Source organism: Akebia trifoliata, chromosome 1 (genome assembly GCF_017979445.1).
Source record: "Akebia trifoliata isolate Shusen 1 chromosome 1, ASM1797944v1, whole genome shotgun sequence".
NCBI classification, from domain to species: Eukaryota; Viridiplantae; Streptophyta; class Magnoliopsida; order Ranunculales; family Lardizabalaceae; genus Akebia; species Akebia trifoliata.
The window spans coordinates 35,671,344-35,736,183 of NC_141375.1; the positions used below are offsets into that span (position 1 = coordinate 35,671,344).

Sequence of the window (64,840 nt, forward strand, 5' to 3'; positions counted from 1 at the left end):
GGTCCAAAGATTATTAAGAAAAGAAAATTTTACTAAATTGAGTACTAAGAGACAATCCAAAATTTAGGGACTATTTAAAAAAAATTCCTTCATTAGAGTACTTTAAGTAATTTTCCTAATGTCTTTGAAAACCTATTCGACCTTATCTCCTATCAAAATTCATCTTCAACAAGGTTGCGGAGGAGTTTTTTTAAGAAAAATGCTGGGATGACACAAACGGACATACAAAAGTGATAAAAATGATGTGGTGGCACGCACATAATCGTAGATACGTTTTTCTTGTATCTCGTGGAAAAGCATTTACGATAATGTGCATAACACCACATCATTTTGTCACCTTTGTATCACCCCAGCACGACTCTTTTTTAAAATCATGGGAGTGCAATCGATTCTTTGTGGATGAATCATGTTGGATGGAAAATCAAAATTCAATGATTTTTTACTGTTGAAAATGAGGGCATTTACGTCATTCTATGTTAGTATTTTGGATAAGAAACAGAAGATGTCAAGGATGTGTCATCAGTTTGAAAACACAACCACGGGGGTCGCCTAAAAATTCATTTATCTTTCATCAGTACATCTACTTGTTATCAAAAAAGCAAAAGCTTTCTCTGAAAATATGGAGCTGGAAACATCTGCCATGGACAGAGAGATTCGAAATATTTTGCTTTTAAAGATATTGCAGAGAAGCAGACTGGAGATGAGGGAACATCATACATACATACATATACACATGCATACATAAATACAAGAGAGATGGGTCCTCAAAAGGCTGCAACAGATATGAGTGGCACAGCAGGGACAGTAATGTTCTTCTATCTTCTTTGTTTTTACTGTTGTGTGGCTCATCTTCTCTCAATCTTAATCAATGAGTCCATATAGCTATCTACCTCTCTGCACAAGACTTGTTGGCTTCCTCTTTTTTTTTTTTTTTTTTTCTTTCTTTAAAAAAATCTTTTAAGTGGTTGGGTTTTCTTTTATTTTCAAGACTCCTTGTTGTTTCAAGCATTAAAAACACTTTGGATTGTGGGAGAAAAGGAAAGTGAGCTCATGATTCTTTGATGGGTGTCTGTCAAAATCTCAGTGTCTTGGATTTTGGGTCGTTGTCAAAGAGGAAATAAAAAAGATCTCTTATGATTATGCAAGGAGAATAACCCTCTTTTTATATGGGCTTTTGTTTTTGTTTTCTGAGATTTTTGAGAGTGGTGGGGATAATGCATTGAGTTCTGTTACCTTTTAAAACCCATTCTTTTGGTTCTGGGAAGGAAACCCAATTTCCAGATCAATTTAAAAGAAGATAAAAACAAAGTTATTTAAGCTCATAGTTTGTTTTGGCTTTTGATTATCATGTTTGGTAAGAAAAGGGAAGGAATGATTCCTAGTGAGATTTGTACAGCATTTACTTGTTTTTGAGATCTCTGAGGAAACTTACTTTTGGTGTCAATCAGTGTGGTGAAAGGAAAAAAAAAAAACAAAAAGGGTGAGAAAAAGAAAAAGAAAAAGACCCATCTTATTATTTGGTGGAGGAAGAAGTTAGGTTCTTGTTTGAGGGAACAGGAAGCGAGCTCAAGAGTCCTTTTTCATTCTGAGCATCACTGTTCATGTTTTGATCAAGTTGTGAGGAGAAAAATTGCATCTTTAGCAGTTCTTCATGCTGGGTTGTCCCTCTTATACATTGGAGGTTGGTAAAATTCAAAGGTTTTCTTCTTCTTTTAGCAGTTCTATCAGCATTATTTTGTTATATTCTTCACATTGGGTTGAACACTTCTACCTGAATTGTGTATTACCCATGCCCTTAAGCTAATATTGCAGATTTGTTCTAACTGTTATTCTAAATTGTTGCTTCATCTTAAAATGTATGAGAAAAAAAGAACATCATATCATATCTTCAAAATGTCTCATTTCATGATATCAAAGGGTTCTTGAAAACTAATTGTATGATATCGTATAATTTAGTTAAGGCATTGACATACATAATTTTTTTTTTTTGAAAGGAAACATACATAATTGAACTTTTCATCTTTACTCTCAAGTAGTTTTTCCAATCAGCTCATAAAGATTTTCTTGTAGTTTTGTTTGATTAGTACATGTTTCATATTGTACATACCAAACAATTTGCATGTCGTATTCGTCCATTATGCTTTCTGTATTTTTAAGGGAGGAATAGATGTTCATATAAGCATTATCTCTAAAATAGTTTTTGGATTGTATTTATCCAATTTTTAGTTTTTCATTTTTTTTTTTTTTTTTTTGTACATTGTATCGCCATATTTAGACTTTTAGAAATAGGCCTACAAACACATCTCCACACCTTGAAATTTGGCACCTGTGCCCCACACCACATCTAGGTTCACCGCCAAGGGAGTGCTAATCAAAGTGGTTTATCATGAGTCGTGACCACTTTAAATAGTGATGTGTTGCTTGGGATTCATGGTGAATCCTACGCTCTTTCTTGACCTAAATGATGCATCTGTTTTAAGAGGGGAATCAAACAGAGTAGTAGATTTTTTGCATATATCTTGTCTGGGTCCTGCCCAACTCCATCTTTCCGACAACGAAAAATTATGGATTCTATGGTCAAATCTAGTGTTCTTCATTTATTTATCTTTTACGAGTGTTATCAGTAGTCTATGCAAACATTTTATTTTATTTACTTCTCAAATGATAATTCTGCCAGATGCGCTATACATTGTGTTCTTAGTTACTGTTGCATTTAGTTTTTCAGGTCAACATTACTTGATGGCAGATCAACTAAGCATGTAGGATGAAAAATAACCAATGATAACCTTGAAAATCTTCTGCATGAGGAATGTTCTATCTTCTAAACCACCACGAATGGTGTAAGTATGGATATGGCTTTATGATCAACCGTTCTCCTTTTGTGTCCCGTTGGTAAAATGGAGAATGATATATTCAATGCTTCGTTGGACATTGCTGATAGAAATTCTTTGATTAGTGATGGTAGCTTGCCACATACATGCATGGGTTCACCTGTTCAGCAAGATTCATTGGACCTTAACAACCGGAGCCAAATCATGGTTCGGTATCCTTTGCTTTCGACATTGCAAGGAGAACCAATAAATGATCTTCAGATAGCAAATCTAAGTGGGATTGAGAATTTCAACTCTAATCTGCATGAAAATACCAATGGGTTGAGGGTCTCAACCACCTTAGGATTGCCATTAGAAGATATGAGAAAGTTAATGTCAAATGGTTGCTGTAATACTTCAAATTCATTGCTTAACACCTCCACAAACTGCGGATACAATGGAATACAAGTTGATACAGAGATTTTAGATCCCAAGAAAAATATCAGTGTGACCAGACAACATGAATGTCCACAGAGCTTCGAAAAATTTATGGATACTCAGGTGCATGGAGGAAAAGGTCCCATAGTAACAAGACTTCTTTCTGGGTACTCAGAAATAAGTTCTTCTTTTGTAACCGATTCTTCTTTACATGATGCTAGATTTGGAGTAGAATTGGGTTTGAACAAACATCCAGCAACAGTAAGGAGTTTTCTCTCGGTTTTGGTTATTACAGACCAGCCCATTTCTCAGAAGTACTATCTGGTTCAAAATATCTCCATGTAGTCCAGCAAATACTCGCCGAAATCGCAAGCTATTCACTTGGAAATCTGGACATCCTAGGGATTGGGACAAAGATATCTGTAACTGGATCTGATGAATTTCTTTATTCTTCTGGAGAAACTAGATCTGAGTGTCAAATGAAGCCCATAGAGCAAAGACAAGATGTTGAAGCCAAGAAAGCTCAACTTTTGAATCTGCTACAAATGGTATGTGGGTTTTATTTATTATGTTCTTCAATTTTGTTTGCATAGCTCACAAACCAGGACCAGGACTGGTCATGCGACTTGGGGATCATCAAGAAACCAATTTATTTACATTTCTTTGAAAAATAAATTTTGACTCAACCATGGAAAACTTGAATGAGATCTAATTGAGTCAGCCCGAGAGTTCTGGCCAAAAGTGGCATTACCCAAGTTTTCCATGACCAAGACTATATATGCGCTCTGGTAGGATTCACTTGGCCCAGCCATGAGTTGATCCACCTGGCTTGAAAATCAAGATTCTTAGGTGTTTTTTTTTCCTTTTTCTGTTTCTCTGGTTATTTATATTCTTTATTACTTCAATTCAAATATATGATGATTATATTCTATTGTTTTTAGGTTGATAGCAGATACAACCAATACTTGGATGAAATTCATACGGTTGTATCTGCATTCGATGCTGCAACTGAGCTGGGCCCTCAGATACACACTCGCTTCGCTCTTCAAACAATCTCTCTCCTATATAAAAACCTGAGGGAGAGAATTGCCTACCAAATTATGAGGACTGCTGAATCGCTTAGTAGCGGATGCATGAGAGAGAATGATAGATCATTTGAGTCTTCTTTCATTCGAAAGCAATGGGCTCTGCAGCAGCTGAAAAAAGATCATCATTCATGGAGACCACAGAGAGGCTTACCAGAAAAATCCGTCTCAGTTCTACGGGCATGGATGTTTCAAAACTTCCTACATCCGTGAGTCTCTTTACTAGAATGTTAAACAGTAATATTATAACATGATTCCATGTATGATGAGGTTTTTCCACCATTTGATTAGTCCCATTCTAAGGTTTCACGCTCATAGTGGGAATGTGGGACCCATCAAATGTTGGGTCTTGACCTGTTTCATGTACATCGTGTGCCCTCATATTCCTCCTTCTAGATGGGATGTCAAGTCATATCTAAAACATTCAGCTACATATTACTCACAAACTTATCATCGATAACTCTCTGATACTGAAAGGTTCTTGTAATTTTAATCACTAATTCTATTGATTTCAGGTATCCAAAGGATGCAGAGAAGCATTTTTGGCACAAAGAAGTGGATTGACAAGAAATCAGGTATTTACATCTCCGTGTACTTAATAATAGCAGATTTCAATATTAGATGGTGGCTGTTACAACTTGCTTTATGTTGGCTTGGTAAGTTGAATTTACTGTTGCTTAATTCTTCTTTTTTGGAAATATTTGGGTTTCTGATCAGGTATCCAATTGGTTTATCAATGCACGTGTCCGTCTTTGGAAACCAATGATTGAAGAAATGTACTTAGAGACTAACAGTAGAAAGGGTCGTCGAACTGAAAATGGAACCGACAGTGATTGTAGGAGCCACATGAACATCAATGGTCTGAGTTTTCGAACAAACTAAATCCCATAGAGATTGTTTTACTGACTACATTTTAGCAAGCAAGCAACAGTCGTGGACTTGCTTAATGATTCATTTTGTTGAAGACACAAGGTGTGGTTGCTGCCTTTGCTTGCTGTCAAAAACATTTTCCTTCCCATCTCACACTACTGAGAAGTAAGTTAACCCAATTGGTCCTTTTTTTGAATTTTCAGTTGGTTTGGAAGGGTAAAGTAGGCCTTAGGCATTTCTTGATCATTCAGTCCGTAAAAAAAGATTGTGTATGGGAGAGCAGTGCAAAATGCAGATGTACATAACGATATTATATTCAGCTTGGTGATCAAGTCTCCATTGTAGGAGTAAAATCTGTTGTTACTCTTCTTTTGCTTGAATGTAATTGATTGTTAAAATACTATAAAATATCTGACTTCCAATCCTTTTATTGGATGGTTATAAACTGAGGCTGGGCATGGCAAATTGTTCCTTGTTTCAAGAATTTGACTCTGCAACAGAATGAATTAGTCAGACCTTAAATCATTTGTAGTACAAAGCCTCTGCTCTTTATAGTATAGCTTTGGTTTTAGCATTGATGAATGCCCCATTAAACTCTCTAATGGTGGATTTAGAGCATTATTGAGTTCTTCGTGCATAAACAAGAAGAAAACAAAAACAAAGCCTTATCCCAAAGATTTGGTATCAATTAAAAAATCATGTTCCTCCATCCCACTTTGAAATCAAGTCTTTGTTACTAAGGGCGAGTTCATTCCTTTCACCATCCCCATCTATGTTCTTTTAGGTCCTCCTCTCACTCTTTCTGGGCCTTCAACTTGAATATTTCTTTTGCTCAGGTTGTAGTTGACCTTATTTCAATTAGCTTTCTTTTATTGATTGCCTATTCAAGCTATTCTTACATTTTTTTCCAAATGAATATATTTTGAATTTTATTTTTCTTGCCTTTCTACTCATCCATTTCAACTTCCTCATCTCTACCATACTCAATTAACATATGCTTCTTTTTGATTGATTGAAACTTTCCAAGTTAAAACAACCCAAAGTTCCTCTCATTTGCCTTGTTATCAACTAGAAGATGGGATCTTAAGGGTAAGCAAGGTTTAAGAGGGGACTAGTTTATCAAACTTGAAATGGGGCTTTAGACCATTCAGAAAAATGTACTAAGATCATATGGTTGAGATTTTCCAATCATTTTGACTTATGAATGTTACCAAACCATACATGGCCCACCAACCCATTCCATCAAGTGGTGTTCCATCTCTATTTATATTAGATTAGATATACCAAATCAACTAACTGTTACACATAGACTTATTAACCAGTACTCAACTTGTTAGTTACTAATGAGGAATTGGGAGAGCTTGAGGAAAGGCTTCATGGGTATTGATTGGAATTGTCTGAAACTTGCAGTCCGCCGATATCAATGCAGCATTGTTGTTTTCATCTTCGTATATGATTGTGTTAATGAGGTGAAGAAGAATCCCTTCAAGCTCTTCCCCATCGCTCCACTCATGAATCTTTGCCTTGATCAATGATGGGTTACTGCAAATTAGCTCCCATACTGGGTAATTCTTCCTTGGCATCACATAGTCTACTTCCCTGAGCTTCAAACTAGGGCAGTAATCACCCTTTCCATCGCCAAGATAGATGAATCGTTTATTTCCATCAGCGAAAGCAGAATCTCTGATCCTTTCGATCACCAAGCCCTATTGCAAAAAACCATAAAATTCGTTAAACAAATCAGACAGCCCGGACCAAAACATAGCCCATTCACCATGTAATCATCTTTCTTTATCATATATTCTTCACAAAAGACATGAGACATGGTCTTGGAATAATGGGGAGTAAGGACAAAAACCAATCAGATTGATTTAATGGAATTCCCGAATTTGATTGGTTTAGACAAAATCAAACGCAGCCATCAACTAACATGTTCATGAATCTAAGGATCTGATTCAAATGAACCACGTAATCTCTACTAATTTACAAGAGTGTCTTAATCAACTTTGTCAATTTCAATGATTTTAATCAACCACTCTAAGGATCTGTATCACTTTTTTCAGAATGGAAAGAATTTTTTTCTTTCTTTTTTATAGTCAAAACTTAATAATTTAGAAAAAAAAAAAAAATTTAATTATTATCAGTCTAACCAAAGTGGACAGGGTCCACTTTGGTTAGACCAATTTGACTCCATTCATCAGCTTTGTTCATTTTCTATAATTTATAATTTAAAAATGGAAAATAATTAAAGGAACATAAACAAATTACCTTGCACATGTTTGGAGGGCAAAGAGGACAGGCATGAGGAGAGGTGATGAAATCATGGTGAGGGAAGATTCTAAGTTTCCCTTCTTCATCGATGAAGCTCGGATTTGTGTTGATCTCTGAAAAATAACTCATCAGATCATGATGTTTCAAAATCGTCTCAATGAAGAAGCTATTCGCGTCGCTCACAATCCTCAAATCACACCTGAAATAAACCCATCCAATAATTAGCATGGGCTCATACTCAAATGGGATAAGTGATCGATTTCTAGGTTTCGTCGTAAACCTAATTATTTTAAATCAATGAACTCAAATAAGTTTGAAGATGGTGGGTTTAGAAAATCACCCAAGGGCATGGGCTGATTTGATGGCTGAGATTATCCGAGGATGCAATGGAGCCTGTTTAAGGCATTCGGCGATCTCTTCGATTGTCCTCCCTTGTATGTGAAGCTCAGTCATCATTCTATCCTGAACAGATTCAACAACAAAAAGTCTCTTTAGATGTTCTTTCAGGAGGTAAAAACAACAACAATCTCTCATTGAAATCAAAACCTTAAGAACTGAATTCTCCTTATTGACTACTTAGAAACTAAACAATGGGTTCTTTAAAATATAATTAATCCTTCAAAACTATAAATTTGTATACATTTGAAACTTCAGAAAAACAAATTACTATCATTGAAAAATAATTCAAAAACTAAACAAAGTTCAAATCCCTCAGAACTATAAGAAACTGAATTTTGTTTAAAAAAAAAAAAACACAGATATGGGTTTTTCAGTAACAATGGATCTAACTATACGTACAAACTTGAAAAAAAAAAACCATTGTTAGAAATAACTATAAAAACAAAAAAAACAAAAAAAAAATTCTTAAACGAAGAAAAATAAATAATAGTAAATTAGAAATCAAACTAACCATTAGAGTGTTCCAAGGCATGGTAGGAAGAAGTTTATTAAACAAATTTGTGGCGCCTAACCCATCAACCACCCAATTATCGCTATCGCAATCAATAATCGTCTTGTCGAAATCAAAAACTACCACAGTTCCGGCCATTTTCGATGATAAAAAGTGGTTTTCTAACCTAGAAAGAGAGGTTTTCCAGGATCGCTCGTCACCCGTACTACCAAGCAAGTATGGAAGCTTTGTTACAACTTAAGGGCATAAGAGGGTTTATTTATAAGGACGATTGATTTTGTGTTAGAAGCAAATTCGGATTTGGATTTGGATGCTAAGGAATATTACGTGAGATGTTTGCTTTTTTATGATGAATCAACCACCACCACTATCTTTGGAAGGAATAATCCAATATTCCCACCACAATCGTGTTTCTTTTAACTACAAATAGCCGAGTACTTTTATAAAATTAAAGAATCAGTTTCATATCTTTGTTAATAATTATAAAATTGGTTATATAACCGATTTTGTAATTATTCAAATTTAACGAAACTACCGTGTTATACATGTAGACACTAAATTTTGAGGGGCTGTAAGGCCATTTTGGTATTTAAAAAAAATTACAACCTAAGCCAATACAATAATGTTATTTAGTTTTTCAGAATTCATGTGATAACTTACTTGATATACAAGTAAATAGCATGTCAGAAATGTGAGAATCGCAGTAAATCCCAATGTCACACAAAATTATTCTTTTTAAAATTATAATTTTATTTTTTAAAAATTCTTTAAATAATATTTTAAATTGCAAATATGCCCTTTAGATTCATGTGGGTTTATACATGCCACATTCTAATTTAATATAAGGACATAAAGGTAAATTTCTCAAATTGTCCATTCAACTATGTTCCTAAAAATAATTATAAAATCGAGGAAAATACCTTTCCATATTTCCATAAATTATCGAAAGGGCTGGTTCAATAATTTTTGAAAAATATGTAACTGTTTTAATAATTTCCTCATCTTGACTATTATTATGAGATATTAATATAATCAAAAGGTTATTTAAGAAAAAAAAAAAAAATTGTAATCCCACCCCACGTCCCTAATATCACGTTTACAAAAATCTCCAAAATCATCCTCAAATTAATTTTTAAATTATAAATAAACCCTTCGTAGACATTTCTGTTTGTACCTGCCACATTCTAGTAATATTATATAAGAAATTGAGTTATCCTTTTTTTTTGAATGGAGAGTTACGGAATCAGTATCCTCCAAGTACTGTGGAATATGGGAATATTCTCTGAGAATAAAATCCACTCGTCCACTAGATTATGCGAATATTTGGTGGCTTTTTCTTTTTCTTATTCAATAATAATAATTAACTTCGATGTTTTCTTTCATCCCAAAGACAAACAATCGTGATAATCTGACTACCCCACATGTGCACATTCAATCGATTCTTGTGATGTGACAAGCTCGAGAATTATATATATGTCTCCGAATACAAAACTGTATTTTCCCGTAAAAAAAATTGTATCTCGAGAGTACTATGTTTCTTGATGGATATAAATGTATGGTTCCCAAACTTGTCACGTCAAGAATGTCAATTGAGTGTGCCACGTGGGAAGTCAGATTATCACGACTCAAAGATAAAACAGCTCTAATAAGCCCTTCAATGAAGATTTTCTACTACTATTAGAATAAAAAATAAATGATTTGTACCAAAGATTAAAATTGATCATTTTTCAAAGATATTAATCTCCAAGGTGCAACATGGTATATATATATATCTTGCGATGAATAAATCTCAATCATTGGATTTTGCATTTAAAAGGTTGGGATCATATGTTTTTTTTTTTTTTTTTCCAAAGTCATTCTTAAGATTCAAGGGATCCTGACCTTATATATACATATGATTGTATGTTGTTTTATGCTGGTAAACTCAAATAGCTAATTCGTTATTTTTCAAATTTGACGAATCAATGCCTTCTAAAAAGTGGCATAACTTTTGCACAATGTAAGATATTATGCTTGATAAGCATCTTTTCCAACGCATTGGTGGTTACCACCACATGGTTGGGCTAGATTCATACATAATGAAACGATCGGGGCATCTCTATTGGGAGAACATATTCTTTGTAGCCCTATTTTTGTGCAGCTCTTTGTTCGACAACCCACAAACACATCACTTTGAAAATTAAATTACAACTCGGTCTCTTATACTCAAATTTTTGAAAAAAATTATATCGAAAAAAATTTGTTTTTGCTCAGATCATATGTTTAAAAGTGAACGGTCAATGAACTCCTAAATTTAAACAATGGGATGTAACTGTATCGTTAATGTGGCATACCCTCAACCCTTTATAATAACTATGGAGAATTACAAGAAAATTGGGCTACAAAGGATCTGCTCCTATGTATTGGAGGGATCAATTATACCTCTATTTATTTATTTATACGTTATTGTTTTTGAGTTTGATTTGACTTAGGATTATACATCTTTTCTTGACTTATGAATTTAGTGTTTAAGATTTAGGAGGCATAGTGAGTGCGTTTCATTATTTTGTGAGATTAACCTAATTTTTTTACTTTATAAACTAGTAAGTGACCTATGGCACATGTATCACAAAATTTGGGATTAAAATAATTTATAATTATTTTAGATAAATAATGTAATTTTATATCATTCAATGCATTGTAAGAACTTTTTTTTTATAGTTTAAAATACTAATTAAGGGGAGATATTGAAGATAACATAATAAAAGTAGGGGTACAACTTGGTCTGGTTCATATCGAGAATGAAATCAAACCGAAAGCTTTGGATTGGTTTGGTTTATAATGAACTTCGGTTCAGTTCCGAGTTAACAAAATAGAGAACCGACCAATTTGACTTGGTTCTTAGATTAATGACTTTATTTAATCGATGAAAAAACTATTGACTTTTTTTTTTGAATCGATACATTAATGAATTTTTTATTTTATTTTTATAGATAGATTAATGATTCAGTATACGAGATTTCATATTCATATATATTTATTTTTATTAAATTAGATTTTTAAGTTATTGGCAATCTATAGAATCGAACCAAACCGACCTTAACTAAGTTCGGGTTGGTTTGGTTTTATGGCAATGTGGTTTGGTTCTGGTTCTTATTTTTTTGAATAATGATGGATTTCATTCAAAAAGCATATGGGGTTGGGGTTGGGGGTTTGGAAAAAGAGCATCCAATAATCATTAGTCTTAGCAGTATAATGGATTCCGTTTGAAGTGTTGAGGTCCGAAGAAGACTCAATCCAATGTTATTTAATCGGATTTTGATCCACAATCAACCATTCGATCATGAGCGAGAGGTAAATTGAATGGCCCCCACAAATTTTGATTAACCTCGTTCAATGATCATAACCAAAGAATTGTTATGGTCTTTCAACTTCGGGTGTGAAGGATTATAGTAAATTGGTCTCCATTCCATTGTATTTGGCGCGTCGTGCCATGTGGTCCGTTTGGTTGATAAAGTTACCACTTTCCAGGCACATGGGAGTACAATTATTGGTGGTCCAGTGCTCCTGGGAGTAGTTTTACTACGTGGCATACTAGCCTCTATGCACTACACCCCAAGCCACATATCGCCATCCTACTAGTGTAGCCATTCTTTTTTCCAAGCAACATGGGCTGTGCATAGAACTATCGATTTCCTCATAATATACAACTGTACATCCCCATAAATATGTGCAATTGCGTATCTTGAGAAAAAAATCTATGATTCTATGCATAACCACATGGGGAGAGTTTGTCAGAGGGGGAGTTAGAGCATCATGACTCTTATTTTTTATCCATTGAACAGGAAAAACATTAGATCTTCCCACATTGATGACCTAATGTTCAAAATATGGACGTGATTTTTTTTTTTTTTTTAATTTTTAAATATTCGATTAGATTCAGTTCTATCTGAAGGCAACTTGTGTGTATTGAGAATTGAATTATTTTGATTAAAAAGCTCCCTTTTAAAGATAAAGAGATCTTTATATTTCCATTCAAACTATGCATCCAAGTTTTAAGGGACTCATCACTTCTAAAAGTTTATTGTTTGTATTTGAAAAAAATATTAACCCATATCTTGCGGATTTACATTGGGGGTACTTGCATAAGAATTTATGAGTTATTGTGCCAGACAACAACAATGAATAAAAAAAATTTACCACGATTACCCCCACAATATATAAATTCATTCTTAATTGTCTTCGTAAAATATATTCCACTCTTAATTGCCCCCACATGGGCAAAATCTTGACCTCACCCTCAAAATTACTCGAACAAATTATAATTATGTTATCGATGCTTTTTGGGATAATGTATTGTGTTCTTTGAAGAAAATAACTCTGTAATGATTCTTAAAAAATGTACTCATAAAGAATATGAAATTCTACTATACATAACTCAAGGTGTTCCTATCTCATTACCTGTAGTTCTTGGCAATGCCAATTTTTTTAGAACCAAAATTTAAATCAATAAAACTAGATTAGAGAAAATATTAAACTTAAGTGTTGATCCATTGACACCTTTACTTTGCATTTAAGACATCATGGAGATATTTGTATCTTTCACAACTTTGATTTGAGTGTCGACTCATTTTGTCTTTTTATATAATATATATATTAGAATTGGCCCGTGCCATTGGGATTAAGGGACTAAGAGAGAAATAATAATAAAATTGGAAGGTGTTATTAAAAAAGATGAGATTGAAGAGGTAAAAGAGGAAATATGTTAAAATTAGAAGGTATCATTGAAAAAGGAAAGGGGTTGGGCATGAGGAGAGTAAGGACAATAAGTTGAAGGAGGAGGAGGAAAACAATAAAGTGGGATCATTGTAGTTGGATTAGACGTTTAGTCCCCACAAGCCCACAATTGGGCCCTATCGTTATGTTTTATTATTACTATATACAAAGAGAGATGAATATTAACATCCAAAACCTCATAGGGACGTTAGTATTCTCCGACATTTATTTTTTCATACTACTCCTACTTATTTTGTTATTTAGTGAAAAAGGTAAAAGTATATTAGTTTTTTTACATAATAAAAACTTATTTATGTAATTAATAATTGTCTCTTTTCATAATAAATGTTAAGGGCACTTAATCTTTAAAATTAAATAATAAATGATTTGACAATCAATGCAAACAAGTATTTATTGTGTAAAAGTCCAACATACTCATTTTTTTTCATTGAAAGACAAGATGAATATAGGTATTATTGAAAAAATAAAGTGTTAGAGAATGCTAACGTCCCCATAAGATCTTGGACGTTAACATTCCCTATATATATATAGGGGGCGGTTCAAGGGCCATATGAGAAAACATATGAAAAAACTTTCGTTTTTCAAAATAAGAGTTAGAGGTTTTGGATTGAGCTGATTTTTTGCAAGGATGGTCACTATGATGAAAAGATCATCCTCACAAAAAATCAGCTCAATCAGAAACTTCTAAATCCATCAAAAGTGATTTACAAATTAGTGATAAAAATTGATAAAAAATCGACGGTCCACATTCTAAATCAATTTTAATGGGGTTAGAAGTTTCAGATTGGGCTGATTTTTTTTTGGATGATCTTCCCATCATAGAGATCATCCTCACAAAAAATCAGCTCAATCCAAAATTTCTAACCCATATTTTAAAATTTTATTAAAAACGAAAGTTTTCACATATGTTTTCTCATATGGCCCTTGAACCTGACCCATATATATATATAGATAGATAGATAGATAGAGATAGAGAGAGAGAGAGAGAGAGAGAGAGGATGAAGGAGCTTACTGGTAATTTAGTATATAAGAGAAAACTAAGGTCAAGAGGCATCTCATCAATATAAGAGCAAAGTGGTAATTTAGTTACCAACATCATAAAATTGTTAGTAGAATCTCATAAAATTATAGTTTGAGGGAATGGGTATTATTAAAAAAAAATGAAATTGGAGAGATAAGAGAGGAAAATAATAAAGTGAACCAAAGGGGTAAAAGAAAAAAATATAGTAAAATTAGAGGAAGGGGCATCATATTTTGAGTCAAAGAGGTCAAAATGCAAAAAAATTGAATTGAAGAGGTACTGTTAAAAATGAGATTAAAGGGGTAAAAAGAAAAAATAGTAATAATAGAGGAGGTGAAGAATAAAGGAAATAAAGTGAGTCCCATAACACTATAACTTGATTAGAGATTTAATTCACAATATTGTAATTGAACAGTTTGTGTCACACACAACTGTTCCAACTCAGTTGTGTTTTATTGTATATGTTATTTATTTACACATATATATATTAAGGTACTTTTTATATCAACTATCATGAACTTTAACCAATTTAGTAAATTAACACCTTTTTTTATTTTTATTTTTTATAATGCTAATATAAAAAAATTTCTCAAGTAGCATGAATAAAGATACAAAGAATATTAGTCCACCTTTTTCTTTTTCAATTTTTGGTTATGTATTTATGAAAAAAGTAAATTTATAAATAGTTAAAAAAGTAAAATTAGACTGGATATACATTGTTAGTCTCTTTTGTTTTGTACAATTATAGAGTGTAATGGTAAAAGGAAAAAAAAATATAGAGATGCAAGGGAGTCATGATTAAAATATATAAATAACACTTTCGTAATGATATGTCTGAAAAAATAATGAATTTTTTACATTTTTAAAATAAATAATATTTTAATAGTATCAGACATTTTATGTCCAACATCATTGGATAATATATTATTCGTTTGCAATTTGTATTCAATTATTCATGAGATCATTAAAAATTACATAACTTTGTGAAGGGAAAATTTTAACTAACTTTCGAAGGTAGGGTTTTGGGGGAGTTATTTCAACTTTAGGGGTGTTTCTATAGATAACACTTGGTTTTGAGGTCTACCCAATAAAAGACAAATATATAATCTTTTTGATAAAAATAAATATTTCCCATGCATAACTATTCTTGAATATATATATTTTTTAAAGGAAACACCATGTTGCAAAGTGTGAATAGAGTAAAATTCTTTTCTCCGTATATATAGAAATAAAATCAAAGTCAAGAATTAGTTTATTACTCATTAAAATATGAGTGAAACTATTTGTAGTTGTCCACTAGTTAAAATGATACCAACATCACAATTGGAATATTGGAGTAATTGATTGAGGTAAACAAATTTTCAGGAGTTCTTTATCTTAAATTATAAATACTAAATTCTAAAATTCTATTTTAACTAAGTATGGTTTTCCTCCTGCTTTTGATCTGCGTCAGGATTCTTGATGGTTTGATTACTGTTATTATGTTAGAATTTGAGGGAAACATTAAAGTCGACATGAAGGATTTTACACTTCGTCTAACTTTGTTTGCTCTAACAAACGAGGAAAAAATTGATGGTTTTCAATAGGTTTCCCATGTTAGTTTCTATGGTCATTGCCCTGGTATAATTATTGATGTACCATCCATTTGATTTGTTGGTAAAAATAAACTAAGGGAGGTAGGAAATAGAAGAGTTGTGAACCTAATAATATGTTGATAATAGAGGGCATTAAATTAACTATAAATATGAGCAATTTTAAATCTTTTATGATAAATTAGTGGTTATAATGTACGCTCAAGCACTTTTGATGTCTAGATGCTATATAAAGTCGTTGCTAATGTGTTAATCGATTATTTGAACTAACCATACATCTTGATATATCAACATGTCAATTCATCGTCAAACCATACATGGTCAGTTGCGTGATGTTTTTCTTAGGGTAAATTGTGGCGGACTTGTAGACATAGCTCACTACATTATGGGAGCTGGTCGTGCCCCAAGTCATCACGAAGGGGAAGCTGATGGGTGCTTAATTTTCTACATTTCAACATTTTCACATTTAAACATTTGCCTCTCTTTTAAAATATCATTTGATGTTTTGTTGAATGGTTAGCTTATTTCTCTTAACATAATATATAGAAATGAATTGGTTAATTATTGTTGTGGAGGTCAATTTTGTGATAAATTGATATTGATCTCAATTTCATCATTAAATTCACAAAATAATAAAAAGAGCATGAAAAAATAGAGAAGACAAGGATTTTTTACGTAGCTCAGCAAATGTACCTACATCTACAAGCTCCCAGACAAACGTACCTACATCTACAAGCTTTGGTAACCGTTTTACTATAAATTGAATTTATTAAATGACTTCCTCATCTCCTTTCCATTTTTTTCTCTCAACCTCCCCACCCAACACAGCACCCACAGCCCATGTCAAAATACACTGCACCTACAAATGAGTTCCACACAGAAACCCTTGGCACCTTACCTTGGCTAATCACCTCCTCCAATCACACCACAGCTACCAACATTGCAAAGCCCTTCGATAAGCTTATTATAAGTTGCATGACATAGCCAATATCTTTTATCTAACATCCTCTCTAAAATTTTGCTAGCCTCCACAAATTGACCTCCACAATCGCCATTCACCCCCTTGCATAGTGAAAATCTGCAATACCTTACACCTCTGATTATAATTTTCTCTTATAGATGGAAAGATGATAACATTATTGATAGTGTTCACTCATGGAGTATCACATGTGTGACAAGGAATCTCAAGACATTAAAATAAACTGGTAAGGAATTAAGACATAAACTAAGAGATTGTGAAAAAATTATATATTTAGGAATTGGGCAGTACATTGCATATTTTAATACTTAACATGCCGATTTTCTTGTACAATTTTTAAAGCAGATATCACTTATTGGGTACTACTACAGAGCTTTGTAGTTGAGAAAAAGAGAGGAAAAATCGAAAGTGCAAAGTTAAGCTATGAATGGAGTAAATACATTCATCTTTTGTTTTATCAAATGTATCTTCTTGTGGTGGATTCTTCTTCACACCACGATCTTGCGCAAGTGAATGAAAACAAATCCTTCCTTATAAGTCATGGATTGTGACAAGTTCGCCAGTTATTCTTAACAAGTTTTGATTAGATTTATGTTTAATGTTTGATATTCTAAATCAATGAAAATAAGTTAAATAAGATTTTTGTTAGATGCTTTTGCTACAAGTCGAGAGTTGAAGATGTTTTCCGATTTTGTGAAAAAAAAAAAAATTTCAAAGTTTTTGGGGCTAATAAAAATGGATTGCAAGATAACCTAGGAAAAAAAAAATCAAGATTCGCTAACAATCTGTCATATAAGACAACGTTCAAGAGGGGGTATGTCATCAATTTTTGAAAATTCAGGGCTATCTCACATATTCACTTAATCCTGGACCCTGACTATTTTGATATATTTTTCAAAGTCAACTTAACTTGGATTAAGTAATTAACTGGTTGAGCAGCTACTAATAGATACATGTTTTTAAAACCTGTCAAAAATTTAGACAGTTAGAGTGAGTCATCATCTGGTAAAGATATCCAAGAATTTTCAATCACATAGTATGAATTACCTCATATTTTGATGTTTGTTTCATGGAGTTGAGTGAAAGACTTAGCATCCTTTTTAACAAGGGCACTTGCCCATCCCCTCCCATGTCCGCACAGGCCACCCCTTGGGATTGGCTTAGGTGATCTTGCATGGGGTATCTTGAGTTCTTGTGTGTGCCAGGGGATGGTTTAAGACTGTTAGAACAGGAGAAGCTACACTATATATGGCACTTGTAGGGCTTCGAGGATTGGCTATACCGAAAATGGGTGTGCCTAAAAAATCATTGGACCAAATTTCAAGGGGATTGTGGTGTGGATGTGGGGTTCCCTCATATGTCGCATTTGTGCATGCGATATAAGCACCAAGGCATCATGCCGCGCTTGGTACACTAAGGTTTGCGTTAATTGGGTTACAAACTACCATGTCGCAAACCGTGACAATTGCTTGATCTTTCGAAAACTTGGTAGAGGCTACTGATGTTGGTATTTCTTTCATTAAATAAATTAATTTTTAAGAATTTAAATATTTATGTCTCATGTAAAATTATATTTAATTTAATTTATAATGAGCAAATTAATTATTATTTAAATATAAATATATATTTAGAATTCTATTTTAAATCGATTTTTAAGGTACTGTCACTCAAACTTGCCAACTCACGCGTTCAACTTTATGGGTGTTGAGGAGAGGAGCTCGGGTTCAAGAAAATTACAATACCTCCATAAACGAGTGAACCTGCCAATGTTTAATGTTCTATTTGTGACAAATTGACTTGGTTTTAGAATTAGTGATACCATGCTGACTCATTTGGGTCGTCCCGTCTTGTACACGACAAATAATTTAAGTGGATCTAAAATTATTTATTAATATAGTTTAATAACTAAATAATTATAATTTTCTTATTATATATAAAATTAGAATAGCAAAACACGATCAATTCAATCCCCAAGTTGTATTTCTCTATATAATAAATATTTAAATTATTAAAAAAAACATTTATATTTTAATAAAAAATACAAACGTAGTTGATTTGAGTGAGTTAAACTCGGATGAATCAATATTATCTCACCCAATTGACTGGGTGTAGATCGAGTTTTTAAAGTATGTTGGGTGAGTTGTTAAATCGCTTATTGATCCACACAAAAAGTGTTTCTCTCGGCCTGTATGATTTGCCCATATCAGATTTTTTGACCTTTTTAAAGGCTTTCGTCGCACAACATATTTTCATAGTAAAATCTTCGGAAAAGAAAAAGAAATCTAATAATATGATAATAATGTCTAAATATAAGTTTCATAAATTCGACACTCGTTGGCAGCCGTTGGATCTCCAAAAATAATTATTTTTCTCGTCAATTTACCCTAATTTATTTTAATATTAGAAAAACAAAAAATAAAATAAAATGACGAAGCGTATTATAGAGAGCTGAGTCCGAGAAGTGTTTTAGTCCCAAAAGCCGGAACTTTTCCATCGAACCAAAAGAACGAGAGAGAGACCCATCGCTGTTCTTCAAACCCTCCCCCTGTGTTCACTTAGAAATCTAAAACCTGCATTTTCATGGAGTTTTGTACGGATTTGAACTCATGATATCCTGTTAGGGATTCGAGATTGAACGATCGTTGTTGATGCGGTGAGTTGATTTCGGTCGATTTGACCGGAAATTGATTCGGAGAATGAACGGAGGGGGAGATGATGATGCCGCAACTCCGCCACAGAATCTAGAGTGGAAATTCTCTCAGGTTTTTGGGGAACGGACGGCTGGGGAAGAAGTTCAGGAAGGTACGATAGTTTTGATCTGTACATTCATATATATATATATATATATATATTTCTAGATATTCGGTGGTTGTATTGTGGATTAGGGTTTGGTTAATCCGATTTTGATCCGTGTTAGTATCCTTTATTCTTAATCGGGTGGATTTGGGGGAAATACATGAGATTCGGCGTACAATCGATGCCGAATGGTGCATGTACAGATGAAGAACGACAAATGAATGGAAATAAGATATTCAATAAATCTATTAATCAACAGTTTGTAACTGAATTTAATTGAGCTGATTTAACCTAATTTTAGGTTTATATTTCTTGCACTTGTTTTCTGATAGTAGGAAGTGGACCAATTTTTGTGTAAATTAATGTGGATCACCATGGTTATTTGTTCGTTTTTCGATCTCATGTGACAGGATTTTATGTGAAATCCATCGTCTTCATTGGTTCAAGTTAAAGATAGATTTTTTTCTAATACACAAGGGACAATTTTTGGTTGTTAAAAGTAAGGTTCGTCGGTTGGTTTCTACCTTTTGGTCATTGCCCCTAATATTGGTTTATTTAGATTAGTACAATTATCCATCCAATTTGATTTGCTAGTAAAAGTAATTGAAGGATGAATAATGGGTAAAGTTCATTACTTTCAATTATTATCGCTAAATAAAGTACAGTGCATGTTCACACAATGCAAATATTAGTTACACTAGGAATGAATGATGCTGATACGTTGATAATTGAGGGCATGGATTAACCACGTTATACTTCTTATTTTTTGTGATAAATTAGTGGATATAATGTACAACATTCCCATGTCAAATGCTTTTCAAACTGTCATTGGTATGAAATCTTGGTTCCTCTCGTCAAAGAAGCCCATGCCCTAATTGTTCTTGGACTAAAAGCTTGCACTACTTATACATCTTCAATCAACACCGTCATTGTCTATTCGTCATCATTATCAGCCTTACACAAACTACGCGGGGTTGGTTGCATGATACTATTTTTAGGGTAAAATGTGGTTAGGCAGATCCCTTGGCTGCCCGCCACACTATGGGAGCAGGCCATGCCTGAAGTCATTACCTTAACCATAAGGAGTGGGAAGCCAACGACAGAACTGGTGACTTGAATGAAGTCATTACAAGGTGGCCTTATTGGAAGGTGTGGCTAGATCACCTTCTTTTCAGAGAGAGCGTACTATGCCGTGATCCAATAAATAATCATTACAACCTTATATTACATGTGGCTTCCCAGTTTTCTCTAAGAAATTAATGAGATTGTTGAGAAACTCACGAGTGGGCTACATTATTTCATTTACACAATAAGCAGCTAACAAATCTGCCTCTGGTTGGTTTTTCTATTAACATGGAAAATGTCAAGGAGAAAAAAAATGATGTTGGTCTAGATATCAAGAACTATACGGCAATCCACATCCTTTTTGATTTTCACCTCACTTTTTTAGAACCTTCAACCTGTTAGTTCCTTCTCACTAATATTTTCTTCAGAGTCCGTTTCCTTGATCAAATCATTGCAATTAACCTCCCTATTTTATCTCATATTTGGAGTGGCATCTCCATTTTAATGTATGTATCCCTTTATAATTTTATCTTCATAGTCTTCGATTCATCCATCATAACCTCCTCATTTCGGCCAAACTCATTCTATTAGCATTCTATTTTTTATTCTGTCTAGGTCCGTTCCAAATTTTTATAAGGCCTTGGGACTGCAAGGCATCCTTTTTTTATAAAAAATTACCCTCTCTAACATATATCTATATATATATTGATATGGCCTATGAAAAAAACATACATCTAGGGGAACCCCTGTTAGTATGCTAATCAATGGGTTTTATATAGTGGAGACTATGTATGCAGTTTGGTTGGATTTGGTTGATAGATACATCAGAGTATCTTGATTCATTGTGGCTAATGTGCCAGTTACTGGTTATATGTAATGTAGATTAATTGATAAAATAGCCTGATTTCCTAAAACTTAGTTTGGGTTGGAATTGCTTGATTAGAGATTGATCCCAGGTGGTTTTATTAGGAAGGTTTGAGACGATGAATGTTTGTTGAATGAGGAAAACAGGGATTTTGAGTTAAGATTCTGAATATAATTTGTTTATGTGCTTTCATAGAGGGCTTTTGGTAAGTTGTAACATTTGAGATTGAGTTCAATATAATAGGATGACTGTGAATCATTCTCCACCTCTTAGCTTGTTAATATACTGACTTTCCAGTTTCCTTTTGCAGTTGATATCATTTCAGCAATTGAGTTTGATAAAACTGGCGACCATCTTGCGACTGGCGATAGAGGGGGCCGGGTGGTTTTATTTGAAAGGACCGATAATAGAGATGTATGTTAGTTGGCATTCTATTCCCATCCTTGATATGCTGTCTTGATAGTTTTTATTTATTTATGCTATATTCTCATACCTTCTAAAACATGTAATTTATAGCATGGATATCGAAGAGATCTGGAAAGAATGGATTACGCCATCAGTAGGCATCCTGAGTTCCGCTATAAGACAGAGTTTCAAAGCCATGAACCTGAGGTATTCCCGTTATGATTTACTATGTTTTTAATTTTGTGGATTCATAATTTTGTTCACTCGGATCTGGAGAGCTAGTTCATAAGCAACTGTATCTTTTCTGTAATTCAGTTTGACTATCTCAAGAGCTTGGAAATAGAGGAGAAAATCAACAAGATAAGATGGTGCCAGACAGCTAACGGGGCCTTGTTTCTTCTTTCTACTAATGACAAAACAATTAAGTTTTGGAAGGTAGGAATGTTTTATTATTTTCTTTTACTTTGTGTTTATCATTTACAATAGGCCTTCTTATGATAAATATTTTATAGCTTAATAACCCATAATAGCTACAAATTTTATGGGGAACCAATTTAGTTTCATGGTTTATAATTAATATTTTCTTTTATTGTTTTTTGAATTAAAAATTTCCACCCCAATAAAGATTCTGTTATAGTTAACTAATATTTTCTGAAGGTGTATTATAAATATTAGAATGTATTTTAACTCTACATAAAACGTACATTACATACACTAGGCAGTAGCAGTAGGTACTAATATCTCATTTATTTTGGTAGACTATTGTACACATTTGTTTTGCAATAGTACATCTCTCACATATATATTGGTAAGGGAATTTTGGCCCATTATAGGTTATGGAGTACTAAATCTTACTTCTTTTCATTTCTTTCCTCTAGCTAGGGTTTCAAACATTAGGATTTTTTTATGCCTTACCCAACACAACCCCCTTTTTTATTCCTCTTTTGGGTAGCTTAGTAATTTTTGTTAGCCTAATATATATTCTTTTTGGTAGGTGAAGTTGACATATGCTTATTCAGTAGGCTTTCCTAAAATCCTTTTTGTTATTTTTGGAGGGATGGCCTAATATATATATATATATATTTTTTTTGATACAAGAAGTTTGTTCAGAAAAATGTGATGTCCACATGAGGAAGTTATGAAAAAAAAAAATCTTGATGAATGGTTATACTGGTTACTTATGCTTCATAAAATTTGTTTCCATCAGAATTATTAATATAAGGGTGGTGTTTTTTTTTTTTTTTTGGGGGGGGGGGGGGGGGGATAACATAGACATTCTTTTCATGATACTTCCTAATCAAACCATAGATGAACTTCTTCACAATTTTATGTCTCCCATAGTAAACTAGCAATTGCAGTATTTTCTGGTGTTTCAAGTAATTTGTCAATATGTATGTGCTTATTTGGAAGTGTGGGACATGAACTGTCAGATTATCATCACTGTTGTATGATTAGCTTTCTCCAAATTTATGAAAGTACAATAATCACCATAATGCTTAGATGGTGAGAGATATGGATCTTCCCGCCCCCCCCCCCCCCCCCCCCCCTCCCCCTCCCCCTCTCTCTCTCTCTCTCTCTCTCTCTGTTTTATGGGTGGTCAGGGTGGAAGAAATTAATAAATCTTGTATGTATTAGATAATACATTTCTGTGTTCCTTATATGGTCTTACTGTTTATGCCTAAACATGCTTACTTGGGGCATACTAAGGCCTACTGCCTACTGTCAGCGTATCTCAGTACATTTCAGAACTTGGAAATGTTGTGTTGAATGGCACAATATATATTGTGCTAATGCAGTAACGCCATGCTCTGAGATTTGCTCAGAGTTTTAGGCACTTCCATGTGATTGTGACACCAATGTAACAAGTGAGTGGTATTTTTGAAAAATTTATTTAGATAGAACACTAGTGCACATGGTGACATGATGCTTGTATACTTTGAACAGGCGTCATTACCTGTATTGGATATTCAAATTTAAGTGCTGAAGCCGTATCTGCATCGTATTGGATCTGGGACCTTGTGTATCTGGCTAACATATAGTGTATCATGGGCGGCCGTTATGGGTTTCTTACATTCATCATTTGGAGCCTTGTTATCTCCCTCTCTACCTGATTCTCAAATGTTGTTTGACTTTCCTTTCACCAGCCAAGACCTTTACACTAATCTTTAAAGATATAAAGTTCTTGGATAGAGATTTAGTTTCCAATTCATTTGTCCATGAGTTAATAAGATCCAAGTACATTTTGAAAAAGTGCATTTAACAACTTATCTGTTCTCAAGAAACACTGTCAACCAACATATATAGCATTTTACTCATCGAAGAACATACCCTTCTGTCTAACTATTCGATAATGTTATTAATGAAACTATCAGAAAAAAGCTGTTTTACCAAGAAAAAAAAAAGGTGGGGGGGGGGGGGGGGGGAGGAGGGGTTGAGGTGATCTACCTCAATGAACTTGATTAACAGCATTTGATACTATGAAGGAAGTATTATTTTTTGCTTGGATGTAGAGTAAGGCATGGTAGAACATAATTTGCCATTTAAGGAATAGAGTGTGCTTCAAAGTTGGTTCAAGTGACACAGATTTTTGGAAAATATCCAAATGTATAGCATGGTGATTCTTCTTTGAAGTTGGATTTCCTGTCCGTCTATTTCATTTTATACTAAAAAGGGGCGCCTATAAGTCATTGCACCGTGCTTGGAACAATAGGATGCGGGCTTAAATGTTGGGAAGGCGATAGCATGACTGTCTTGAGAGAATTAGTGGTGTGAATGTTTCATTCATGGAAGGGAATCATGGACATGGAAATATAACCCCAAGTGAAAGCTTACAGTTATGTCTTTTACGTAGTTAATTCATAGATATATGGATACTTTCCCCTCACTAGGTGATTTGGAAATTGTGGTTTCTGTCCAAAGTCACCATCTCTGTTTGGACGTCTATTTTAGTCAAAGTCCTCACCATTTGATCACTTTGCTTGTAGAAGCGTTTCTCTCCCTCATAGATGCGTGATGTGCAAATGATCTAAAGGGTCTGTTTGATCACCTTCTCATTTGTTGTTCTTTTCTTGGAGTATTTGGGATGAGTTTTTTTCATGATTTTGGAATTAACTGGATTCTTCCAAAAATATGTTATGGAGCTTTTTGGAGGTGTGCTCACAACAGCCTTCGAGAGGAACACTTTTTGGAATTTTCAAGAACAAGGAGGACGATTTGGAGGCCACCATGGTGAAAATAAAATTTCTTTTGGATTGATGGCATAAGGGGGTTTAATGAATTTGGTTTGAATACTTCTCATTCGGATGGTATCATGTAATTGGGGAATAACCTTGTATTCTTTTGATTGGTTGCTCTACCATGATCCTCTTTTCACTGGGTGTCTTTTGTTCTTGGCCTTCTTTCTTTTGGCTTTTCCTAATAATATTTCTTTTCTATTGATAAAAAATTAGTTGTGAAACTTTCTCGCCCAAAGTCAGTTCGCACAAACGAAAGTGTGTTTCGCTCTGAAAGCCAGTTTGTAGAAGCGAAAGTTGTGTTTTGCTCCGAACGTAAGTGCATATGCCTTATACTTGGTTCAAAACCACCACCTTTTCTTCTCACAACTAGCTTCTTGAATAATACTGATGTCTATAGTAATTGGCAATTTTTATTTTTGTTTTGTGGATGGATACTTTCTAAACTACTATTGCTGTTTCCATTTCGAGCATTGAACAGGTTCAAGAAAAGAAGGTGAAGAAAATTTGTGACATGAATGTGGACCCCTCAAAAACTGTGGGAAATGGTAGCATTGCTGGTTCGAGTACATCAACTAGCCCGAAACCCTATCTTGCAAATGGAGGAAGTCCAGAGAGGTCCGACAATCATTTGAGCGATGGTGTCTCATTCCCCCCAGGGGGCATTCCGTCACTGCGTTTACCTGTGGTAGTTGTACTCAGCCTACCCTACCCTACCCTACTGATTTTCTGGCAGAATGTTGTTTTGAAATGAGCAAGTAATAATTTCATAATGTAGCAGATACTACTTGTAATATTATATATACATACAGGGTCAGGTTCCTTTTAACTTATGAAGAATGGCTCGTGAACAAATGATCCCAACCGTTTAAACACAAAATCCAATGGTTGAGATTTATCCTCGGGATAACTACCTCCGTGATATGTGTAATCAAGATGCACATAAATCTGAACTGTTGGATTTTGTGTCTTAATGGTTGGGATCATGTGTTTTCTCATGAGTCACTAGAACACAACCCATATATAAGCATTCAGGGGATATTTACAAGTGACAACTTTTTTTTACATCTCTCGGATGCCATCCAATTTACAAGATCCAACGGCATCTAGCGGTGTTGTAGAAAACATTGAAAAAATGGACAACATCTGGGTGGTTGTGTGAAAATAGTTGTCAGTTTTAGATGTTCCTGAACATGTAGGGTGTCTCCACATCTCTCGGATGCCATCCAATTGACGTAGCGTGTCTCCACGCCCTTTGGAAGCCTATGGGTATGCCCAGCCACCTCAAACTGGTGTATTAGGTATAATCGTGGGAGGTAGGACATGATCTAATTTCTTTGGGGAGATGCCAAGGGTGCTGAATCATTGCTCCACCACCTAGTTGGTACTTGGTATTTGTAATACATTTTTATCATCTCTCATATTAATGGGATGCATTAAAACATTCATGGAATTTGTTGTTGACTTGATTCTTGTGACACTGGAACTATTGAGTGTATATTTTCCTCCGCTCTCGGGTGAGTCCTACCCTAGTTAAGCCCTGTGACCCTCTTATATTTATAGTTCTCCCCTTCTCCAATAGATCGGTCTTTTGGAGCAGTTGGTTGGTTAACATGGTGTCAGAATGCTAGGTTTGTATAGGTCACGGGTTTGAATCTTTCCACCCTTATGGGTGAGGGGGAGTGTTGAGTGCATATTTTCCTCCACTCTCGGGTGAGTCATACCCCAATTAAGCCTCGTGAACCCTCTTATATTCACATTTCTCTCCTTAACCAATAGGTCGGTCTTTTGGAGTAGTTGGTTGTTTAAGAGGAACTACATCTACTTTTGTGCAAGAATTCAACAGCTTTTATGGTTGTATCTGTTTTGTGGTACTAACATTTTTGGCAATCCTGATATTTAGGTAGCCAGTCATGAGACAAGCCTTGTGCCTAGATGTCGAAGAATCTATGCTCATGCTCACGACTATCATATCAATTCAATTTCAAATAACAGGTCCATTCAAATATTTTGATTTTAATTTCTTCAACATGTGTTACGAGTAACAAAACCATATTATTGATCAAACGTTGTATTTCTTTCCCCAGTTCATAACATGTTTGTTCAACCTTTTTTTTTATTTTTTTTTTGGTTTAGTGTAAGAGCATATTTGTCTTCTGAATCCTTATTACTAGAATTTACTTGAGATTTTATTGTCTATTCTGTAAGTTTATCTTTTGGATGTTGAATAGGGACTTTTATGTTCTATGTATCTACTTCAGTTAATTTCAATTTTGCCACTGCCTGTATCAAAAGTTTATACAAACAGTTTGATAATTCCAGTTGTCCCTATATTCCTTAATAAATTGATTTATTACTTGTAAGAAATGATTTCCAATTGTTCGTAGAAGATTGTTTCTGGATGTTCTATTATGTGAAAACCCATTACAGTTCGCCAAGAAGTTTCCTTGGCAAGTTGTGAACAGTGCTATTATGAGTTTTTCTTCTTGAATTAGATTCTTGCTTGTATCCCCCTGTTTAATTCTACATAGATTTCTCTATTTTTTGAAAGCTTGTATCTTGTAATTAATATTTTGGGCATACATTGAAACTGTCAGTATTCAGAGGACAGAGTTTCAATGGCAATTTATGTGTGTACTTGGTGTTCCATGCTTGCAGCCATTTTTTCCACTCTTTTTTGCACGTTGTCTTCTCCTTATGTTCTCTTTTCTTAAAATTCACAAATAACTGTATTTCCACCTTTTCTTTTCTAGTGACGGTGAGACTTTTATATCGGCTGATGATCTTCGAATAAATCTTTGGAACCTGGAAATAAGCAATCAAAGTTTCAATATTGTTGACGTGAAACCCGCAAATATGGAGGATCTAACTGGTACAATTTTTCAACATTCTGATTGGTACTTGCATGTTGTTTCTATTCACAACAAGGTTGCAGGATTGGTAGCTTTTTCTTGAACCTCGATACTTGCTGGGGTGCTGCAAAGTTAGTGTAGTAGCATTTTATATTCTTGTCATTTGGTTATCAATAATGTATTAAATGTCTGTTTTGATGTCTATTTCTGTCAGCCTGGAAATGGAAATATTTCTATCAGTGTGGAACTAAATGCAATTTTCATAGAAATGCTGGGAAATGATGGAAATATCGATAAACTTTCCATTAAAATTGTAGGAATGATAACAGATATGAAAACACACTCGTCAAACTACAATAATCAAATGTATGGAGTGCTGAAATGAAGATCATTAGTATTCTACTAAGCGTTGGTGCTGGTTTCTTAGAGTCCAAAAACCTAAAAAGAATAATAATTTCACATCACTAGCTGCACCTTCACATTAAAATACTTTCTTAAATGAACAAACTATAAAATACTAGATTAGTTCATTGTTACATTTTATTGTTTAAATATAATGAATATGTTGTTTATCTATCCAAGAAATTCAAACATGGACAATTTTATGTGTATGTTTTTTGTCAATGCACTAATTGGCTAAGAATCCATTATATATATATAATGGATTTTAATTCATTTATATTAAACGTACAATTTGCAAGTCTTTTGTCTATATATATTTGGTTATTTTTATAACATTTATCATAATTTTAGAATTTTTTAAAAATAATATTTTGATGGATGGTAAAATTGGAACAAGATATTTATATCAAAATCTGGCAAATTTAGTGTTAGGCCTTGTGAAAATATTTCTGTCAGGATTTGTGGAAATGGAAATATGTCAAAATTTAATGATAAAAGCATTCCTATGGTTTTTTGCATTAGGAACAAAAATGGAATAAAAGTAGAACCTGTGCCCTTGCATAATAATTATGCTTTTCTGAAGGACAGGCTCCATGACTTGGAATGTCATATTTGAGGATCCATATCGATCCGAGAGCATACTTATTATGAATGATTTTATAACCATAGTTTGGGTTGAACATAGAGGGTTTTGTACCCCGTTACCATTTAATTTGAAATTGAAAAACTGTGATTATAAATTGTTAGGAGCTTAGTTATTAGACACGAAGTTGCCAACTGTTCACTAATTTTCTTAATGACTATATCTTTGAAATATGATGTCAAAATGTAGTAGTACAACAATGAGTGAGCTCAGGATCTAATGAATGCATGAACAAATATTGAGTTTGAATTGGTCAATAACACAATCCAGGGTCTTACTTGTGATCTACTGATTCTATATGCAATAAACGCTTATTGATACAAACAATGCGTTTAAATTGGTCAATAACACAAACTTGAGATTAATTATATGATCTGCCTTGTTTTTTTGTATGCTGGATATTTGGGTATCTTATATTAAATTTGTATAACAATATAGTTTAGTGTCTATTACATGTGCATGTAGCTGTATCGTGTAAAATGGGCAAATTAGACATATTTTCTTAAAAGTTTTCAGAATAACAGAGAAAAAGATTTCCGGATTGTCACTCCAAACATCTTGAGTGCATGGATTGGGCTTTTCTTGCCACATGGCGTGCTGACATGACAACTCCTGACTCTCCATCTGATAGACGATCCTTTGCATTTGCATTATCCTGTATTAGTTTTTTCTTAGGATGTCAGCCATTAAACTTATTAAGGTTAAGGTGTCAGCTTCTTAAGTTGGTAAGTCCATGAATGGTATTACTACAGATCACGGTTCAAGACCTTAACCTTTGCCTTAACTATATTTTTTTAATAGAAATAGTTCAAGAAACATGCCTTTTTGGCCATATGTTGCAGTGATATTGTGCTGAAAGTTTCCACATGGGGGAGAGTGACGTGGTGATATTTGTGGACTTGTGTAAGAAGACCCCACCTGTGCATAGAGTAGGGTTGGAATGTCACACTTGTCCCCATATTTTTTATTATTATCGACCAAATTATGTTTCTTTCTGGATCAAACTGCATGTACTTTATAGATAGCTTTGCTACACTTTGTCCTGTCTCTTCTTGTAGCTTCCCTTCCTCGCCATTTTAAGTTGCAGTTGATAAACCTTTTATTTCTTCTCTTGGTGCTATGGCGGAGCCCTTTCTTTAGATGTTTTGTTTCTGGTTTAAGAGATGATGTTTGCAATAAGTGGTAACATCTTTACTTGCATGCTTGAACTTGTACTACTGTTATTTATACTTGCAAAAGTAATAAATTAATATTGTTCTACTTACAGAGGTGATAACGTCAGCTGAATTCCACCCCAGCCATTGCAATATGTTAGCATATAGTAGTTCAAAGGGCTCAATCCGGCTTATTGATTTGCGGCAATCAGCTTTATGTGACACTCATACCAAATTGTGAGTGATCTTTTTCTAATGTCTTGCAGTTGTGTCGGTGCATCTTCTCAAGGTAGAATCTGTTGAATGTTGTCTCCCGCTAGGAGCTGCAAGGAAGTTTTAGAATATTCTTTTAGTGGCCAACGTATGCATATATTATATTAAATTTTCTTTTACATGTCTTTTGATGAATTAGCCAATGACACTATCACATACAGGTTTGAGGAGCAGGAGGCACCTGGTTCTAGGTCTTTTTTCACAGAGATCATTGCCTCAATTTCAGATATTAAGTTTGGAAAGGATGGAAGACATATACTCAGTCGTGACTACATGACTCTTAAGGTTCTATTTTCATATTTACGATATATATATATATTATGCTGAATATTATTTTCTAATACTACGGATACTTAAATTTATATGGGTGTTTGATCTTTTTGAAGAACGGTTTACTTGGATGTGCATTTTGATAAATAAATTGCATGGTGACAATGAAAGTAATGGGTAGAATGCAAAAAAAGGAAAAACACACATTTTCAAGACTGACATTATATCCATATATTCCCTTTGATCAAATGACTGACATTATATCCATATATTCCCTTTGATCAAATGCTTTTCGTCTTAAACTTTCTTTTTTTATTCAAATTTGCTTTAAATGGTTGGCAGTTATGGGACATAAATATGGATTCTGGCCCAGTTGCCACTTTCCAGGTTCATGAATATTTAAGGCCCAAGGTGACTTTACTTCTTTGGAATCTTTTTTAATATCTAGACAACACAAACGTGACATTTGTTAAACTTTATTCCATACTGATTGAATGAATCTCTGTTCTTGACCAGCTCTGTGATTTATATGAAAATGATTCGATTTTTGACAAATTCGAGTGTTGCCTGAGTGGAGATGGATTGAGAGTTGCCACTGGTTCCTACAGGTCTGTGTTTCTGTTCATCATAAATTACTGAAACTCTTGATCATGATGCTTACACCAACATGTGATGATAACACGTGTTTCTCTGATTCCAGCAACCTATTTCGTGTGTTCGGTTGCGCTGCTGGTAGCAGTGAGGCAACAACTTTAGAAGCCAGCAAAAACCCCATGAGGTATATAAATAAGAGAGCTGCTATTGGCACCCCAACTTTTACTTATTAGACCCAATTTTAAAACAAAGAAAATAAATGAATGGTTGATAATAAGTAAAAGTTGGTATGCCAATGGTAGCCCTCTCATTTTTTTTTTTTTTTTGGGGGTGTTAGATACCTATTTTGTGGGTTTAGGATTTTATATGAGCCTAATCATAATTGTAAACAACTACTAAAATCGTTCAAGTGTTATAATGTTGAGATTATAATTTGGGCCAAACCTTCGTAATATTAGAAGAGTCGGTGTTAAACTTTAATTGGGGTGGTGTAGATAATTTAAGAAATTAGGGTGTAATAAGTAAAAGTTGGGGTGCCAATAGAGCTCGGTATAATACTTACTTTTGATAATGGTAACAGTGGATAATGATGAAGATGAAATGCAATGGTATTTTGTTACAAATTCGTGCTTGGAAACTAGAAAATTGCTACATAGTTTTTGCTGAGTGATAAAATTTAGTCGTCGAAGGGAAACAAGGTAGTTTGGAAAGACCTAACAAAACAGAAAAATACACCCCAAATACAAAACAGATCCCCGAAACTTACTAGCTCTCCTTAGAAGCTCCCGACCTGAAAACAAAATCCTCAAAAGAAGAAATCCTTAAAGTCATCGAAAGATTTATAAATTAGTCCTAAATGCTAACAAACCTCCCGGAGAACAAAAACAGCGAGCAATATGAATTTTTTCAGTTTGTTGAACTAAATAATATGATATTGATTGTTTGAAAAAGCCAATGCTGACCATATTGACTGTATCGTCTTTCATTTCTTCACTTTGTTATCTTGTTTAGGAGACAAGTGCAGACCCCTTCAAGACCTTCAAGATCCTTGGGCAGTCTAACACGTGCTGTCCGACGAGGTTAGTCATCTTGTTCACGTGCTAACTTGTACATGTAGTCACTATTATTTATTTATTTATTTGATTATATGACAGGAACAGATAGCCCTGGTGTTGATGCAAATGGAAATGCGTTTGATTTCACTACAAAGTTGCTCCACCTAGCGTGGCATCCAACCGAAAACTCACTTGCCTGTGCTGCTGCAAATAGCCTGTACATGTATTACTCTTAAAGATGGTCTTCGCTGCAACAATTTGTTTATTCTTGCAAGCTCTCTTTTGGGTCTCTTTTGCCATAGGCTGCCTGCCTTTCTCACCAGCTTGTGAGATGGAGGTATCATCATCATATATCAAATCCTCAGCATCCCTTAAAATGGCTACGTTTTCTCATATCAGGATCCAGAAGCGGCATGAGGAAGTAACTTCTCTTTTGTTTCTGGGCTGTCAGATTATTTCTGATTTATTTTTTTTGGTTCGTAAGATGCAGATCTGTTCTTATTGTGTTGGGTTTATCTCAAAGAAAATATGATTGTAGTTCTACAACCGAAACAATGTCTGTTCGTACTGCCACTAGGTTCAAGATCATGATCGTGTCTTCTCAAAAGGGTGTCAACTCTGTTACATGGATCTTGTCGACACATGAGAGATGGGGCATTTTATTGTTGAATTTTTAATTGTTGCCACCTCTTATGTTCTAACACCGTCAAAAGATTGTCACATTATGTTATTATTCTTTAGTGTAGCTAGCTTCGTAGACTCATTCAGGCAATTCTATTCATTTTGGACGACAAGTCTAACTGGGTCCCATTGATACATTTATGTGGTGAGCATGCCTTCTTCTCTCCTGTGGAAGATAGAATTGGTGTTGTTAAAACTATATTTTAATATAAACCCATGGTACAGTTTGGTCTTTAAAGAGAGGGAAAAAAGAAGACCTGAACTGTTGTAGGGGGAGGGAGTGTTTTTTTTATTTTTTGGTGGAGTTTGTGGTTAACAGTTAGCATTTAAGTAAAAGAAGGGGCTCAAGGGTTTGAACCTAAGACGTTGGGAGCAGCCTCCACAAGGTTTTACTGCTAAACCCCTCCACCCCACACCACAAAAAATAATAAATAAATAAAAAACCTAAAGATAATGTTTTATACAAAATCGGATGGAGGAACATTATTCTTCTAAAAAAGCTGAATCTATTTTTCTTTTATATAGTTTATAATAATAATAGTTTTAAGAAGAGTTAATTTGATCATTATGAGGTCTGCAGCTCAATTAAGTGTGCTGCAAGATATTTCTTTTTCTAAGATAACATCAAACATTTAGTGTTAGAAAAATGGCAAACTTGATGAAATATTGCTGTTGCCATGGAGTTACAGAGTTGTTGATGTGACGAGTTGACATCAAATTCGTATTTGGTGAAGCTATGCCATTGATGTTATGGTTAGGTATTCAGGATGATACTATAATTTCAAAATCCCCCTTGATCTTGATATACTTTAGAATGCTATTGTAAAATGATTCCAACACCCTCATCTTCCCATAATTTTTCTCAAAAAATCTGTTATCTTAAAGCTTTTATGATTGAATAATGCTGAAGTGATCCCAAAATTGGACCTCAAATTGCACACCCTGACTTGAAAGCGTATGGGAAGCATTGATGCATTTCCTTGAGATATGAGTGAAAATGTTCCTTTTCACATTCAGGTCGAGACATGCGATATGGTCACTGGACTCTTTATGATTATTGTGATAGATTAATTTTAAACTTATTGAACCTCTCTTTTAATCCATCATTTCAACTGTAACTCTTGGAGTTTTGAAGGATGGAGAGAAAAAAAAAAAAAACTCAAAAGGTAGAAGATGAGAGTATTAAGATCATTTTTGTTAATCTTTCATAGAATAGCATGGTCGTGTGACAGCTCACAAATCTTCACCTAAATTTAGAGAGCTTCTATTGCCACACCAACTTTTACTAACACTACCCAAGGGTGTTAATTCTTTGATGGTTTATACGTAAATTGTGGTGTTGTCTTGTTAACAAAAGTTGGTGTGGCAATAAAATAATTTCGATGTCCTCCCATGATTCAAAACTTGATATCCCACACGTGTAATTTGAGATATTTTTACGTGTAATTTCTAGCCATTGAATTTAGTTAATACTTTTTAGTACTCTGAGACAAATATGGCTTATTTATTAGAGTCCGATTAGCCTTACTAAAATAGTGAGGAAATAAAGGCCATACAAAGCCTCATCTACCGTCAAAATACCTCGAGATGTGTACAGAAAAAAGACTTTATTTACTAATCTCAAGGTTTTGTTTTGTTTTTTTAATGGTGGATGAGGTTTTTCTATTTATAACAGTCAATTTGGGAACAGGAAACAAAAGAATCATCAAGGGGGCGAGTGGGACCCAGAACAGTAGAGCATTATTTATTTCAGTGCTCCTAACTCTCTATTGTTGAACCTTGTTAACGTCCTCCACACACCGCACGTAAGAAGATCTGCTGGAGCCTACTACGTTTTGTTATATATAATTGGAAATAAAGAACTACAGATTAATCATAATTTCTAGGGTTTCTGTCTATCTCTACTGTAACAATTCCAGGTCAGGTCTATCTATCTGCAATCAATGGCGGAAGAGCTTCAATTCCCATCTCGAACGGACAGCAAGAGAAAATACGAAGACGAAACATCACCACCACCTTCATCTGCTCCTCGTCGTGTTACAGGATTCTCTGCCCCAATCACTTCTCCATCTCCAGATACTGCTCCTTACACCAACGCTCCTCTACCCCTCGATGAGATCCAACTCGCCAAGAAGCGCGCGCAGGAAATCGCGGCTCGTCTCTTCAGCAACGCTGAAGCCAAGCGTCCTCGCCCCGAAATCGGTGGTCCCACTGATAACTTCAATGATAAGGGTTTCAGCGCCGCCCCGATCGGTAATAACTCGTTTCGCGTCTCTCTATATTTTGGATTCATCTGGTCTAGGTTAAGGATTTAAAAAAAAAAAAAAAAACAAAATCTCTAGGGTTTACGTTTTTTTTTTGTTTTTTTTTTTTAAAAAAAAATTCATTTAGATTTAATTCGCAATGATTAGGACTTCTCTGGTTACAGATTTTGCACAGAAACCTCATTCATCAATACCAGTTTCATATGGTTTCCATGGTGGTTCAAGCAAAAAGATCGATATTCCAAACGGAAGGGTTGGTAATCTCATTGGTAAGGGTGGTGAAACAATTAAGAATCTTCAGCTTCAATCGGGAGCGAAGATTCAAGTAACAAGGGATATGGATGCTGACCCGAATTCCTTAACTAGATTGGTTGAACTCGTGGGTACTCCAGAGCAGATTAGCAAGGCAGAGCAATTAATTAATGACATTCTAGCTGAGGTAGTATTACATTTCATCTAATTTATTTTGACATTCTTTAGTTTATTATTTCTTCAATCTTGTCCAATTGGGTTATTGTGGTTACTTCGTTATTGCTTATCCTATCATTCTAATCTAAACATATCGATTAAATCATGCATTTTCTCATGCATTCCCAATTAAGTATAATTTGGTTGAATTGCCATAACATAGAATAATCACACTGATATCAATGCGATCAGAGTTCAACATGGTCTTTGGGGCTCAAGCGTATTATTATTATTATTTTCCCCTGTATTCTCATGATCTACACACTATGTAGGGTACTTATGGTTTTCCTACGTGTGGGAGACCAAAAATTAGTATGATTGATGACGCTAACCATTATCATCCAATAACAATACCTTTTACTTTATACTCATGCCCTTGGATTTGGCTGTCCAGGAATGATTTAATTCTGTTGTGTGATTATAAACTTATGATCATTCGATGCGATGAATTTTTATGTAACATATATGCATTAAGGTTGATCCTACTAGTTATAAGCCTTGGATTGATAAGAAAATATACATATACATATATATCTATATATATATGGGGGCGGTTCAAGGGCCATATGAGAAAACATATGAAAAAACTTTCGTTTTTCAAAATAAGAGTTAGAGGTTTTGGATTGAGCTGATTTCTTGCAAGGATGGTCACTATGATGAAAAGATCATCCTCACAAAAAATCAGCTCAATCAGAAACTTCTAAATCCATCAAAAGTGATTTACAAATTAGTGATAAAAATTGGTAAAAAATTGACGGTTCACATTCTAAATCACTTTTAATGGGGTTAGAAGTTTCAGATTGGGCTGATTTTTTTTTTGTTTTTGGATGATCTTCCCATCATAGAGATCATCCTCACAAAAAATCAGCTCAATCCAAAATTTCTAACCCATATTTTAAAATTTTATTAAAAACGAAAGTTTATATATATATATTCTTTACTTTTAGGATTGGTAGAAGAGGTCTTGGCTGTCACAACGGTTTGTAGGCCCATAAAAGAATAGGTTGAACCCTAGTTAGCAGTTCAACAAATTCTGAAAAATCTGTCATGGGAAAAATTTAGAATATAAGTCGATAAATACTGTTTGCTCTCTCTATGCTTAATCACCCGTGCAGGCTGAAGCGGGGGGTTCTGGTCAAGTTGCACGAAGGTTTATGGGACAAGGTGGTGCTGAGCAATTCTCAATGAAAGTTCCAAACAACAAGGTAAGCAGAAGCTATAGTTTGAGCTAATCTTGTGTTTCTGTCAATTAGTTCTCCTTTGGAAATCTAACGATGTTGGATTTTCAGGTTGGTTTGATCATTGGTAAAGGAGGTGAGACAATTAAGAATATGCAAGCTAGGTCAGGAGCTCGTATTCAGGTTTGTGCTATAATCTGAATGCATTCCATTTCATCTGGTATATTTTCTTCCTTTTTAAAATGTGGGCGTCTTCAATTCATTGGCATGGGTTGTTTGACACTTTTCCTTTCTTCTGCTTGATATGCTTCCATCATTTTGTTTATCCCTGCAGAATATGACTGGAATCGCTTTACCATTTCTAATATGCACTTCTTGTTTTTTCTCATCCAGCTGATACCTTTGCATCCACCCCCGGGCTATACGTCAATGGAAAGAACTGTATATATAGATGGCACTGAGGAACAAATCGAATCTGCAAAGCAATTGGTCAATGAAGTCATCAGTGAGGTATGTTTGAAGGTCTTGTCATGAGTGTTTGCTCTTGAACGGTTCACTAGACTTTTGCCTGTAGGTAGACAAATTATACTTTTTGAAAGGTGTGTTCAAGTTGTTGATTTTGTTAGTCCTTACCACCACCACCCACCCACACCCACACTCAAAAAAAGAGAGGAAGAAGTGGCAAATAGGGTAACTGTTTGAGTTGGATGTCATGGATTTCTTTTTGTTCCAATCATGTAGGAAGCTAGGCTCTGAAGTAATCATTGTGCTTATGTTATTTACTTGGTCATATTATTATTATTTTTTTTATATAGGTAAATGCAAATTATATTAAAAGTGGTCAAGACGACCAACAAGGGAACAACAAAAGATTAATACCCTAAAATTACAACACAGCTATTCTACTCATCCAGTCCCATCTACCCATAAAATCCTCAAAAAGGACTCCTTAAACTCTGGAAAATCTTACACCAAGGAAGAAAAAAAAGAAAAAAAGAAAAAAAGAAAAAAAAAAAGAAACCCGTGATAGGGACGATTATATCATGGAGTGGGTGCTCCTTGCCCTTAAAAAATCCCGCGTTTCCTCTCTTTCCATAAATCTGAACAAACGGCAAATGGAAGCTTATTTTTTACATTGGGACCTTTATTTCTATAATTGATTTTACTATTTTGTTAGGTAGAATTTTCTTCTTATGATTTATTGCTTTGTTGGGCATTGTTTTGCAATCTAGCTGCCTTTTTTCCTTAGTGTGTGTACTCTCTCTCTCTCTCCAAAATTATTATGTTTGAGGAAGCTAGTTGCTTGTCTTCTTGATTGTAGATTTCTAGGATGTTGATGTTTCTGTTTTATCTGGTTGTACATATGTCGCTTTGCACAAATATCGTGTTAATCTGAGGTAAGTGACGTCATGTCCACTAGTTTTTTCTGAAATTTCAATCTTGCTTTACATCGAAGCCACTTAAATTTTTTGAACAAAAACTGGGTAAAATCTGTATTCCAATATGGCAGTATGTATATTATTGGATAATCATGTCTATCAAAAAAAATATTGGATAATCTTGTTAGCATATAATTTTGTATTTATTATCGATTATAGTGTGCTGAATATAACTTGTGTTTTTGGTATTTGTAACTCCATATCCTTGAGTAGTTTTGTGGTTACGTTTGTTGAGTATCTTTGTGCATGACTTGTTAGGTTATCATCCTTTTTTTTTTTTATATATATAACTATATTGAATTGTGAATCTGTGTGACGTGCGGCTGAATCTCAGTGGATCGTGGCAGTAAGGTCACTCTGCATCATCCTTTCTTTTTTTCTTTTGCCATGGGCTTGTAAATTTGAAATGTTGCAGTCAGTTTGTCTTGGCAATACTGCTAATTGGTATAGCTCATTTAGTGGGTATCCTGTGTAAGCATCTACTCTTGGAGGAAAGATTTGAGCTTCTGAAGTATTTATTTTGTGAGAGATTCCTGTAGCTGTCTGCTCAATCTTCTAATCTATTTTGGGTTGCATAATAGGATCTCGATAAGAAAGTTCTATATACTGTCTTGTGTCCACCTGGATCTCCTATGGATGGAACTGTGGTTGGCTGTTGAGATTCTGAACCTGCAGGATCATTGGTTTTCTGTAAAATGTAAATTTCCTTTTTATTTGCTGTTAGCTGCCATAAATATCCCCAATATTGCATTATTGAGATATGCATTGATAATAGACAATTAAGTGGTTTCTTAGCACATTGGATTTGTTCGAACCCTCTACATAGGTTCAGCTGGAGATATGGGTTGGAATCCTCAAGTATTTATTTGAGATATAATTGTTGAGCTGTGTGCTAGATTTTTTGAATCTGCAGTTTTTTGGAGCATTTTTATCTTTGATCACCAGTAATGTTATCTGTCAAGTAGTTGTTGGGAATCTCAGATGCTTTTGTTAGAACTGCATTATATGACTCATATGGTTATTATGTACTAAACTACTAATATAGGATTAGCTTTTATTGGTGACACTGACACAGAAGTGGATTATGAGAAAATTCCTTGGTGTTCATTTGCTATGCACTGATTTGTCGTGAATCTCATTCCTGATAACTGTTAATTTAACTTTTGAAGAAGAATCTGCAAGGTAATGTTGAGGAGCAATATTGGATGTTATTCATACATGTGAATGCTTAAGTTCACAAGCCTTCAAGATATTTCACTTCTTAGTTGTTGTTATTATTATTATTATTATTGTTATTATTGTTATTGTTGGTGGTGTATATTTTTCTTATTTATACATTGTTGGTGACATCGTAAGGTGATACAAGATCCAATTCTATTGTCTATTTTCTTTCATTTGGTTTGTATGCCATGTTGAATTTGTGGAAGGGCCATTCACTTGTGTTAATTTTTGTTATTATGCTCTTCTGATTTTTACACTGATGGTGAATTTCTAAGGACATTTAATTGTCAACATTGTTCTCTGTTTTTTACTATAGCTTGAATCATTACTAACTAGAGTGGTTTTCAATCCCCGCTTGTCTTATGTAGCCTGTTTGTTTCTCATTCTTATATTTTCGTCAAGAAGCGTGGTAGCCATTATGGTGTCGTCAATTATTTACCTTCTAATATTACCTATTTCTTGGTTGTTCTAAAGATTCCAATTTGGATCTCACTAGCAATTTTTTCGTGTTATTTTTCTCAGGCTTTCTTTATGATCCCAATTGATAGTCTGAGGCTGTTACATTAGTTATACATTTTTTTATATTTTTTAATAGATGGTGTTGTTCTCGCAATTGGTTAATTATACTCTCAACAATCTTATTATCATTAAAAAAATGCCAATCTAGATCCTGTTAGTACTTTCTTTTTTAACCATTCATGTTGGACTTTTTTTTTTCTCATGATCTTCTGGAAGTTGGAAGCTGTTATTTATTTTTCTATTTCTTTCCATTATCTTTCTTAGTACCTTCTCCTTGTCCTGTCAAGTCTGACCTATGCTATGATCCTCAGGCAGTTAGAATCTGTTACACGCTCCTGTTTCTTGTCATTATGTCTGAAGGGCCATTGAGGAAGTTACTACATCATACATTTTTTCTTTTTTTTATTTAATATTTTTATTATTATAATTTTTGTGTGTGTGTGTGTGGGGGGGGGGGGGGGGTTTGTCCTAATTATTTATCTGTCAATTCTGCACTGTTAACCCCCTTTACAGCTCAACAGAAGATGCTGATTGGAATTGCCTACGCTATCCTATATGTTCATGCTTTGCGTATCTTGATCTTTTTTTTTGTCTCTAGGATTATTTGATGGGATATGCCTTGCCTTCTGTTGTGTTCTATTGTCTTTTATGATCTACTTGTTAATTTGAGTTTAGTACCCCTGATGTACTATTATTATATGTCTACTAATATACTACATTTTCATTTTATTTTGGTATTGCCATTTGTTTTTACCAATTTATGATTAATTTTGTCTTGTTAATGTTGTACATTATCATGAAGATCGTAATTGAAATTAGTTGTAGGAGGGAGAGAAGTAATCTGAACTCCTAAGTAGTACTCCCTACTTTTTTAGCTGTGAGTTCCGCTCCATTTACTGACATTTTTTACAGCTAGAACAAAACTCTAATAACTTTTTATTGTAATTTATGCCCTTTATAGAGTTAAATACTTGTATGAATCCCTCCAACTCTAATTTTCAATTTTGTGTGTGAATAATATTGTATATTTTCTTCCTGGTTGCTCCTCAGTTTGAGAATTTTATTGTTTCATCAATCTAGTTATAGGCCCCCCAATAGCTGCATTGCTTGTGTGAGGAGTTAAATTATTTGATTGTCTGAACTGATCCAAATTTATTTTGGATTATTTACGGAATATCTTGGTTAGTACTATTGCCAGATGGCTTCACTTCATATTTTTACTCCTTGTGAGACTATTCAACTGGATGTTTGCAAGATATACTGAGATATGTCTTCGTCAAAATTTTGTTGCTTGTTTACAAGAAAGGAGTTCACATGGATTTTTCATTTTGTAAAAGTTCTTTGTATAGCTCTTTCCACTATTCTTCTGTACCCATTCACTTCTAGTAGGGAGAGGATGGGCATCTGCTGGCGTACTCGAATAGTGCACTCCAGTGCGGTATGTAGGCGTCTTTACCTTCCATATTACAAATGGATAGTGTATCAATCCATGTTTAGACATTGTTTATTGCTATCTTTATTCTCCTTTATGTTTGTAGTTAGATGTGAATTTTTTCTTAGATCTTCCTACTTGTATATGTTGTGTTCCCTTGCTTAAATGTTGCCACAGTGTGGGAAAAGGGTATCTTGGTTCATATGATTCAAACAACTTCATGCAGAATCGTGCTAGGAATCCACCAATGGGTGGAACATATCCTCAGCAAGGCTACCGCCCTCCCCAGCCCCCGACGAGTTGGGGCCCACCTGGGCCTCCTCCAGTGCAGCAACCGGGCTACGGCTACATACAGCCAGGAGCATATCCTGCACCGCCACCTCAGTATGACACATCCCAACCAACTTATGCTGGCTATCCTCCACAGCCCACCTCCTCTGGATGGGATCAAACACCTGTCCCACCAAGCCAGCAAACCACACAGGGAAGCGGATATGATTATTATAGCCAGCATCCACCTCCCGGGGGTTCTTCAACTCAAGATGACACCACTGGTTACAATTACCATCAAGCACCAGCTTCTAATTACAATCAGCAGCAGGGGTCCCATGGGGCACCTAATTACTCACAACCACCACCATCTGGGCAACAGCAAGGCGGCTATCTTCAGCCAGGATATGATCAACTGCAAGGCTATAATTCAGCACCCAGTTATGGGACCGGTGGGGTTAATTCCACCCAAGATATCTCCCCTCAAGGGTGGCCAACCCAAGTGCCACCTGCTCAGCCTCCACCCGCAATGCAAGGTTATACTGGTCAGCAACCTAACACCACCCCCACAAGCTATCCCTCTCAAGGACCAGTACCACCTACTCAGTCAGGTTATCCCTCAACTTCACCACCACCGGGTTATGGAAGTCAACAGCCAACTGGGACTAGCTACGTGCAGTCGTCACCAGTAGCCCAGCCTAATTATGGGCCGCCACAAGGGCAGAAGCCTCCTTCTCAGGCAGTTTATGGGCAGACCCCACCATCTAATAGCCAAGGAGGCTATATTCAGGGGGCTGCTGTGCAACCGGGATATTCACATTCTCAGCACCAATCTGCACAACCTGCTTTGGGGTCAGCGGCTCCTCAGCAAGGGTATGTTCAGCAGCCTTATGGTGTACCACCTACGGCCCAACCAGGTTACGGGCAGCAGCAGCAGCCCTATGGTGAGTCTTATGATGGTGGTTACTCACAGCCTCTTGTGCATTCAAGTGACCGCACAGTGGGTGGCAATGTACGTGGGACCATTGATGCAGTGGCACCAGGAACCCAGTCTGTTCAGCAGAACGGAGTTTCCAAGTCCTCGCCTCCGGGTTAGAGGTTATAAGGTAAGTGGATTGTTGTTTTGTCCGACTGTTTGAACTTGACTTGGTTGACTGCTACTACTTGTTCTGAATGTCTTTTGTTTCTCCTTTTTTCATTTTGTCAATCCAAGCTTTTAAATATGGCAAACTGATTGGTTTATGAGGACCATGTTGCTTACAATTAAAACGGCACTACCTTTCCTTCATGCATCAATTTTACCATTTCATTCAAGGTATACACCTGTTCCCCCTCCCTCTTGCATTTTCTCCAATCAAAGGTCTCTGACGCCGATCTCCATTGATGCTTGAAGGGTTAAAAAATTAATAATTTAGTTTAGACTATGCATGATTTTGCCAACTCATGGAACTGAAATGCATCAAAACTCCTATTTCCAGAACCAGTGATGACTATTACTATTCACTGTTGAAATTTACACCCCTCCGCGCGCGCACACACACACACACACACACACACACACACACACACATGCACGCGCACGCGCACGCAAATTCATTTACTTTTTTCTTAACTTGTTCTGATTTTACGTCGAACTTGACAGCACTCATAGGTTCTGGGAGTGATTATCGGCTTTTGGGTTTTAAATGTCCGTGCTTGTTACTGATTACAAACCCTTTCTCTATAAAATTGAAATTGAAATTTTATTTTTAGTTCAATGATAATCTGACACTTATTTTCAGACGTCCTCGACATGGCAGTTAGATAACCACATCTACGGTTCTGTGATGGAGTGTCAGATTATCACGATACTCTTATTGATAAGGTGGGCCGCTGGGATATTAATGTGCATTTTAAATCAACATAAAATATGGAGTCTTTGGCCAAGTGAAAAACGTTTCTTTTATTATTATTTTAATCTTTTTAAGTCCAATCTAAATCATAAAGCTTAGTGGCAGAGGTGTTATTTGAGGCAACATTGCAGTCCTCGTTCTTAGATCAATGAGAATCTTTGGTCCATGTAATCTTTTGTAATAATAATAATAATAATAAGAAAGTGAGAAATTTAAGTCTCGTATCTAATAATATCATCCAATCTACTTTATATGATACAATACCATCTCCTTGTTAATAACTGGAGATTTATTAATGATTAACCCTCTTAAGTACAATAGAGTTAAAGAAAATCAAGTATTATTCGATCTCCTTTTAACCTTCAAGTATGAACAAGTACAAGTATGGATTTTTAGGTATAAAAATCAGAAGTTTCATTTTTATATTTTACGAGACAAGATTAAAGAGACTAAAAATACATTACCAGAGGTTAACAGTTTGATGAAGAAATTAAAATAAAGGGGATTTTGGTCTTTGGCTAGAGGTTGAATTATGAGGCTATTTAGGACATTTATGTCAGTCTCTAATAGATGACCTCGATAATGGGAGATTTCATCAGTTTCATAATGTTTTGAAAACAAATTGATAGTCATATCGAAATTTTGCTCAAATGGTTCGTTTGCTTGCGACCAATTTGTATTTACTAAATGATTTTTAAATGTATAAAAATAAGATATCAAATAAAAGAAAAGCAAACAAAAAAAAAGGAGAGAATTTATGGACACTTTGTAAATCAACGAAAAAAAGAAAAAAGATTAAAGAATTTTTGAAATTTTTTTATTTTCTTTTTAATTTTTAGAGGTTTTCAATTTCTTCTCTTAAAAAAATACTAATAAAAATAATCTTTAATATTTTTAATTTTTTATTTTTCAAGAATTGGTTCATGAGAACTTACGCTTCATCTTGTTGAACCATTGAAAGAAAACCAATAGTTATTATTTATAAGAGAGATGATTTTCTGGACTCCACATGGCATACTCAAAATACTCTCTTGATGGGGCATGTGGTAGAACCATAGATGTTTTTTTCATCGGGATACACAATTGCACATATTTATGGTGATGTGTATCCGATGCATAAATCTATTGTTTGACAAATACTATGTCAAGAGAGTATTTTGAGTGTATCATGTGGGGGAGTCTGATTATCACGATTCTATTTATAAAATACATGGCACATGCCATGTCTATCGAGTGTATTTGAGGCTTTGTTTTGTTCACTCGTTCAAAATAAGACCAAACCACCATTTATTTATGAGTCGTGATAAAACAACTCCTACATATTCAAAATACGCACATGACGTGGGGTGTGCCAGAATCATAGATTTTATGTCTCGGGATACACAATTGTACTTCCCAAAACTTTGTGCAGTTGTGTATCCCGATGAAAGAAAATCTATGATTTTGGCACAACTCAAGTCAGATGAGTATTTTTAATAAAGAATTGTTCTATGCAGTTGTGTATCCTAATGAAAGAAAATCTATGATTCTGGCACAACCCATGTCAGATGAATATTTTGAGTATGCTACGTAGGAGAGTCATTTTATCGCCATTCTTTATTTATTAATAAAAAATAGTTTACAATTTGAATGCAAATCAATGTTGATAGTTTGTCATTAACATGAAATCATCCATTGTGTATAATATGACATAAATGAGGAAATTCCCCTCACTCTCTCTTTCTCTCACACACACACACATAAAGCAAATAGATAATATATTGTTTTATTGGGCAACCTCTCAAAAACATGTGGGGTCATATTCATCATCATTCATGTTTCAAAACCAATGATGGGTTCTTTAGGATCGCTTGAAAAGTATCTTGAAGTAGGAAAATAGATTGTAATTGACCAGAACAATGATCTCAATATTCTTAAACAGATAAAATCTTCATTTTTAAGATTCTTAAAAAAATAAATAAATAATCTTCATATCTGGTGAGACAATGGATTGATACTTGTCTCTTCAGGATACGCGGAATAATAATATTCTTGGATTTCTTCTTCCATGTTATTGTTTATTTCTGGGAGACAAACCAATCTTTCCTTCAATCTTAAGATCCTATATGTATATAAATAAATATTTTCATGTCTATGCATGTTAGGGACATACATAGATGCATCATATAAAAAGGTTGTTAGATACATTGAAGCCATCACCCGTGAAAAATGTGGTGGAAATGACAGATAAGATTCACAAGGTAATAAAAACAAAATAGAAGAACATTGCCACATTTATTTGACATTTCTACATCCACGAATAAGACAAGAACAATACACTTTGATTGCACGGCAAATCATTTGTCATGAAAAATCCTTATTTTCTCGTGTTTGAAAAAGACGGAGAAAAGAATTTCCTTCACACAAAAGAATTGCAGCCCTAATAGGAAAATCTTTCCTTACCTTCGCTTGTAGGACAACAATTTTTCATGGAATTGTTGCTGACTTGGTCTAGCGGGGTAGTGATTGTAATTTACATGTTAGATGTTGCTGACTTGCGGTAGGGGTGTAGCTTGTTGTTATAATAAGAGTTTGACTTCCCTTACTAAGTTAGTAAGACTTCACCTTTACTAAACCTCCTTGGGCTCACCTTGTGGAATTAAAAAACATGACCCCGATGCTTTAGGGTTATAAAAGAAAATTTCTATGAACTTTAAAAGAATTCACCATTGAAATTTAATTTCAAGTTTTGGAGTTATGTGAAAGTTTAGAGGTTATCCATTTTCAAAATCTTGGATCAACCTCAGAAAGGATTTTCTTCACACGCATACTTCCCCCCTGTCCTCCGAAAATAAGATTTCACCTTTAGTAAAGGTCTTTGGGCGGCTCACCTTGTGGAATTGAAAAACATGGCCCGATGCTTTAGAGTTATAAAAGAAAATTTCTATGAACTTTAAAAAAATTCATCGTTGAAATTTAATTTCAAGTTTTGGAGTTATGTGAAAGTTTAGAGGTTATCCATTTTCAAATTCTTGGATCAACCTCAAAAAGAATTTTCTTCACATGCATACTTCCCCCCTGCCCCCCGAAAAACGATTTGCGACAAAATTGTTGCTAACTTGTTGTAATGTTGTCGTCTGTTGGTTATAATTTACATGTTAGATTTTGCTGACTTGTTGTAGCGATGTGACTTGTCGATTGTTGTTATAATGAGAGTCTGACTAAACTTACTAAGTTAGTAAGATTTCACCTTTACGAAAGGTCTTTGGACTCATCTTGTGTCATTTAAAAACATGATCCGATGCTTTAGGGTTTTAAAGGACAAAATTCTATAATGTTAAAAAAAAAAAAATCCAATGTTTTTTAACTGTTGAAATTTAATTTTAAGTTTTGGAGTTATGTGGAAGTTTAGTAGTTGTCTATATTTCAAAATCTTGGATCAAGCTCAAAACAGGGTTAAAGAAAATCAAGTACGATTCGATCTCCTTTTAACCTTCAAGTATGAACAAGTACAAGTATGGATTTTTAGGTATAAATACCATTTTTATATTTTACAAGACGAGATTAAATAGACTAAAAATACTTTACCACATAGGTTAACAGTTTGAAGAAGAAATTAAAATAAAGGGGACTTTGGTCTTTGGCTAGAGGTTGAATATGGGGTTATTTAGGACTTTTATGTCAGTCTCTCATAGATGACCTCGATAATGGTAGATTTCATCAGTTTCATAATGTTTTAAAAACAAAATTGATAGTCATATCCAAAATTTGCTCAAATACTTCGTTTGGGACCGATTTGTATTTACTAAATGATTTTTAAATGTATATAAAATAAGATATCAAATAAAAGAAAAGCAAAAAAGAAAAAAAGAAAGAGAATTTATGGACATTTTGTAAATCAACGAAAAAAAAAGATTAAAGATTTTTTGAAAATATTTTATTTTATTTTTAAATTTTAGAGGTTTTCAACTTCTTTTCTTAAAAAAATACTAATAAAAATAATCTTTAATAATAATAATAATAATAATAATAATAATAATTTTTTATTTTTGAAGAATTGGTTCATGGGAACTTGCGGCTCATCGTGTAGAGCCATTGAAAGAAAACCAATAGTTATTATTTATAACAGTAATGATTTTCTAACTCCCCCACATGGCATACTCAAAATACTCTCATGATGTGGCATGTGGTAGAACCATAGATCTTTTTTCCTCGGGATACACAATTACACATATTTATGGGGATGTGCAGATGTGTATCCCAATGCTACGTCTTGACCAAAGCTTCGGCCCCGACCCAGATCACTAATACTGCTACTGTTCCAATTGGCATTAATTTGAACAACACCAACTATGCTCTTTGGTCCCAAGTTGTTCAGATGTACATCTCCGGCAAGGACAAGTTGGGATACATTAACGGCGATATCCACCAGCCTCCACAGACAGATTCATCCTTTCGAAAGTGGCGCACAGACAACGCCATTGTCAATGGATAGCTGATCAATTCCATGGACCCATCGTTGATCGGTAACTTCATTAGATTTACGACTGCGAAACTGGTATGGGATTCCATTACTATTACCTACTTTGAGGGAAGCGATGCCTCTCAGGTGTATGACCTCCGGCAACGTGTGACTCGCTTGAAACAAACGGGTGGTTCTCTTGAAAAATATTTTACTGATCTCCAGGGCCTATGGCGTGAGATTGATTTTCGTCGCCCAAACCCAATGGAATGTGTTGTTGATATCAAGCACTACAACGACATGCTTCAAGAAGACCGAGTGTATGTCTTCTTGGATGGCCTTGATGACCGACTTGATAAAATTCGAGGTGATATATTACAGATGCGCCCATTTCCTACGATTGAACAAGCGTATGCTCATGTTCGCCGGGAAGCTGTCCGGCAAGCAATTATGATCACCGGTGACTCCACTGACACTCTAGGAACAGTTCTAACCTCAAAAGGCTTCAAACCTGGACAGACCACTCCATCCTCTACCAGGTCTCTCTCTCTAGGCAATGGGAAAGCTGGCATGTCCTCCAAGCGAGCTTTATCTGATGGAACAAAATGTTCTCATTGGGGTAATCTGAAACATACCTGCGAGAATTGTTTTAAACTACACGGGTATCCCGACTGGTGGAATGAACTTTTGGTCCAAAAACACCGTAATGCTACTGATTCTGATGAAGTAAGGGGTCAGGCTGCGGTGGCTACAGCAGAGTCACGTCTCTCACCCCATGTCGAGCCTTCTCAGGGAAATTTATCAATCATGGATCTAGGTAAATATAATACTACCCTTTGTAGTTCCTCTCATGATGGTGATAACAGTTCTTGGATACTTGACTCTGGAGCAATCGACCACATGACCTTCGACGCCACATATTTCTGACAAATTTCCCAACCACGGCGCACCTGCATTGCCAATGCCAATGGGGTTCTTTCTCTGGTCACAGGGGCTAGCACTGTAAAATTATCACCTACTTTATCCTTAACTCATACTCTACTTGTTCCCTCTCTTTCCCATAAGCTACTATCTGTTAGCCAAGTTACCACAACCCTAAACTGTGTCGTACTTATGTACTCTACCTTTTGTTTGCTTCAAGATATTCTTACCAAGGAGATCATTGGGCGTGATACTAAGAGGGGGGGTTATATTACGTAGAGGATTTTAGTATGGGCCGTGCACATCACATGCATCATCCGATTGACAACAAAGAGTGACCGATTTGGCTTTGACATCGTCGGTTAGGACATCCGTCATTTGGTTATATGAAGCATTTGTTTCCTGGTCTGTTTTCCATTATGTCAATATCTGACTTCAAATGTGAAACTTGCATTCTTGCTAAAAGTCATAGAGCTACCTATCCTTTGAGTATGAATAAAAGTAATGTTCCGTTTGCTTTAATTCACTCCGATGTATGGGGTTCTTTCCCAATTTCTACAATATCTGGTTTTCGCTGGTTTGTTATATTTGTAGATGATTGTACTCGCATGACTTGGCTCTATTTGCTGAAACATAAAGATGAAGTACTAAGTGTGTTTCAATTTTTCCACACTATGATTTAAACCTAATTTTCTACTAAAATTCAGATTCTTAGATCAGACAATGGTGGTGAATATGTGAACCATCAGTTTCATGCTTATTTCCAAAGTCATGGACTTATTCATGAAACAACCTACCCGTAGACTCCTCAACAGAATGGTGTGGCCGAAAGAAAAAATCGTCATATTCTTGAAAAAGCTCGAGCTCTATTACTTGGAGCTCATGTGCCCAACAGACATTGGGCTCATGTCGTTTCCATAGCTGTGCACCTCCTAAATCGGATGCCCTCCAAATTCTTGAATTTTAAAACTCCATAACAGACTTTTTTGACCTATGTTCCCTTACCTACAATGTTAATGATTCATCCCTGGATTTTTGGTTGTGTCGCATTTGTCCACTTGCATAAGAATCAGCGCATAAAACTTGATCCTTGTGTCATCCGATGTCTTTTCCTGGGGTATGCCTTACATAAAAAAGGATATCGATGCTACGATCTGGCTACCAAACGCGCCTATGTGACTATGGATGTCACTTTTCTGGAGTCCGACATATTATTCTCTTCCCCAGTACCCAATTCTTCTCATTAGGGGGAGATCAGTGATGAAGAGCCGAATTGGTTAAGATTTGACTGGCTAAAATTTAATGACATCGATATCCTAGTCAATAAGGAAAAACCAAATACAAGACTAGATGTGTCTTCAGAAATTGCTACAGTTCCGAGAGAAGTATCGACACCACATGAAGCTGAAATAGAAACCCCCCACTCCTCAATACCTGAAGACCCATCTCCTGAGAATATCCCTGAGGTAAACTCTCCCACTATATCTCCAAACTCTAATGATATGGATATTCCTGTTACCCCTGTTGGTTATATTTTACCTTTCTGGCATAATCGTGGCAAACCACCAAATAGATATTCTCCAGATATTGGAGAAAGAAGTTCAAAGTATCCAATTGCCAACTATGTGTCAACAAAAAGGCTTTCAGAACCACTCAAGACATTCACACATGAACTTTCCTCATGCTATGTTCCTACCAATGTTCATGAAGCCTTGACAGACCATAAGTGGACTCAGGCTGTGAAGGAAGAAACGGAAGCATTGCTAAAAAATGAAACATGGAGTCTTATTCCTTTTCCCAAAGGAAAGAAAACGGTAGGGTGTAAATGGGTATTCTCCATCAAACACAAAGTGGATGGTTCAATTGATTGATACAAAGTAAGGCTAGTAGCAAAGGGCTACACATAGACATATGACATAGACTATCAAGAGACCTTCTTGCCAGTGGCCAAATTGAACACCGTTAGAGTATTGTTATCCTTCGCAGCAAACCTCGATTGGCCACTACACCAGTTTGATGTAAAGAATGCCTTCCTCCATGGTGATCTTGAGGAGGAAGTCTACATGGATGTTCCACTGGGCTACACAACAAATTCTGAGGTTAAGGTGGTGTGTAAATTACAACGAGCAATGTATGTATTAAAACAATCACCTAGACCATGGTTTGGGTGATTCAGCTTGGCAATGAAGAAATATGGTTACAAACAGAGCAATTCAGACCATACACTATTCTTAAAGCATCAACTAGGCAAGGTCACAGCCTTAATAATCTATGTAGATGACATGATTATTACAGGCGATGATTTAGAAAAAAATATCAAGACTCCAAAGCATTTGGCGACTGAATTTGAAATGAAAATCTGGGAGGACTTAAATATTTTTTGGGAATTGAGTTGCTAGATCGAAGCAAGGAATATTTCTCTCTCAACGAAAATAATCCTAGGCTTACTATCAGAGGTGGGACTACTAGAGTGCAAGCCTGCATACACACCCATTGTCCAAAATCACAAACTTGGAGAATACCCAGCCCAAGTACCAACAAATAAGGAGAGAATACCAAAGATTAGTTGGGAAGCTTATTATCTCTCACATACTCGCCCAGATATTGCTTATGCCATGAGCATAGTAAGTCAAATCATGCATTGTCCGAGTGAGGATCACATGGATGCGGGATCAGAATTCTTAGATACTTAAAGTCATCTCCGGAAAAGAACTCATATTCTCAAAAAATGATCATCTTAGAGTTTAGGGCCTATACATATGCAGATTGGGCAGGAAATATATTAGACAGAAAATCCACCTCGGGCGGCTAAAATTTAATGACATCGATATCCTAGTCAATAAGGAAAAACCAAATACAAGACTAGATGTGTCTTCAGAAATTGCTACAGTTCCTAGAGAAGTATCGACACCACATGAAGCTGAAATAGAAACCCCCCACTCCTCAATACCTGAAGACCCATCTCCTGAGAATATCCCTGAGGTAAACTCTCCCACTATATCTCCAAACTCTAATGATATGGATATTCCTGTTACCCCTGTTGGCTATATTTTACCTTTCTGGCATAATCGTGGCAAACCACCAAATAGATATTCTCCAGATATTGGAGAAAGAAGTTCAAAGTATCCAATTGCCAACTATGTGTCAACAAAAAGGCTTTCAGAACCACTCAAGACATTCACACATGAACTTTCCTCATGCTATGTTCCTACCAATGTTCATGAAGCCTTGACAGACCATAAGTGGACTCAGGCTGTGAAGGAAGAAACGGAAGCATTGCTAAAAAATGAAACATGGAGTCTTATTCCTTTGCCCAAAGGAAAGAAAACGGTAGGGTGTAAATGGGTATTCTCCATCAAACACAAAGTGGATGGTTCAATTGATTGATACAAAGTAAGGCTAGTAGCAAAGGGCTACACATAGACATATGGCATAGACTATCAAGAGACCTTCTTGCCAGTGGCCAAATTGAACACCGTTAGAGTATTGTTATCCCTCGCAGCAAACCTCGATTGGCCACTACACCAGTTTGATGTAAAGAATGCCTTCCTCCATGGTGATCTTGAGGAGGAAGTCTACATGGATGTTCCACCGGGCTACACAACAAATTCTGAGGTTAAGGTGGTGTGTAAATTACAACGAGCAATGTATGTATTAAAACAATCACCTAGACCATGGTTTGGGTGATTCAGCTTGGCAATGAAGAAATATGGTTACAAACAGAGCAATTCAGAGCATACACTATTCTTAAAGCATCAACTAGGCAAGGTCACAGCCTTAATAATCTATGTAGATGACATGATTATTACAGGCGATGATTTAGAAAAAATATCAAGACTCCAAAAGCATTTGGCGACTGAATTTGAAATGAAAAATCTGGGAGGACTTAAATATTTTTTGGGAATTGAGGTTGCTAGATCGAAGCAAGGAATATTTCTCTCTCAACGAAAATATATCCTAGGCTTACTATCAGAGGTGGGACTACTAGAGTGCAAGCCTGCATACACACCCATTGTCCAAAACCACAAACTTGGAGAATACTCAGGCCAAGTACCAACAAATAAGGAGAGATACCAAAGATTAGTTGGGAAGCTTATTTATCTCTCACATACTCGCCCAGATATTGCTTATGCCATGAGCATAGTAAGTCAAATCATGCATTGTCTGAGTGAGGATCACATGGATGCGGTGATCAGAATTCTTAGATACTTAAAGTCATCTCCGGGAAAAGAACTCATATTCTCAAAAAATGATCATCTTAGAGTTTAGGGCTATACAGATGCAGATTGGGCAGGAAATATATTAGACAGAAAATCCACCTCGGGCTACTTCATGTTTGTTGGCGGGAACTTGATTATGTGGAGAAGTAAGAAGCAGAATGTGGTGGCTTTGTCAAGTGCTGAAGTTGAATTCCGGGGAATGGCTAAGGGTCTTTGTGAGCTTCTCTGGCTTAAAAAACTGTTAACAGAAATTTGCTTTGCCCTAAACTGTGAGATGGATCTATTCTGTGACAACAAGGCCGCCATTGATATTTCACATAACCCTGTCCAACATGATCGAACCAAACATGTGGAGGTGGATCGACATTTCATCAAAAAAAAAATCTTGAGAACAAGATAATTCGGTTTCCTTTTATTAAGTCTGAGGACCAGTTCGCAGACGTACTTACAAAAGCTGTATGCAGCAAGAACTTCTACAACTCACTTGACAAGTTGGGCATTAGAAACCTATATGCACCAACTTGAGGGGGAGTGTTGGCGTGAGTTGTCATAAGAGAGATTATGGAAGGAGCTTTGATTGTCAATCCCACCATATAAGGGTCAACCTTTATTTTAGCCATAAAATCAGTATAGCCAAGAATAAATAGGATTCTCTTGTTATATCTTTGTAAAGAAATAAGAAAGAAAAATAAAAGAAAAGACTCTTTTTCCTTGAATTCTGTCAATTTTTTTATATTTTTTCATAAATGGTGTTGTTCGCAATTGGTTAATTATACTCTCAACAATCTTATTATCATTAAAAAAATGCCAATCTAGATCCTGTTAGTACTTTCTTTTTTAACCATTCATGTTGGACTTTTTTTTTTTTCTCATGATCTTCTGGAAGTTGGAAGCTGTTATTTATTTTTCTATTTCTTTCCATTATCTTTGTTAGTACCTTCTCCTTGTCCTGTCAAGTCTGACCTATGTTCTGATCCTAAGGCAGTTAGAATCTGTTACACGCTCCTGTTTCTTGTCATTATGTCTGAAGGGCCATTGAGGAAGTTGCTACATCATACATTTTTTTCTTTTTTTTATTTAATATTTTTATTATTATAATTTTTTTGTGTGTGTGTGTGTGGGGGGGTGGGGGGGGGGGGGGGGGGGGGGGAGGGGAGGGTTGTAATTGTTTATCTGTCAATTCTGCACTGTTAACCCCCTTTACAGCTCAACAGAAGATGCTGATTGGAATTGCCTACGCTATCTTATATGTTCATGCTTTGCGTATCTTGATCTTTTTTTTTTGTCTCTAGGATTATTTGATGGGATATGCCTTGCCTTCTGTTGTGTTCTATTGTCTTTTATGATCTACTTGTTAATTTGAGTTTAGTACCCCTGATGTACTATTATTATATGTCTACCAATATACTACATTTTCATTTTATTTTGGTATTGCCATTTGTTTTTACCAATTTATGATTAATTTTGTCATGTTAATGTTGTACATTATCATAAAGATCGTAATTGAAATTAGTGTAGGAGGGAGAGAAGTAATCTGAACTCCTAAGTAGTACTCCCTACTTTTTTAGCTGTGAGTTCCGTTCCATTTACTGACATTTTTTACAGCTAGAACAAAACTCTAATAACTTTTTATTGTAATTTATGCCCTTTATAGAGTTAAATACTTGTATGAATCCCTCCAACTCTAATTTTCAATTTTGTGTGTGAATAATATTGTATATTTTCTTCCTGGTTGTTCCTCAGTTTGAGAATTTTATTGTTTCATCAATCTAGTTATAGGCCCCCCAATAGCTGCATTGCTTGTGTGAGGAGTTAATTATTTGATTGTCTGAACTGATCCAAATTTATTTTGGATTATTTACGGAATATCTTGGTTAGTACTATTGCCAGATGGCTTCACTTCATATTTTTACTCCTTGTGAGACTATTCAACTGGATGTTTGCAAGATATACTGAGATATGTCTTCGTCAAAATTTTGTTGCTTGTTTACAAGAAAGGAGTTCACATGGATTTTTCATTTTGTAAAAGTTCTTTGTATAGCTCTTTCCACTATTCTTCTGTACCCATTCACTTCTAGTAGGGAGAGGATGGGCATCTGCTGGCGTACTCGAATAGTGCACTCCAGTGCGGTATGTAGGCGTCTTTACCTTCCATATTACAAATGGATAGTGTATCAATCCATGTTTAGACATTGTTTATGCTATCTTTATTCTCCTTTATGTTTGTGGTTAGATGTGAATTTTTTCTTAGATCTTCCTACTTGTATATGTTGTGTTCCCTTGCTTACAATTACCATCAAGCACCAGATTCTAATTACAAGCCGCAGCAGGGGTCCCCATGGGGGCACCTACTACTAACAACCACCCCATCTGGGCAACAGAAAGGCGGGCTATCTTCAGCCAGGATATGATCAACTGCAAGGCTATAATTCAGCACCCCGTTATGGGACCGGTGGGTTACTTCCACCCAAGATATCTCCCCTCAGGGGTGGCCAACCCAGGTGCCACCTGCTCAGCCTCCACCCGCAATGCAAGGTTATACTGGTCAGCAACCTAACACCACCCCCACAAGCTATCCCTCTCAAGGACCAGTACCACCTACTCAGTCAGGTTATCCCTCAACTTCACCACCACCGGGTTATGGAAGTCAACAGCCAACTGGGACTAGCTACGTGCAGTCGTCACCAGTAGCCCAGCCTAATTATGGGCCGCCACAAGGGCAGAAGCCTCCTTCTCAGGTAGTTTATGGGCAGACCCACCATCTAATAGCCAGGAGGCTATATTCAGGGGGCTGCTGTGCAACCGGGATATTCACATTCTCAGCACCAATCTGCACAACCTGCTTTGGGGTCAGCGGCTCCTCAGCAAGGGTATGTTCAGCAGCCTTATGGTGTACCACCTACGGCCCAACCAGGTTACGGGCAGCAGCAGCAGCCCTATGGCGAGTCTTATGATGGTGGTTACTCACAGCCTCTTGTGCATTCAAGTGACCGCACAGTGGGTGGCAATGTACGTGGGACCATTGATGCAGTAGCACCAGGTACCCAGTCTGTTCAGCAGAACGGAGTTTCCAAAGCCTCGCCTCCGGGTTAGAGGTTATAAGGTAAGTGGATTGTTGTTTGTCCGACTGTTTGAACTTGACTTGGTTGACTGCTACTACTTGTTCTGAATGTCTTTTGTTTCTCCTTTTTTCATTTTGTCGATCCAAGCTTTTAAATATGGCAAACTGATTGGTTTATGAGGACCATGTTGCTTGAAATTAAAACAGCACTACCTTTCCTTCATGCATCAATTTTACCATTTCATTCAAGATATACACCCATCCCCCCTCCCTCGTGCATTTTCTCCAATCAAAGGTCTCTGATGCTGTATCTCTCCATTGCTGCTTGAAGGGTTAAAAAAGGAATGATTTAGTTAAGACTATGCATGATTTTGCCAACTCATGGAACTGAAATGCATCAAAACTACTATTTCCAGAGCCAGTGATGACTATTACTATTCACTGTTGAAATTGAAACCCCCCCCCCCCCACACACACACACACACACACACACACACACACACACACACACGCGCGCGCGCGCAAATTCATATACTTCTTTCTTTACTTGTTCTGATTTTGAGTCGAACTTGATAGCACTCTTAGGTTCTGGGAGTGATTCGGCTTTTGAGTTTAAAATGTCCCCGCTTGTTACTGATCACAAACCCTTTCTCTATAAAATTTTATTTTTATTTTTAGTAAAATGATAATCTGACGCACTTCTTTTCAGACGTCCCTGACATGGCAGTTACATAACCATATCTACGGTTCTGTGATGGAGAGTGTCAGATTATCACAATACTCTTATTGATAAGGTGGGTCGCTGGGATATTAATGTGCATTTTAAATCAACATAAAATATGGAGTCTTTGGCCAAGTGGAAAACGTTTCTTTTATTTTAATTTTAATCTTTTTTAATCCAATCTAAATCATAAAGCTTAGTGGCAGAGGTGTTATTTGAGGCAACATTGCAGTCCTCGTTCTTAAATCAATGAGAATCTTTGGTCCATGTAATCTTTTGTAATAATAATAATAAGAAGAAAGTGAGAAATCTTAAGTCTCGTATCTAATAATATCATCGAATCTACTTTATATACTACAATACCATCTCCTTGATATGATGATCTCAGCAAGATTACAATATTTTCCACGTGGCATATTCTTACGTGTAAGTAGATCTTCTTTGAAGATTAATACCCTTCGATTATAAAGGCTGCAACCATCTTGCACTGCAAATCCTTTTTACATCGTCTTTGAAAGGGCCCCCCACATATCTGTAGTTGATTTATTAGAAACAACTCTTGGAAGGTTCTTTTTTTAGGCATGGAAGAGATAATACTTGAAACATTGTAAGTTAATTACTGGAGAGTTATTAATGATTAACCCTCTTAAGTGCAATTGGGTTAAAGAAAATCAAGTATGATTCCATCTCCTTTTAACCTTCAAGTATGAACAAGTACAAGTATGGATTTTTAGGTATAAAAATCAAAAGTTTCATTTTTATATTTTACGAGACAAGATTAAAGAGACTAAAAATACATTACCAGAGGTTAACAGTTTGATGAAGAAATTAAAATAAAGGGGATTTTGGTCTTTGGCTAGAGGTTGAATTATGATGCTATTTAGGACATTTATGTCAGTCTCTAATAGATGACCTCGATAATGGGAGATTTCATCAGTTTCATAATGTTTTGAAAACAAAATTGATAGTCATATCGAAATTTTGCTCAAATGCTTCGTTTGCGACCAATTTGTATTTACTAAATGATTTTTAAATGTATAAAAATAAGATATCAAATAAAAGAAAAGCAAACAAAAAAAAAGGAAAAAAAAAAAGAGATAGAGAATTTATGGACACTTTGTAAATCAATGAAAAAAAAAGATTAAAGATTTTTTGAAATTTTTTTATTTTATTTTTAATTTTTAGAGGTTTTCAATTTCTTTTCTTAAAAAAAATACTAATATAAATAATCTTTAATAATAATAATTTTTTATTTTTCAAGAATTGGTTCATGAGAACTTGTGGTTCATCGATCTTGTTGAACCATTGAAAGAAAACCAATAGTTATTATTTATGAGAGAGATGATTTTCTGACTCCACATGGCATAATCAAAATACTCTCTTGATGGGGCATGTGGTAGAACCATAGATCTTTTTTCCTCGGGATACACAATTAAACATATTTATGGGGATGTGCAGATGTGTATCCCAATGCATATTGTTCAGGCAAATGCTACGTCAAGAGAGTATTTTGAGTATATCACATGGGGAAGTCCGATCATAACGACCCTATTTATAAAATACGTGCACATGCCACGTCAATTGAGTGTATTTGAGAATTTGTTTTTGTTCACTCTTTCAAAATAGACCAAACCACCGTTGATTTATGAGTCGTGATAAAACGACTCCCGCACGTGACATACTCAAAATACGCACATGACGTGGGGTGTGCTAGAATCATAGATTTTATGTCTCGGGATACACAATTGTACTTCCCAAAACTCTGTGCAATTGTGTATCCCGATGAAAGAAAATCTATGATTTTGGCACAACTCAAGTCAGATGAGTATTTTCAGTATGCCACGTGGGAGAGTCATTTTATCGCCGTTTAATAAAGAATTGTTCTATGCAATTGTGTATCCCAATGAAAGAAAATCTATGATTCTGGCACAACCCATGTCAGATGAATATTTTGAGTATGTCACGAGGGAGAGTCATTTTATCGCCGTTCTTTATTTATTAATAAAAAATAATTTACAATTTGAATCCAAATCCATGTTGATAGGTGTCATTACATGAAATCATCCATTGTGTATCATATGACATTAAATGTGGAAATTCCTCTCACTCTCTCTTATTTTCAAAATCTTGGATCAACCTCAGAAAGAATTTTCTTCACATGCACACTTCCCCCCGCCCCCGAAATAAGATTTCACCTTTACTAAAGGTCTTTGGGCGGCTCACCTTGTGGAATTGAAAAACATGACCCGATGCTTTAGGGTTATAAAAGAAAATTTCTATGCATTTTAAAAAAAATTCACCGTTGAAATTTAATTTCAAGTTTTGGAGTTATGTGAAAGTTTAGAGGTTATCCATTTTCAAAATCTTGGATCAACCTCAGAAAGAATTTTCTTCACACGCACACTTCCCCCCCGCCCCCTGGAAATAAGATTTCACCTTTACTAAAGGTCTTTGGGCGGCTCACCTTGTGGAATTGAAAAACATGACCCGATGCTTTAGGGTTATAAAAGAAAATTTCTATGCATTTAAAAAAAAATTCACCGTTGAAATTTAATTTCAAGTTTTGGAGTTATGTGAAAGTTTAGAGGTTATCCATTTTCAAAATCTTGGATCAACCTCAGAAAGAATTTTCTTCACACGCACACTTCCCCCCCGCCCCCTGGAAATAAGATTTCACCTTTACTAAAGGTCTTTGGGCGGCTCACCTTGTGGAATTGAAAAACATGACCCGATGCTTTAGGGTTATAAAAGAAAATTTCTATGAACTTAAAAAAAAATTCACCGTTGAAATTTAATTTCAAGTTTTGGAGTTATGTGAAAGTTTAGAGGTTATCCATTTTCAAATCTTGGATCAACCTCAAAAGAATTTCTCTTCACACGCACACTTCCCCCCCCCGCCCCCTGGAAATAAGATTTTCACCTTTACTAAAGGTCTTTGGGGCTCACCTTGTGGAATTGAAAAAATGACCCGATGCTTTAGGGGTATAAAAGAAATTTCTATGAACTTAAAAAAAAATTCACCGTTGAAATTTAATTTCAAGTTTTGGAGTTATGTGAAAGTTTAGAGGTTATCCATTTTCAAAATCTTGGATCAACCTCAAAAAGAATTTTCTTCACATGCATACTTCCTCCCCGCCCCCCGGAAAACGATTTTCGACAGAATTGTTGCTAACTTGTTGTAATGGTGTCATCTGTTGGTTATAATTTGCACGTTAGATTTTGTTGACTTGTTGTAGCGATGTGACTTCTCAATTGTTGGTATAATGAGAGTCTGACTAAACTTACTAAGTTAGTAAGATTTCACCTTTACGAAAGGTCTTTGAACTCATCTTGTGTCATTTAAAAACATGATCCGATGCTTCAGGGTTTTAAAGGACAAAATTCTATAAAATAAAAAAAAAAAAAATCCAATGTTTTTTAACTGTTGAAATTTAATTTTAAGTTTTGGAGTTATGTGGAAGTTGAGTAGTTGTCTATATTTCAAAATCTTGGATCAAGCTCAAAACAAATTGTTTTTTGGAGTTTTTTTTATTTATTTGAGAGTTTCGTGGAAACTTCAAAGATTGTGGTGTTGGATTGCTAATGTGGTAATCCATTTGAGCAAAAGGGTTATGTGGAAGTTTAGTAGTTGTCTATATTCAAAATCTTGGATCAAGCTCAAAACAAATTGTTTTTTGGTGTTTTTTTTTTTTTTTTTTAATTGAGATTTTCGTGGAAACTTCAAAGATTGTGGTGTTGGATTGCTAATGTGGTAATCCATTTGAGCAAAAGGGTTATGTGGAAGTTTAGTAGTTGTCTATTTTCAAAATCTTGGATCAAGCTCAAAACAAATTGTTTTTTGGAGTTTTTTTTATATCTGAGATTTTCGTGGAAACTTCAAAGATTGTGGTGTTGGTTTGCCGATGTGGTAATCCATTTGAGCAAAAGGAGCCCTTAGTAAGGCTGAAAATCTTACTAGGTTAGTAAGAAAAAGGGTTTCACTTATAATAATAATTGAGTATGGCTAGCCTTGCCATGTTGGTAAGGATTTTCACTCTTACTAAGGGTCCTTGGATTCACCTTGTGACGTTAAAAAAAAACATGATCTTCATGATTGTGGAGGACAAAATTCTATGTACTTTGAAAAATAAATTCAAGAAAACTTAATTTTCACCTTTGAATTTTAATTTTAAAATTTTGAATTAAGTGAAAGTTCGGTAGCTGTCCATTTTTAAAACCTTGGATAAGACGTGAAAGAAAAAGAAAAATTGAAATTTCTTTTTCTAGATCTTCATTTTTTGATGTAATACTTTTGATGAAATCAAGAAACCTTTAGTAATATTTAAAATCTTACCAAGTTAGTAAGGATTATTTGACTCAAATGAATTACCATATTGGCAATCCAACACCAAAATCCTCTAGATTTCATGAAAAAAATCATATCCCATTTTTTTTTTTAAATAATTTATTTTGGGCTTGATCAAGGGTTTTGAAAATGGATGAGTATGGAACTCCCAAATCTAAATCATTTTTCGCAAAATTTTCTATTTGTATTCAAACAGTGAAAAATGATTTGCTATGCAATATTTTCCCTGTAATCAAACACGCTGTTAGTGTTAAAAAGAAATTACATGCAGCCCTGGATTTTTCCTTATACGTCACAGACCTCCGGTGCTGAAGTACCTTTGCTGTCCTATTTTGATTTTACTCTCCTGTAATCCTAAAACAGGTTACTTAAGGTCATTATAATTTGTATCTCTAATACGAATCTACCATTTACGATGAGATCATCAGTAATGATAAATTGTATATGATGCATATACATAGTGAAAACTTGTGGATGATAGTATATGATGATGACAATAATGTCCCTAACCCGTGGACAGTTGTTCATGAATGATGTTGTTGGTAATAATGATGGGCTATAATGATATTATTGTTATCGCCATCCATTCTCATTCGACGTCCATTATAAATTTTGTATTCTATCATAGTATCAGAGCCATTGATATTTAAATAGCGGAGCTTGAGACTTTACATTTATACATGCGTGCATGCATTTGTACATACAAATACACAATCTTATATAAATAAGTCATTTTTTATCCAATCATAAGATGAGGTGTTTTTTCCTTATGTAGATTTTTTTTTTAAACTCTAAGGTTGATAGATTGTGATAAAATCTTAAGAACCCATTAATTATGTCTGTAAGCCTAAAAGAAACCCTAGAAAAGTTGGAAATCTGTCGCTTGGATAGCAGATCTTCATAAAGCTTCTCTTTTGTCTTAATTTTGTTAGAAAATCGGAACTAATCATGTAAGTCGGTATTGTTTGTCAGTTCATCTGAACTTAACTACTCTTAGATATCTTGTCAATTTCCTGTTTGTGCTCTCCAAGTCTGATTTAGATTTCAAGAAATATTTTAGAGTTGATTAATCGAGGATTTGATAAGTCATAGATTGGGAGTGGCATCTGTTGAGAAAACCCAACCACCAATATAAAGAAAGAAAATAAAGAGAAGGAATATATGATGTGAGAACAAATCTTGTGAGATTTAAAAGTAATAATAGAAATGAGAAACATAAACACCCATCTCCTCAACCACCATATTTGATGTAGATCTCATGGAAATTGATATAAGGAAATTAAAGTTTGAAACAACAACAAGAGATATACCAGCTGTCATAGAAGATAAAATCTCCATTTATTAATTTGAGGTTTGATTTTGTTTGCTTTCGTATATATATATAGGTCCTTTGAAAAGGGTTGCCTTCAAACAGTTTTCTTCTTCAACTCTCATCCTTCAAAGATAATAACTAGCTTCATTTTTTTCCTTGAAAAAAACAAAAACAAAAACAAAAACAAAAACCTAAATGGCTATAGGGATTGAGAAAACTATTGTTGGGTTATCAAGAATTGCAGTTTCTGATACTCATGGAGAAGACTCCCCTTACTTTGCAGGATGGAAAGCTTATGATGAAAACCCTTATGATGAATCAAATAACCCATTGGGAGTCATACAAATGGGTTTAGCAGAAAATCAAGTAAGTTTCAAGAAGATTTGTCAAGTTTCATTATCATCGAAGCCTCATCCCAAAGATTTCGGGTTGGCTGACTCAATCCTATTCCTCCATTCAATTCTGTCCATACCCATGTCTTATATAATTGAAAGTGTGTTCATATCCACTTTCACTGCCTCAATCCATGTTCTTTTCTTTTTTGGGCCTTGTTCCATTGGATTCGCCGAGTTAAATACCTCAAATTAGTAATTTTATTAGGTGTGATCTTATTAGTACTTGCATGTAACCTTTGTTTAATTATTTTTTGAACAGGTTTCGTTCGATTTTCTAGAAGAGTACTTGGAAGAAAATTCAAAAACATCAACTTGGGGGAGTGGGATCTCTAGCTTTAGAGAGAATGCTTTATTTCAAGATTACCATGGACTTCAAACTTTTAGAGAGGGAATGGCCGGTTTCATGGAGAAAATAAGAGGTGGAAGAGTGAAATTCGACCCCGAAAGAGTAGTTCTTACTGCTGGTGCAACCGCTGCTCATGAACTACTAACCTTCATTTTAGCAAACCCTGGAGATGCTTTGCTTGTTCCAACTCCATACTATCCAGGGTAAGGATTATCACCAAAACCCATAGTCCGATTCTAGACCCAGTGTTACGTTTGTTTCAAATTATAAAAGTGACTCTCCGATAATCAGTTATTATAATTTGATTCTGATAAATAAAAATCTAACAATCTGAACATTATGCCCATTAAATCTACTAACATTATTATTTGTATTGTTTTTTCCTCTTAATTAATGTTATTGGTGAAATTTGTTTCACAGATTTGATAGAGATCTAAGGTGGAGGACTGGTGTCAAAATTGTTCCAGTATACTGCAATAGCAAGAACGATTTTCGAATTACTCCCCAAGCTTTAGAAGATGCATACAAGAGAGCAGAAGCTATGACCATCAAGGTCAGAGGACTTCTAATAACAAATCCATCAAACCCACTAGGTGCCGCTATTGAACGATCGGTCCTCGAAGACATTGTTGATTTCGTTACACGTAAAAACATCCATCTTGTATCGGATGAAATATATTCGGGTTCGGTCTTCTTCCCAAATGAATTCGTAAGCATTGCAGAAATCCTTGAGGCGCGAAATTACAAAGATTCAGAGAGAGTTCACATTGTTTATAGTCTATCTAAAGATCTCGGGCTTCCTGGTTTTAGAGTTGGAACGATTTATTCGTACAACGATAAGGTTGTGATCACTGCAAGAAGGATGTCTAGCTTTAGTTTAGTCTCTTCTCAAACACAGAATCTCTTGGCTTCTATGTTATCAGACACTAAGTTCACCGATAATTACATCAAGACCAATAGAGAGAGACTAAGGAAGAGATATGAATTGATCATCGAAGGGTTGAAAAAATGCGGTATCGAGTGTTTACAAGGAAATGCTGGGTTGTTTTGCTGGATGAATTTGAGCCCATTATTGGAGAACAACACAAGAGAAGGTGAATTGGCTCTATGGAATTCATTGTTGCATGAATTGAAGCTGAATATATCACCAGGTTCTTCATGCCATTGTTCTGAACCAGGTTGGTTTAGGGTTTGTTTTGCTAACATGAGCCAGAAGACATTACAAGTTGCACTAAAGAGAATATATGATTTCTTGGAGCAAAGAAAGATAAATAGAAATCTACCCTCTTCACATTAATTTTCCTTTTTTTCTCTTTTGTTAATTTTTGGGATTCTTTTGATGGTAAAACCTATTT

At 35.2% G+C, this 64,840-nt stretch overlaps 5 protein-coding genes across 7 annotated transcripts in view; 4 read left to right on the plus strand and 1 right to left on the minus strand.

The window, feature by feature from the left end:
* The first annotated feature begins 536 nt into the window (after positions 1–536).
* On the plus strand, positions 537–6,268 carry LOC147412163 (homeobox protein ATH1-like). The gene is given in 7 exon segments (XM_086457048.1): positions 537–1,681; positions 2,718–3,371; positions 3,470–3,796; positions 4,190–4,542; positions 4,849–4,868; positions 4,871–4,908; positions 5,051–6,268. Coding segments are annotated over 6 exon segments (1,377 nt in total). The 5' UTR covers positions 537–1,681; positions 2,718–2,897; the 3' UTR covers positions 5,216–6,268.
* A 50-nt stretch (positions 6,269–6,318) lies between these two features.
* Positions 6,319–8,648, minus strand: LOC147412164 (inorganic pyrophosphatase 1-like). Its single transcript, XM_086457060.1, has 4 exons — positions 8,385–8,648; positions 7,815–7,936; positions 7,472–7,673; positions 6,319–6,909 (listed from the first exon to the last, which is right to left on the minus strand). The coding sequence occupies exons 1-4, from the start codon at positions 8,520–8,522 to the stop codon at positions 6,544–6,546; spliced, it is 828 nt and encodes a 275-aa protein (XP_086313186.1). The 5' UTR covers positions 8,523–8,648; the 3' UTR covers positions 6,319–6,543.
* Positions 8,649–19,190: 10,542 nt separating this feature from the next.
* On the plus strand, positions 19,191–33,122 carry LOC147412165 (serine/threonine protein phosphatase 2A 55 kDa regulatory subunit B beta isoform-like). 3 transcript variants are annotated; one of them, XM_086457097.1, is made up of 14 exons: positions 19,191–19,554; positions 21,789–21,892; positions 21,995–22,090; positions 22,199–22,318; positions 25,598–25,807; positions 27,020–27,111; positions 27,870–27,988; positions 30,281–30,404; positions 30,602–30,725; positions 31,053–31,121; positions 31,227–31,318; positions 31,411–31,488; positions 32,316–32,383; positions 32,465–33,122. In XM_086457097.1, exons 1-14 carry the CDS (start codon positions 19,449–19,451, stop codon positions 32,593–32,595), a joined length of 1,533 nt encoding a protein of 510 aa, XP_086313223.1. In that variant the 5' UTR covers positions 19,191–19,448; the 3' UTR covers positions 32,596–33,122. The 3 variants fall into 3 exon arrangements, with proteins under 3 accessions (XP_086313223.1, XP_086313213.1, XP_086313217.1); XM_086457087.1 differs by having other exon boundaries at positions 19,192–19,554; positions 32,459–33,122; XM_086457091.1 differs by having other exon boundaries at positions 19,192–19,554; positions 25,598–25,804; positions 32,459–33,122.
* Positions 33,123–34,803: 1,681 nt separating this feature from the next.
* On the plus strand, positions 34,804–43,127 carry LOC147412166 (uncharacterized). Its single transcript, XM_086457072.1, has 6 exons — positions 34,804–35,293; positions 35,469–35,743; positions 36,888–36,977; positions 37,062–37,133; positions 37,344–37,460; positions 41,788–43,127. Exons 1-6 carry the CDS (start codon positions 34,984–34,986, stop codon positions 42,925–42,927), a joined length of 2,004 nt encoding a protein of 667 aa, XP_086313198.1. The 5' UTR covers positions 34,804–34,983; the 3' UTR covers positions 42,928–43,127.
* Positions 43,128–62,939: 19,812 nt separating this feature from the next.
* The window catches only part of LOC147412167 (1-aminocyclopropane-1-carboxylate synthase 7-like), a 3,941-nt gene continuing 2,040 nt past the window's right edge, over positions 62,940–64,840 (plus strand). The window contains exons 1-3 of the mRNA XM_086432587.1: positions 62,940–63,110; positions 63,399–63,688; positions 63,906–64,743. Of these exons, the coding sequence (XP_086288713.1) occupies positions 62,940–63,110; positions 63,399–63,688; positions 63,906–64,743 (1,299 nt within the window). The remainder of the gene's footprint in view (positions 63,111–63,398; positions 63,689–63,905; positions 64,744–64,840) is intronic.

What these genes read in the sequence shown, in the direction of transcription:
- LOC147412164 (XM_086457060.1), bottom strand. Translation starts at nt 8,522, where the DNA reads ATGGCCGGAACTGTGGTAGTTTTTGATTTCGACAAGACGATTATTGAT. An exon ending in TGCCTTGGAACACTCTAATG is followed by an intron (nt 7,937 to 8,384) that starts GTTAGTTTGATT and finishes GAATCTGTTCAG; the next exon opens with GATAGAATGATGACTGAGCT. An exon ending in AAATCAGCCCATGCCCTTGG is followed by an intron (nt 7,674 to 7,814) that starts GTGATTTTCTAA and finishes GGTTTATTTCAG; the next exon opens with GTGTGATTTGAGGATTGTGA.
- LOC147412165 (XM_086457087.1), top strand. Translation starts at nt 19,449, where the DNA reads ATGAACGGAGGGGGAGATGATGATGCCGCAACTCCGCCACAGAATCTA. An exon ending in GTTGCCACTGGTTCCTACAG is followed by an intron (nt 31,319 to 31,410) that starts GTCTGTGTTTCT and finishes CTCTGATTCCAG; the next exon opens with CAACCTATTTCGTGTGTTCG. An exon ending in AACACGTGCTGTCCGACGAG is followed by an intron (nt 32,384 to 32,458) that starts GTTAGTCATCTT and finishes ATTATATGACAG; the next exon opens with GAACAGATAGCCCTGGTGTT.
- LOC147412166 (XM_086457072.1), top strand. Translation starts at nt 34,984, where the DNA reads ATGGCGGAAGAGCTTCAATTCCCATCTCGAACGGACAGCAAGAGAAAA. An exon ending in GGTCAGGAGCTCGTATTCAG is followed by an intron (nt 37,134 to 37,343) that starts GTTTGTGCTATA and finishes TTTCTCATCCAG; the next exon opens with CTGATACCTTTGCATCCACC. An exon ending in TCAATGAAGTCATCAGTGAG is followed by an intron (nt 37,461 to 41,787) that starts GTATGTTTGAAG and finishes AACTTCATGCAG; the next exon opens with AATCGTGCTAGGAATCCACC.